Here is a 72,089-nt window from a genome sequence, read left to right on the forward strand (position 1 = left end):
TTTGTATGTTTTTGTGATTTTTATTTAAGTAGTTAACTCCACATGATAATATGGTTGCATGCATGGCTAATTCATGTCTTTTGGTTAGTTTAAGTTAACATATTAGTATGGGAACGATTAATTATGTTTCAGACGAAGTTAAAATGAACAAAAACGGAAAAATGGAGGTGTAGGGGTGGCGGCAGCAGGCCCGGCAGGCCCGTGCAGGCCCACGGCAGGCCCGTGCAGGCCCACGGCAGGCCCGGGTTGGCCCGTTGCTTGTTTCGCGGTTTTCCATGCAATATTTGTCATTTCGGGTTTATTAATGTCATAGTTAGTATGAGTTACATATGAGTACACTTTTGAATTAAATCATATTAGTAGTAAAAATTATGTTAAAGGTAAAATTTATGTTTATATTGGTAGTTGCACATGTTAGTATAGGTTAGAAAATGAAATTGTAAAGAATAGGCTCAGAATGAATTATATAGCGATAATTGTAATGTTGGATGATTATGCCGAAAAATCGAGCCTTGGTCCTGACCGATTCGATGTCGATCAATTGTGTGATTGGTCACCGCAATTTAACCCGCACTGTCCGCAGGTGGGGTTGCAGGTAAAAATTCGGTTGGATGAAATTTTATATGAATTGGATAATCGGCCTTTTTCTTGTTTTAGGCCATTTATCAAGTTTTTAGTTCACATGTATAGTTGGTTGAATTTAATAGTTTCTTATATTGTAGAAACGGCCCTAGATTCCCTGAAGCCTTTAATGTTGATTAATATTGCTAGAATTGGTATTGAATACTTCTTGCAGGTTGTTGTGTTTGTCATAGATAGGTCTTTATAGTCTCTGACGAGTATATGTTCACTGCTTAATAGCCTTTGTGTTCCTGACTTGGTGGGTTTATATCCAAGTTGGGGCATGACCTCGTTACTTATTTTGATAGTAAGTGGTCAGCTTAAGTAATAGCCAACCCTTTGGTGGACTCCTTAGGGTACTCACTTTGTTTTAGAAAAATTGTGGGTCTTGGGTGCGGTGGTGTGTATCCGCATGTCTAGGTCTGTGTAGATTTTAGGCTAGGGTTGTGTTGTGTCTTGGCCATGTTTTGATAGAACCTCCGAGCCAAGATACCGGTTCGATTACCTTCCCTACCTCGTGGTATAGACTCGAGTTACAGAGTGACTATTGACGGTGCTAAGAACTTATGCCTGTCTTTGATATATTGCCCTTTCTTGTATGGTGATTTTATGAATTGTAATAGGTGAGATGTAAGCCGGTTACAATTGATAAAGTTTGGATTACTATTTGTTATATGTTTAACATGATAGTTTAAATTGGTCGGTTTAGAGTTCACATGTTAGAATACTTGATAAGTAAATGGTTTATCAAATTGTTTACATGTTACATTACATGTTACATTAATTATGACGTTTCGTGGCTGGGAGGACTCGAAGTTACTCCCCACTGAATTGTGGCTTTCGTGTTTGTATAAAATGCGATTGACAGGTTGATGATGCTTAGTTGAGGTTCACGGACGAGCTAGTGAGCAAGAGAACCTTGGACCTAGTTTGACTATTTTTGTAGTAAACCTTTTATCTTTTGGTTTTGTATATATTTTGAAGGGACATATGTCTCCCTCTTTTACCTTGGGTTTGTATCTCTATGTTCTCGCAACTTTAGTTGGGTTATGTAAATTAGTTGGTTTGCATTTGCAGGTTTTGGGCACTCTTAAGTTGGAATTGTTTGTGAATGGTTTAGGAAAATTTTAAAAATTACAGGTTTTATCTAGTTGAACCAATTACAAACATATCCTGTCAGTTTTTCTGTAGAATTTACGTATTTATTTAACGCTAAATTTAAGGGTGTCACACCTTTACCACCGCTTCCTTGAGCTTCTCAAAGGCCCTCTTCTTGTCGACAGACCACTCCCACTTATTATCCTTCTTCAGCAAGTCGGTGAGCGGGGCAGCAATTTTCGAGTACGCTCGGATGAATCTTCGATAGTAGTTTGCGAGCCCCAAGAAAGAGTGCAGCTCAGACACACTCCTTGGGGTTCCCCAGTCCTTGATAGCGGCAATCTTCTTCGGATCCATCTTCAATTTGCCTTTGCCCACTATGTGACCAAGGAAATTCACTTCGGGTTGGGTAAATTCACATTTTTCTCTTTTCACGAATAGGTGGTTCTCTCGTAGCTTCGCGAACACCAACTCCAAGTGTTTTACGTGTTCAGCCAATGAACGACTATATACAACGATATCGTCCAGATATACCACCACGAATTTGTCCAGGTACTCGTGGAAAACATGGTTCATCAACGTACAAAACGTTGCAGGTGCGTTCGTCAAGCCAAAGGGCATGGCCAACCATTCGAAAGATCCATACCTCGTCACACAAGTAGTCTTTGGCTCATCTCCTTCGGCAATTCGAACTTGATGATAACCAGATCTCAGGTCGAGCTTGGTGAAGTATACAACGCCTTGTAATTGATCGAACAAATCCGCTACCAATGGGATGGGGTAGCGGTTCCTCGCTGTCAGCTTGTTCAGAGCCCGGTAGTCGATACACAATCTCAGACTACCATCCTGTTTCTTCTGGAAGAGCACAGGGGCTCCATAGGGAGCTTTGGAAGGTCGTATCGACCCAGAGCGAATCAAATCGTCTAACTGTCTTCGTAGTTCCGCTAGTTCGGGAGGCGCCATCCGATATGGCCCTCGAGCAGGAGGTCTTGTGCCCGGGAGTAATTCAATTTGATGGTCTACCGAACGTCGGGGTGGCAGACTCATAGGTAACTGATCGGGCATCAAGTCCTTATTGTCTTCTGGCACCTTCTCTACTTGTGGTTCTACGCATTCAGCAAGGGTGTCTTCTTTCATGGACACGGTACACAAGTATGTAGGCTCTCCCTTTTGAAGTCCCCTCTTCAACTACATTGCCGAGAGGAGTGGCCCCTTTTGCTTTCGGTCAGCTTCAAAAACTTTCACAAGACATGGTTTTGATCCCACCATTATTAAAGACCCATTGTGGGGCGCCAGAAAGGTCGGGGTTCGCTTCAGAAAATCCATGCCGAGGACGATATTGAAGTCATCCATCGGGACGCTGGTGAAGTCGAGCTTCCCCGTCCATTCGCCCATCTTGATCACCACTTCTCTAGCCACACCCTGAATCGGCAAGGCCTTGGAATTGACAGCTTTCATGCTTCCTTCATCTCGGTTCAACTTCATTCCGAGTCTCTTCACTTCGTCGGGTGTGACGAAATTATGGGAGGCCCCTGTATCTATCATAGCTCGAGTAGCCTTTCCATTGACGCTTATCTCAATGTATATCAGTTCCGTGGACTTGGTCTCGGAGCACTCAGCTCCCTTGCCCATTGAGCACATCATGTTGACGGCTCCCATTCGAGCCATTTCTCCTTGCTCATTGGCCTCATCATCATCGCACCCCTCTGCATCCTGGTATGTCCCCTCGGGATTCTGTTCTACCGACATCTTGGACAAATTCTTCTTGAGGGCGTTGAACTCCCCCTGGTGAGGGCACTCAGACATTCGGTGCGGTCCTTTAAAAAGGAAGCACGCGAACGGCTTCCTGGCAGTCGACGCTTCAGAATTACTACCCTTAGAAGAGGTTAGAGTAGAATTTGCCGGACCCCATCTCCTATTATCACCTCCGGGACGGAACCGACTATTACCCGTAGAGGGAGGTCTTGCTTGTGAAGTCGTCCCTCCAAACCTTTGGTTGCTTTCGCCCGTTGTAGTGAATCCCTTCTTCTGGGAGGTTTCGCGCTCCGTGTAATAGTCAACTAGCCTTTCAGCCGCTGTCATCGCAGCCAAGAGGGACTCTGGTCGCTGTCGCATGATTTCTCGTTGCGCCCACTCATTAAAGCCATCAATAAACTGAAACACCTGATCCTTCTCGGTCATGTCCGCTATTTCCAACATACAAGCCGAATACGCTTTCACATAGTCACGAATCGAGCCTGTATGTTTCAAGTTCTTTAATTTTCTTCGAGCTAGGAAATCGGTGTTCTCCGGGTAGAATTGCTCCTTGAAGAGTCGCTTGAAATCATCCCATGACTCTAGCCTAATGGTCCCTGCCTCGATCTCGGCATGTTTCGAGCGCCACCATTGTTTAGCGTCATCCGTTAGGTACATACTCGCGGTGCTGACCTTTAGACCTTCGTCGAGCGCGCTCACTCGGAAGTATTGTTCCATGTCGAAGATGAAGTTATCGACTTCTTTCGAATCTCTCGCCCCACTATACTTGAGGGGTGTAGGCGGCTTCACCTTAGGAGTTCCACCAAAACTCCCGTCCGCGGCAATTTTCATCAAGGTATTGCACATGTTCTCGAGTTGCTCGACTTTTTCATAGAGATAACCCATATCCGAGTTATACTCTTTTGGAATCGCCTCTTCGACGGCCACAAGGTGGCTCTCGTGCCCCTTTATGGACTCGTTAACTACTTGGTGAGTACTCTCCAAACTCACAATGAGAGCCTCCAAGGATGGAATTTTCTCGTCCATCAATCTCTCTAAAGCCGCCACTTTGGCCTTAGTGTCACTTTTGTTCCCACTCGGATCTACCGCCTTTGATGCCATCGTATACAACAGCCCGTCAAGAAGACCGGGCTCTGATACCAAATGTCACGGTCCGAAACTTTGAGTCGGGGCGTGACGCGCACCCTTGTCTAAACACTCGACAAGAATGCAAGCGAGAGCGTCAAGCACTAGTGTTTGTCAAGCACTAGTGCATTCGTAATCGGTCTCGGGTTATGGGTGTCGGAATCCTAGTCTCGATCGACACACACGGGCTTGTTAGTGAAGTGAAGGCAAGAGTCGTTCAGAAGAAAGCTGATGGGGCATATTCTGCACCCGCTGACCGAGTCAACATATTGAGCAAGGTCAAAGTTACCCACAGCAAGTCAACGACTTAGCCAGCCTAACCGACGCAGCCTGTCGGCCTGTCTCTTGTGCCTCGGCTAGGACAACTAGCCAGCCGGGGCACATATCCGCGTACTCATATCCAAGACCCCTCGGCATGGAGTCAACAGGGCCCGCCGGCCTGCCATGGGTCCCTCGGCCGAGGGTAGATCAGTCTTTCCACCTGCTAGCCACTTGGCCACTTGGCCACTACGTGACAAAAGGTGAAAGTCTATAAATACTCCTCAACTCTCATTGAGGAAAGGATCCACACTTGAACCTAAACACCTCATAATCTGGTAATATCTTCCTTATCTCTCTACAACATATACTTCGCCAAGTAACACACAACTTATCTCTTTAAGTTCACTGACTTGAGCGTCGGAGTGAGTATGCTCGGCCAAAGCCGAGCCCTCAGTTTGTTCATTGTTTCAGGAGAGGCCGAAAGAAGGATTCAACCAAAGACGTCATTCTACAAGCCGCGAGTGGTAACAAATAACTGCTTCGGAATTACACCCGGAACAATTGGCGCCGTCTGTGGGGAAAAGATACTAGAAGCTAGTCAAATCCCTTACAAAAAAAAAACACAAAACAAAACCCACCCCAACGAGCTAAGAAGATGTCGAAACAACCAGAAACGGTGCTTGTGGAAACTGAATTCTGCCAAGATGACACATTCCACAACTCTGAAATCGGGCAATCCCCCACCGGCCGTATCACTGATACGACGTACGGGATGCCAATAGAACAAAATACGCCGCTGCCCGCCGACCAAGTCACTATCATGGGACATGTGGTTGATGCAGCTAAACTGAAGCTACTCCTGGAACTAATGGGTAGCACGCCGACTCACACTGTCACAACGACAAGAGCGGCGGCACCCCCACAAGAAACCAGGACCCAAAAAGTGACTCCGAGAAACATGAACGAAGCCTTGGAGGAAGCTGACCATGTCAAGACGCCGGGGGAGCCCAGAGTGCAAGTGGTAGACCTGAGCCCTTCCCGCACTCGCGGGAGGACCGTGTCGCCGCAGCACCGACGAGGCCTGCCCCAGAGGAGTGAAAGGAGTCCGACTCACTAGAGTCGGAGAAGAAACCCGACTCACCAGAGTCGGAGAAGAAGCCCGACTCACCAGAGTCGGAGAAGAAGTCCGACTCACCAGAGTCGGAGAAGAAGCCCGACTCACCAGAGTCGGAGAAGAAGCCCGACTCACCAGAGTCGGAGAAGAAGCCCTTCCCGCCACGGGGAGAGGAGCCGGACTAAGGATGCGAGGAGCCAATCGCCGCGTGTCATTCGACACGTGGTCAGACAGCCCCTCGATGCCTATGTCCTAGAGGTCCCGGTGCCGACTAAGCTAAAGTTGCCACCCATATCATACACAGGAGAAGGTGACCCAACCGACCACGCCGAGGCTTTCGAGTCTTACATGTCGGTATGGGAGCAACCTGATGAGGTTTGGTGCCGAGTCTTCCCAACGACTCTGCATGGGATGGCACAAAGTTGGTACAAGGGGCTACCCGATGGGTCGGTATACTATTATGCCGACCTAAGGGACACATTTTTGACCCAGTATTCTTGCAACAAGAGGAGGGCCGTCGAGACATCGGATCTCCTGACTATTAGACAGGAGGGAGGCGAGTCTCTCCGAAGTTATGTGAAGAGGTTCGACGCCAAGGTTCAGCAGATTCGTGAGTCTGAACAATGAATCGGCGGCCTTCGCATCGATGAAAGGCCTCCCGAGAGGAGACTTAAAAACGAGCTCATCAAGTGGAGGCTCGAACCTAGACTCCGCCAGGAAGATGGCCGACCAAGCCATAAAGGTGGAGGACTACCACAAAACTGGGTAGGCCCAGCCGAGGCCGGCACTCGAGAGAAAGAGCCGCCGGGAGGACAACCCGGATGAAGGACGCCGTGACAATAATAGGTCACGGTCGACAAATCCGCCAGAAATGAACTCGGCGGGCGCCGGGGGGAGTTCGGGACCGTACTACCAAAAGCGGTTCAATGGTCACACCCCCTTGGTCGTATCTCTGCTGCCGAGGTCTTTGCCCCGAGCAAGAACGAGCGTCGAGAAGTGAGAAAGGCCTCCCAAGGCGAGGGGGACGGTGACACGAGCCAAGATCTTTGTGAGTACCACGGCCACACCGCCACATAATCGACAACTCGCCGCATCCGAAGAATGCCATTGAAGAGCTGATCCGGAAGGGGAGCTTCGGCAAGTATGTTGCCGGAGGCCAAAAGAAGGATACCGGCGGCTCAAATAAAAAGTCCGTCTTTGAACGGATAGGAGTAATCCATGTTGTCATCGGGGCAACGAGAACGGTGGAGTCCTCGCTCATGGGCACAAACGGCACTGAACGAACTATATCGGGCCATCAACTTTGTGCCCAAAACAGCGATCCCCGCTTCCAACATCCCCGACATAACTATTGGGAAGAAGGACTACGAAGGAGTCATCGCCCCGCACAAATGACGACCCACTAGTAGTCCACTTGGACATATCCAACCACTGTCAAGAGGTGCCCGATTGACACAGCGCCTACACGAACATCATGTTCAGGGAGTGCTTTCTCAACCTCGGTCTGAAGGTTGAGGACTTGAGCCCCCGCACCAATCCGTTGTGATTTTTCCGGCCGCCTGGTACCCCAGGGTCAATCAGTGCCGGTGATGTTCGGCGAGGGGAATGCGGCTAAGAACGTCCCGTCTCGAGTTCGTGGTCATTGACGGCTCGTCCGCCTACAACGTTCTCATAGGCCGAGTCACTCGAGCGAGGCCGATGCAAGAATGTCCATCCGGCCCGACACCGATGTATGTCTCGGGCCGGGGAAGTGCATAAACTCGTCTCAAAGGACGAAAAAGACGAAGTAATCAACGTCCGGATATCTCGCGGGGGTGCAACATGCAATCCCTCAAAGTGGCGAAGAAGTCAGAGAAGGGGAAAATCCCATCCTTACAACAGGAGGGCGACCTCATGGATGCCACCGTCGGCATGGTCGAAGGAGCGGAGACCGAGGAAGTGGAAATTGACCCGGGCGCACCGTAATCGCTTCGGTGTCAACCTGGAGCCAAAATTCAGGGCCGCTCTCCTAGACCTGCCGAGGAAGAACAAAGACGTCTTCGCTTACTCGGCAGCCGAGATGCCGGGGTGAGCCGGGAGGTAATTGTTCACAAGTGAATGTGCTCTCCACCGCTCGCCCGTCAAGCGAGAAGATGAGGAACTCCTCGGTCGAGAAAGATGAGGCCATCAAAGCCGAGGTAGATAAATTACTAGCGGCGGGCTTTATCATGCCTTGTACTTATCCTGAGTGGTTAGCTAATGTTGTAATGGTGAAGAAATCATCGGGGGCGTGGAGGATGTGTGTAGATTTTACCAACCTTAATAAAGCGTGCCCCAAAGATTGTTATCCCTTGCCTCGAATAGATAGCTTAATCGACGCCACGGCAGGCTACACTATGCTGAGCCTGCTGGACGCCTTCTCAGGGTATCATCAGGTATTCATGGCCGAAGAAGACATGCCTAAATGCGCATTCATCACCGTAACGAATTGCACATACATGTATAAAATGATGCCGTTCGGTTTGAAGAACGCCGGCGCAACTTACACAAGACTGGTGGACAAAGTGTTCCAAAATCAAAAAGGGCGAAACATTGAGGCTTACGTTGACGATGCTATTGTAAAAAGCAAGTCTGACAGCGAGCACTTAGCCGATTTACACGAGACATTTTGTTCACTAAGGAAATACAAGATGAAACTTAACCCAATGAAATGCAACTTCGGTGTCCGGTCAGGTAAGTTCCTCAGCGTGCTTGTCAACGCCAGGGGAATTGATGCCAATCCAGAGAAAGTCCAAGCAATCCTGGACCTGCCGGAGCCGAGGAATCGAAAAGAGGTTATGATGTTGACCGGGAGAATGGCGGCTCTGGCCCGTTTTATCTCTCGGTCAGCCGACAAGAGCACCCCATTCTTCAAAGTGTTGAAGGGAAATAAGGACTTCACCGGGGAGGAATGCAGAGCACGGCTTTCAAGCAACCGAAAGCTCATCTTCAAACTCTCCCAACCCCGTCCAGGCGATCTTTGGGAGACGCTATATCTATACATAGCGATTACCTCGGCCACGGTCGGTCCGTGATCATCAAAGAAGAAGACAAACAAAGAACACCCAATCTACTTTGTCAGCCATACATTGTTGCCCGCCGAAAGAAATTACCCACTAATTGAAAAAGCGACCTTTCTTTGTCGTCGTTGCCGCAAGGAAACTGAAGCCTTACTTCGACGCACATCCCGTGACGGTCTTAACCGACCAACCATTGGAGAAAGCATTGTAAAAATTTGAGCAATCCGGTAGGCTCATCAAATGGGCAGTAGAGCTATTCGGCTTTGGCATTCAATACAAGCCGAGGCCCTCGATAAAGGGACATGCACTTGCAGATTTCCTGGCCGAGTGCACATACCAAGAAGAGCAAAACCCCGGAGTATGAGAAGTATACACCGACGGGTCCTCCACGGTGAACAGCTCAGGAGCCGGCATACTTATCATCAGCCCAAGCGGGGACGAGTTTGAGTACGCCTTGAAATTTACCTTCTCGGCCTCGAACAACGAATCCGAATACGAGGCGGTGATAACTGGAGTCGAGCTAGCTAGAGCTACCGGGGCGGAACACATCATTTTGAAAACAGATTCACTTTTAGTGGCTAATCAAATCAGAGGAGAGTACGAGACTCGAGACGACGGGATGGTAAGATACCTGGAAAGGGTAAAAGGCGACACTTCAAAATTGAAATCTTTTCGAGATACAATGCATTCCCAGTGTCCGAGAACAACCGAGCCGACGCTCTCTCAAAACTTGCCGTTCAACCATCAAGAATGTCGGTCGAACCGTCTTTGGTGGACATCGGAATGCCAAAAGCATTACTGAGACCGCCGGCATGGTGGGCGACATAGAGGCCGAGACGACGTGGATGACTCCGATAATGAAATACAAACCGATGAATGAATTACCGGAGGACCGCAGTCTCTCACGAAAGATAAAGAGGATCGCAGAAGGTACTTGGTGTTTGAAGGAGAATTGTACAGAGGTCCGTAATAAGGCCACTCTTGAAATGTGTCGGCCCCGACGCGGAGCTAATCTTGTGAGAAATTCACGAAGGCATCTGTGGTCATCACATGGGGGCAAGAACACTAGCCCACAAAGCTCTCCGAGCCGGCTATTTCTGGCCCACCATGCTTGAGGATTCCAGAGCCAAAACCAAAAAGTGCAACAACTCACAAATGCATGCTCCGGTGATACATGCACCTTCCCGAGACCTGCAGCCGGTACTTAGTCCCCTTCCTTTTGCACCGTGGGGGATGGATCTACTAGGGCCATTTCCAACGGCATCCGGAGGAAGAAAGTACTTGATTGTCGCCGTTGACTACTTCACCAAATGGGTTGAAGGCGTCGCAGATGCCGCCCAAGACGACGGCGGTCGTAAGAAAGGTAATCTGGGAAAATGTCATAACTCGTTTTGGGCTACCCCAAGTCATGGTATTTGACCACGGTCGAGAGTTTTGGAGTGACACAATAATGAATTGGTTGGAGGAACTTGGTATCAAATTTGCATACTCCTCCGTCTCACCACCCACAGAGCAACGGACAAAGGAGGCGACCAATAAAACAATCCTCAACGGTTTGAAGAAGACATTTGAAGACCTAAAGGGAAGATGGGCCGATGAACTACCCGGCGTCCTGTGGTCCCTTCGAACCACGGAGAAAGAAGCAACGGGTACAGTCCATTCCACTTAGTCTACGGTCCGGCGATCCCCGCCAATTGAAGCAACGGTGCCGACATTCAAAACGGCCACCTTCAACCCGGTTGAAAATGAGGAAGGTCCAAAAGCCTCCCTGACACTGGTCGAAGAAAGCCGAGACACAAGACGCCTCAACTTGGCGGTATACCAAAACCGAATGAGAAGAGCCTACAAAATCAAAGAGTCCACAAAAGGGACTTAAAAGTAGGAGATCTAGTCCTAAGAAAGTCAGCCGCCACCAACAAAGGGAACATTCATGGTAAATTGACGGCTAATTGAGAAGGTCCCTACAAAGTGGTTGAAGAAATGAGGCCGGGTACATACCGGCTGACAGACATGGAGGGTGTGCCTTTGATGAGCCATTGGAACACTGACAATCTCAGGAAATACTTTGTATAGCGGCGGAGGTGTCCAAGACAACTGTTGGCACCCCGACGCGTGTTTATATCTAATAAAGAATCATCCAAGTTTTCCATCAAAGTGTTTATCCCCTCCGTAGTCATATCGAGGTAGACGCCACGGCCCAAGCCGGGCAGTCACCCCAAGAAGTAGACGCCACGACAGTCACAACCAGCGCAGTTGATAATCGCGAAAGCGACCAACATGCCTTAGGAACGTATAAGTACAGTTGAGACGCAATTCTAGCCGCCTCGACCAACCGAAGGCCTGGCAGAGGAAGCGATCAATATGTCTACAGATACGAACGCTGTCGAGCCGTAACCTCTAGCCGCCTCGGCCAACCAAAGGCCTGGCAGGGGACACAACGGTCGATACGCTAACATGTTTACAACGGCGGTTGGAAACGCAAATCGGACGCCTCGGCCGGGAGAGAGTGAAAGAGGAAGCGACCAACATGCTAACATGTTTAAAGAAAAAGACGTTAAACACAGTTGAGATACGCATTCTAGTAGCCGCTCGGCCAGGCCGAAGGTAAAAACGAAAAAGCGCTCAATTAATAACGCAAGAAGACAAGTGAAGGATTGTGATCAAAACCCCGGCCAAGCCGGGGGCCAATAAACAAGCTTTATTAAAAAATGATTACAAGTAAGGAGAATACAGACGACGGCCGTCCCCATAGGGATAAGCCAAAATACAACCTACCAAAGTTTTACAAAATACAAGGAAAAGAAAAGCAAAAGGTTACAGACATATCATTTGAAGCGCCAAAAGATGGCAGGGAGGAAAGGCTTAATAGTTGGCCCCCGAACAGCTGAAACTATTCGAGATGCCGGGTGAACCTGGTGACGACCACCCGTCTCCCTATGCCTGTTGCTGCTTGCCATCAGCAACGTTAGCAGCATCGTCTTTGGTAGGCGACCCAGAAGTTGTCTTGGCAGCCTCAGCTGTCTTGGCAGCCTCAGCCTCAGCAGCCTCAGCTGCCTTCATTCTCTCAGCTTCCTCCTTGGCCGCCCTAGCCTTCTCAGCAAGGGCCGCCTTCTCCGCGACCTCCTCTTCCTCCTTCTTCACCCTCGCCTCCTCAGCGGCTTTCGCCTTCGCGGCCTTCTCCTTAGCTTCGAGCTTGTCATCAAGCAGCTCGTCAAATTTTTGCCACGGAAAGGAGCCATCAAGAGGAAAGAGCTCCCCAATCACTTCCCTGGCAGCTTCTTCGTCCAGGTCCCGGTATTGGGCGCACATGTTAGGAAGAATCTCGCGTTGGAGCATCTCAATGTCCTCCTCCCTCTGGGCGATGATAGCATCCTTATTCCGGACCACCTTCCCCTGGGCCTGAAACATGCCCTTCCATTCGTCCCTCTTCTTAGCATTGAAGTCGGCGACTTTCTGAAGGTAGTCACGCCCCTCCAGCAGCTTAGCAGCTTCAGCCGCCGCAGCCTCGATCTTGGCTCTCTCAGCGAGGACTGCCTTTTCGGCGTCCTCCCTAAGTTTTCTCTCAAAGACGGACGCTCTTCGCCTCAGCCTTGGCCCTCTCGGCCTCCTTGTTCGCAACGTCGAGTTCAAGCCTGAGCCGCTCGAGCTGTGGGGCAGCTTCAGCAATGGCCTTCTCTTGCTCCACAATAAGAGCACCGGCCGTATCAGCCCACTTCGATAGCATCCTGGCTAAACTTAGGCCCTCCGACCTAATCTGGATGGGGGTAGGCTGAGAGAAGGAGGTGACGACGGTGTCATTATTACCACCTGCCTGTGCAGATCGCTTCTCAGGACGCCGTTCAACATTGTGTCCTAGGTAGACGCAGCGATGGTTGATCTACAAAAATTCAATCAAAGCATCCGTGTCAACATACATGGACATACCGTAGAGCTCGTCATCGTGAACGCCTAATGAACCGGCTAAGTCTGAGCCACGGGATAGATCTGTACCATGCTTGGCCTTCTTGGTCGGAGGACGCATTTCTTTGCCGCCTCGGCAAGCAGATGCGCAGCAGGCGGCGGTAAGCGAAGCATCGGCGGCGGCGAGGCTCTTTCCTCTTGCGGAAGAGAGAGATTCCATCGCCAAAGTGACCACCTCCTCGGCGGTAATATCAACGACCTCCACCGTCTCTTTTTGGACCGAAGGGATGGGAGGTGGAACGATGTTGACGCCGCCGCCGCCGAAGACTTTGTTTTCCGCGTTCGCGCGCGGTATGTTACCAAAGAACCTTCGCCCGGGCCGCCGTCGTATTTAAGCCCTTCAGCTGCTGATCCATGAGGTCATTCGGCGCCGGTCTGCGATCACGAGCCTGGGCCTTAGGATGCAAGTCAACAACTTGCTTGTTCTTATCAAGTCCCATTCTCCTAAGGATATCTTCGATGGATCCGGCCAAAATGGTCTCGCAAAGGAAACGAAGCAAGGGTTAAGTAGAAGAAATAAATCAAAGTTCAAATAACAGAAACATTAAAAGCAGGGATGGGCCTCACACCGACCCCACTCACCCCGTTCGAGGGCCGGTATGAGGCCGACGTGGCAGAGCGGCGCATCCTGAAGAATGATCTGCGCCGGAGGAATCCATCCCTTCGGCATCCCATTCTTCTCCACCTCAAAAAGGCTCATATCCCGCTTCTCATCCGCATTAAGAGGGACCTTGCTGGCATCCATCTTAAGCTTACTCCGGGAGACCCATTTGTCATGCTCCGCCTTACTCTCACCTCGCAAATTGACTTGGTGCTGGAAGGACCGGGGCAGTGGATAATCCTCCGGAACCTCAACGTACACCCACCGATCTTTCCAGTCCTTGCTGGAAGAAAGCTTATCAACGGAGACGTAACCCGGCTCCGTCTGCACGTTGTACCACCCAACGCGACCAGGGGCCGACGACCGAAGGTGATGGAGCCGGCGGAATAAGTTCACCGTCGAGACCTCCCCCTTGAAAAGGCAGAGCCACACAAAGCCGACTATAGTCCTAATGGCCAACGGGTGCAGTTGGGCCACGGCGATGTTCATGGCTTTAATTATGGCCATAACGTGTTCATTCAGAGGAAACCGAGCCCATACTCCGTGTGTCGATGTATACGCCGATGCAGCCCGGAGGAGGGCAACAGACCGCCTGACCTTCCTCAGGAATTACAATACTATACTCTCTGCCGAAGGAGAAGTGACGTTCGAAAACGTCAGGACCAGAACAACTGGCAAACTTGTGGGTCCAAGCACGGTCAGGGCAGACCTTACAAGCATCGCCGTGATCCATGATGTACGGCCTCTCCTTATTATGATGAGCCCTTTCCTCATCATCACCGTCATCATCATCATCATCCTCCCAATCCTCCAGAGCTTTTGGATCAACTTCAGGAGAAGGAGACCTAGGGCCCCCAGACCTTATCGGAACGGCGGCTAGTGCCTCCTCTTCATCAAGACGCGACGGGGAACCCCCCGGCGCACGGTTACTAGGACCGGCATCAGCAGAAGACATGTTCACAACAAAAACTTAACAATTAAAAGTTGAAAATTTGTTTGTTTACCTTGAAGAAAAAGTGCTACGCCGAGTAACGCTCAAGACTAGAGAGAAGTTTCGTCAAAGAAAGTTAAGCAAGAAGAAAATTTTTTGAGAAAATGAATTTGGAAGGCCAAATTCAGGGGCTAACTCTCCTATTTATAGGGCAAATCCCACTCAAATCCGACCAATCAGGGCAAAGCCCATGAAGCGTCAACCAATCAACAACGAGACACATGTCAAGCATGCAGCCATGGAATGTCAATCGACAAACAGTTACAAAACTTCTTCAACACGCTCCTTGACAGAATGCCAATCGACGTATCTTCTTCAACACACCCCTTGGTATCTACTTGCCAAACGGCCCGCTGATTCAACCAAGCTTGGCGAAGACCTACCGGGGCAATCAAAAGCACACGGCACTCACAACCTCGGTCTCGGCCAGCGCCACTTTCTTTTCCACATCTGATGTCCATTACACATCCATGTGGAGGGGGATATGGTACGGCCTAAGCAGAACCAAGCCGAGGTAGAAGAAGTCGGGGCAGAAAATTTCAACTTGCGAAGAATACGCTCAACACTCATCGAAGGTCCATACCACGACATAGACTACGCTTGGGGCAAATTGATGGGGCATATTCTGCACCCGCTGACCGAGTCAACATATTGAGCAAGGTCAAAGTTATCCACAGCAAGTCAACGACTTAGACAAATTAACCGACGCACTGTCGGCTGTCTCTTGTGCCTCAGCTAGGACAACTAGCCAGCCGGGGCACATATCCGCGTACTCATATCCAAGACCCCTCGACATGGAGTCAACAGGGCCCGCCGGCCTGCCATGGGTCCCTCGGCCGAGGGTAGATCAGTCTTTCCACCTGCTAGCCACTTGGCCACTACGTGACAAAAGGTGAAAGTCTATAAATACTCCTCAACTCTCATTGAGGAAATGATCCACACTTGAACCTAAACACCTCATAATCTGGTAATATCTTCCTTATCTCTCTACACCATATACTTCGCCAAGTAACACACAACTTATCTCTTTAAGTTCACTGACTTGAGCGTCGGAGTGAGTACGCTCGGCCAAAGCCGAGCCCTCAGTTTGTTCATTGTTTCAGGAGAGGCCGAAAGAAGGATTCAACCAAAGACGTCATTCTACAAGCCGCGAGTGGTAACAAATAACTGCTTCGGAATTACACCCGGAACAAAAGCAACAACAAGCAATAAGAAGACAACTTGGTGGGAAGTAGATTTTGATTGACTAGTACTCCCCAAAGAGGGAAATTTGATAGTTACATCCTGGTAGCAGGAAACATTAAAAGTGTAGAATAGCGATATACCTATTTATGGAAAGAAAAACTATGCTAACTATGCTAAACTAGGAAAGTATTTACTAAAAATATACAAGAGGAAATGAAACTACATAGCATAAATAAACATAAGGGTTCGAAGTGTGCGGATCGTCACACTATGGATGTGATGCCGGCTGCTGGGGACTATGTACAGGATTGGTTGCGACTCGACTCCACGTTGTATAATGAGTTAGGTGTCGTATGAGAATAGAATTGTCACACCCTTACATATGGTGTATTTAATCGACTTTTGTATATTTGGACTCATCCTATAAACATTGGTTAGATCTATGTTGTTGGCAATGGTACATTCTATCTCGGCAAACTGAGATGGTAACACTCCCATTGATTCGAATATGCTTAGTTGGAGGTGTCCACGCAAATGAGGGTGTTACAATCACCACCTAAGTAGCACGAACACTCCGCTCTTTACCGACGTACTTGTATCCGACACCGTGTTGATCTCCAACACTCGTGGGACACGCACCAAAACGTGCCAGACATCTATAAAGCCGTGTCTAACTTTTTTCATTTATTTGGGCACGTATTCGACACGTGTCCATGATATTTGAATGCATCTCGGACATGTGTTCATGGTATCTAGACACATATAGGACACACATTCATAAAATCAAGTTAAATTTAAGGTGAATGGTGTGTGTCGTTTTTATGGTGGAGCATGGTGCGAAATGAGTTGAATTGAGGGTGAATGATGTTTTAATATCAAATACTTTTACAAAAATAAAACCGTAGTTTTGTAACTATAAAATATATATTTAATAAATTTAAATAACGTGTCCCGTATCCCAAATTTTATGGGATGCCGCGTCACGTGTCAGTTTCGTATCTGTATCATTTCGATGCTATACCTAGATCACCATTTCTAGTTTACTAATTGTACGTTCGTTTCCAAGATTTTCTTTCCCAAGTTTACGAATCTATAAAATACTATTAAAAGTCTAAGCTAAAATGGCTCATAAAGTCCACGTCAACAAAGCCACGTGTGATTGTAAAATGCCACGTCTGATTGATATATCATAATCATTAATCCCTCATCTATAAAATACTATTAAAAGCCTAAGCTAAAATGGCTCATAAAGTCCACGTCAACAAAGCCACGTGTGATTGTAAAATGCCACGTCTGATTGATATATCATAATCATTAATCCCTCTATTGCCACGTGGAAGAGCTTATGCTTTAGTAAGAGTGCTTTGACGACCCCAGCTCAATTCTAAATTTATTGGCCCATAGAATAGAATAAATTATGTTCTTCTAAATTTCAGGGTAGGAGATAAACAAGCTCAGACGTTACGTATTTTGTTTTTCAGCCTACCCCAACACCGATCTATCTTCCATAACTCATCCAAGACATTCAAAGCTTAATTAAATGTTGGTGTTGCTAAACGTCTTCCTCCAAAATATCTCATATTTTAGCAACCTCACTAGCTTATTATAAAAGGGTAAATGATCTTCTCATTGTTCCAAGATTCTGATTACTGATAGATTAGTTAAATATTCTTCACGTAATCTCCCCCTCCCCTACTTTCGCAAGATTTTAGTAATTGTTTTTGTTTTGTTAATTTCGTGTCATTTGTGTATTTGGTTGTAAAAGTTTTATTATCATCTTCAATTGTGTTTGGTAATACTCCATAGTATACAGAGCTTTCGAGCAATACGCCTTATTGTTGGATCACAAATACTATCCTACAACTAGTTGTATAAGAGTTATGTACAACCGCTTCAAAGTTACCGAGCTATCACACAAAGTTGTTGAGTTATTTTACAAGTTATTGAGCTATTTTACGAAGTTATCGAGCTTAATAATTATTCTGTTAAGCTCAACAACTTTAAATCATAACTCGATAATTTTGTTAATAGAGCTCGACAACTTTATAACAAAGCTCGACAACACTGAATAAGTTGTATATACAACCGGTTGTATAATACATTAACTGTTGTTGGATCAGGGTAGGCAAAGGCCATTTGTGAGGATCATCCGTAAGTTTTGGCAAATTAGAACTACTTTATTATTCTCTTTTATAATGCATTTGGCTTACTCTTCAAGCTAATAAGTTCTCATTTATTGGCTCTATACACACTCTGAACTATGCATCATTTCATTTGAATTCTGAATTATGCATCATTAATTGGAATTCTACATGTCCTGACATGTTACATATTAGCTCCAATTCTTTGAAATTGGCCCACTTTTTAAGAGTTAAAAGGAGTATTTTGCTCAAATGGGGCAATCTCTAAGAATTAGAGGGAGTATTGATTAATTGGACATATCAAGCGAATTCAATCATTTAGGGTTATGGGACATCGTACCAAGATAACAACTGGTGTTTCTAATTTATTAAGTCATGAGACAACAACTTTAATAATGAGTTAATATTTAGATTGAGATTTCTTATGTTTTCTCTTTACAATTTTCTTTCCATTTCTTTTGACTTGAGATATTATTACAATTTCTGAACAAAGTTCATACAATTATTATTATTATTATTATTATTTTGTTTTTACAACAAGAAGTACATACAATTATTGTTTTCACTTAATGGTTGTATAAGTAATTTCTTTCAAAAAAAAATGGTTGTATAAGTAATTAAGTATTGTATAACTAGACACTTCTCTAAAAAAAATGTATAACTACACACATACTTTTAATATATACTCGTAGTAGACTTGAGCACTCAAAGTGCGAAATTCAAACAAGCTATTATAAGGTTGCATCGCTTGATAGTTGATATATAAGCAAAGATATATGACTGCCATTTAGAGGATAAATCATATTGGTAAATTTGTGCATAGTTCTTTTTAGTTATAATCATAAAAAGGTGTCAACGAAGGTTTATGACAACATATTTTGCGCATTGCAACAAATTAACATCTCACAATAATCACAAGTTAGTTACAAAAAACCATGATATTAGAATACCATGATGTGTATATCCACTCCAAAACATCAAATTAACTTCATCAAACTAAAGATGACGCTTTAAAGGTCCAACCTAATTCCAACGTGACTACATTTCACTATGTCAACTCCCAACGAAGTTTTCTCAGAATCACATAGGCATCACTACCGCAATGAGATAGGAAGATAAATTAAGTTAGGATATTCTTTCGTGTATATATATCTTTTAACTTTTTCATTTTCTAAGATGTACTCTTCTTTTTTTGCAAAAAAAAAATATTTGATCGTCAATAACTCTTGGTTACAAGTTCAGAATACGATAAACTTTTTTTACAAATTGAACGCCGTTAAGAGGTCTTCAGTTTGAAAAAGAATTCACCGACGTCTCAGCTCGTAGTCGGGAATTATGGTCGGTCAAAGTTTATTCGATAAAAAATCTTTGACCAATCATAACTACTGACTACGAGTTCAAAAAGCGGTGATTTTTTTTTTCAAATTCAAGGCCTTGACGAGATAATTGGTTTGAAAAAAATTACCGTTTTCTGAACTCGTAATGGAGAATTAATATCGGTCAAAGTTTTTTTTGTGAAAAACGAAGGATACCTTAGAAAACGAAAAATTTTAGGGGTACACGAAAGAATACCCCATTAAGTTAATTAAAAGTGATCCGGAAGAACCCGTGAATTTCACGGGCAACAAAACTAGTTTGAGTTGATAACCCTATTTTGTTTCTCGCCAATTTATATAGGGTGGCCTTAAGGAGCCGAAATGAATCCCTATCCTTCCTCGAAAGTACTACTCCCTCCATTCAACTCCAAACACACCATTTCTCTTTTACACGTTTGTCAATGCACAAATTATAACGTAAATAAATTGAATTTTACATATAAATGAATATAAATATTTTATATTCTTATTGTACTTAAAGACGAATCAAACATGATAACACATGACGATCTTTTCTCTTACACATTGCCTACTATCTTTTCATTAATGAATAGTGTCAAAACATAAAATGGTGTATTTGATTTTGAATAGAGGGAGTATTTACCATCTCTTTTATTTTCTTTTCACCACCACTTAAAATATTACTCCACAACCAATATTTTTAAAAAAATGTGAGAGGATAGTGGATAGCAACAACACATTCTTCATCTAAATACATAACAAAATTCAAAACCAAGAACCATAGATATTATAAAACATCCGTATCAAACCGACAAGAAGTCAGGATGGCCGAGTGGTCTAAGGCGCCAGACTCAAGTTCTGGTCCTCTAACGAGGGCGTGGGTTCAAATCCCACTTCTGACATTTTTTCTTTTTTATTTCTCCAAATTATCTAAAACGCAGCGTTTTGCTAGATTCCCGCGCATCACACAAAACCCTACTTCCAACAAAACCCCTCTCCACTTTCACAACTTCCATTTCCCTCCCCTCACTCTTCACCTCATCCACCGAGTCAACTCGGTTTGCCATGGCCGATTCCGCTTCCGAGTCAAACGTCCTAAACTCGGCTATCGAAACACTTAACGAGCCGCCGCTAACCGAGTCAAGTCAGTCCGCCATGGCAGAGTCCGAGACCGAGGCAAACGTCCTTAACTCGGCTACCGAAACACCTAACGAGCCGCCGCTACCCGAGTCAAATCAGTCTGAATTGGACGAGTCCGCTACCGAGTCAAGCGCGCTCAACTCGGTGTCTACTTTAACGACGGAGGAGCTGGTGGCGAAGTCAATAGCTCCGGTGAAAAAGGAATTCCTACGGCCGCCTCCGATTAGCAGGTCGTCCGCGGCTGAAGTTGACAAGGAGAATGCTAATGGCGACAATCGCCGCGAAAAGAAGAGTATCGTCAAGGATAAGAAGTCTAAGCGCCAGCTCAAGCGAGAACGCCAGAATGTTTGTTCTTTGTTTTCTACTTTAATTTTATTCTCTCCATTTTTAGTTTTCTTGAGCTTTGATTGATTTTGTTTCGTTTGAGTACGTGATATAGTATGAATTGATCGAGCCTAATTTCTCTCTATTTCCTAAAAAGAAATGGAGAGGCAAGTTCCTATGAATGGTCCGAATCGCATTTTGACAACATCTAACGGTTCTAAATTTACGCATAAAAATAAAGGGGAAATGAGAGTGAAGGGGTAATTATTAGTTAAATAGATTGTGAGAGGAAATGGAGAGAAAGGAAATGGAGAGGATCCATTTCCGAATTGATCGTGAGGATTGTTAAGCAACTTTTATGGTGTTTTGTAGAGATTTATGTGAAAAGATAATTCTTTGTAAGGAGAATCGCCGCATTTTGAATTGATTTTTGATTCATTAGAGTATGTGATGTTGCATGAAATGAGCTTCATTTAGCACATCTGGAGGAATGTTTATGCTGTGTCGTAGTAATTCGATTACACAACAACAATAATAACATTACCCCAGTGCCTCAATGGCTCCCACAAATTGCGGGGTAGGGGGGATCGGATGTACGCAGCCTTATCCTTGTGTTAGCAACACAAAGAGGCTGTTTCCGAATGACCCAAGATGAAAATTGCGTCGAGAACTGCATCGAAGGACCACTACTTCACAAGAGAAAGAAGCGCAACCACTTTAGTGAGCCATTTTGCTTTATTCCATCATAATCCAGAACCAAAGAGTAATGAATCTTTGGCTCCATTGGAAATATGGAAAAGTCGTAGTAATTCGATTGAAAAAAACAATTTTATTGTGAGGATAATCCTTGCTTTTTTAGTTGATTTTGTTTCATTTGACATTTGAGTTTGTGATGGAGTATGAAACGAGGGTAAATTGGCACTGAGGACTAGTGAGGAGGAACATTGATGCATTGTTGTAGATTTTTAATTGGAAAATCTGTTCTATTGTAAAGATGAGAGATTGACATTTATGGATGTCTGTCTATGGTTGATGAGGGGTTTGTTTGTAGCAAAAAGAATAGTTTTTTTTGTAGACAAGAATATAAGAATTAAGAAGTGCAAATGGTTTTGTGGAGTAGGTGTTTTTTCTTACAGTTTATTATGCCTAGCATCTAAAAATGTTAAATCTTTGCTTGAAATTGATCTAGATTAGTCTACCATGCAACGATGACAAGAATGTGCAAGGGTTTAGTCTTTTGGTTTGTTGAACTTACCACGTTCGTCAGTGCATGGAATCAGTAGAAGCTGGGTATTAAGTGGAATTAGGGTAAAGTTTTTGTTATGTATAATTCATATATTTACATGGGCTTTGTCTAGATGGTTGAGGAGACGGTCTATATGATGTTAAGGTGACGATGGTCGATGGTAAACATGTGCTGGGGATGCTGTCCTGTAGTTACGGTGTTAAGCTGGTTTCTGACTTGATGCATTAATGTTTCTATGATCATTCTGCATTGTACGGCGGTTATTTAGGAGAATCGAACGGGAAATGCGATAGGCACTGCATTTCTGCCTATGATCATATTCCTAGATTTTATATGTTGGAAGTTGGAACGTTTGTATTTATCTTAACTGCTCTGGAGAATTTATTGCTGATTTTTATACTTTCTTCACAGGAAAGAAAGTCTGCCCTAAACCTTTGTCCAGTGGTTGCCAAGACTGAAGATGTTGGTGCATGTCAATATGGTGACAAGTGTCGTTTTAGCCATGATGTGGAAGCTTATAAATCACAGGTGTCCTGAGTTTTGGTCCTTTGCTTATTTGGCCATGTTCACATACTTCTTTTACTGATGTATCTGATTACCCATTCGGTGCAGAGGCCAGCTGATCTCGAGGGAGAATGCCCATTTGTGACAGCTAAGAAACGCTGCCCTTATGGAATGACTTGCAGATATATTGGTACTCATGTAGCTGTCTCTGATGAGATTTTGGATGATTTGCGGGAGGGCTCTGAAGTGAATGTGTTGAAGAAAGACGTTCAAAAGCTTCTATGGAAGAACAAAATGAAATTCCCAAAGTCGAATACTGCTCTCAAACGGCTTGGGCTTGAGGTATGTATTCCTTGATTCTCTCTTTACAACTTCCAGATGTGTCTAAGAACTACATTTTGGTATGTTTCTGTCACAATTTGTGATTGTCAATGATATACTACTCCATTCAACTCCACTCTACCTATTTGTGTTTTGCACAAATATTAAGAAGGGTGGGGTTGGGTGGAAAATATTGTAATAAGTAATGGGGTATGATGTAAATAAGTGGGGTATGAGTGGAAAAGGGTGGAGTTTGATGTAGAAGTAGTGGGGTATGAGTGGCAAATATTGTAAATAAGTAATGGGGTATGAGGACAAAATGGTCATTTGACATTTCTTTTTAGGAAATAGGTAGAGTGGAGTTGAATGGATGAAAAAGGAAATATGGTAGAGTGGAGTTGAATGGAGGAAGTAGATGTTACATGGAACACAATATAGATTTTACAACAGCATTTAGGTTTTGTGTTAGGTTTTTAGAACCATATAGCCGAAGCAACTTATTAGTCATAACTTCATGGAGTCTTGAATCGTCGGTCATTTGAGCACATTGTTTTCTACTTGTTTTAGTTGTCTCACATATTGTTGCTTGTATTTCTATTCTGAGTAGGGGAAGGGCTTCACACGAGTAACAGATACTGACACTAAGGAAGAGGCTGATCCTGCTGTTTCCAATGGCTCTCATATTTCAGACGAAAATGGTTGTGAAAAGGGTGACACTGTTGGTAAACCCGTCGAGTCTTCTGTGCTTCTAGAAGGGGGATCTCTTGATGGTGTTTCTGGCACAGATGACATCAGACCCTTGAAGAAGGCAAAAGCAGAGGATGAAGAGAAACCTTGTTCCGATGACACAAATAATGGTTATTATTTCCTAGATTAGATATGCGTGTTCCTTTTATTTTGTGTAATTTGCATCTTCAAATGGTTACTGCTTTGCTTTCTTACAATTTTGGGTCTGGCAGGAGATGCCGTAATGAAGGATTCCTTTGATGATAAGCCATGTAGTGCAAGTGAGAATACTTCAATGGAAACGGACGCTAGCTTGAAATTGCAGCCGCGTGAGAGAAAACTGATAGACTTCAGAGGGAAGATGTATCTTGCACCCCTGACTACTGTTGGCAATCTTCCTTTTCGTAGAGTTTGCAAGGTTTTAGGAGCTGATGTCACATGTGGTGAAATGGCTATGTGCACCAATCTTCTTCAGGTCAGTGTTTTCTGCTTGTGGTATTTCCGTTAAATTATGATGACAGATTTTAGGAAAGCTATTTGTACAGGATCATCTGGTCATCGCTACTTAGTTTGTGGTAATCCTTGAGAAATTGTGGTGGATTCTACGGGTTTGTTTGGGTACACTAGTAGGACTGTAGGAGAGTAGTGTGATTGAGGGGAGGGAAAGGGAGGGGAGTGGAATAGAGGAAGAATGCAGCAATTGCGCTTTCCTTCTAAATCTTTTCAGTGTTGAAAGGATTTTAATCGACTTTTAACTTTTTAAGCTGGAAAACAGTCCCTCCGTGTCCTTCCAAACCCAACTTACTATCTGGAATCTTTCTAGACTTTTTTTCATCACCTCTCTTCTCCAAATTGCTTCACATAAACAGAAGGCAAGAACAAAGTACTGGTTTCTTGCTAATCCTGTTCTTGAGTTTTTTCTATGTAAAGGGACAAGCTTCAGAATGGGCATTGCTGAGACGACATAAATCGGAGGATCTGTTTGGCGTACAAATTTGTGGTGCTTATCCTGATACTGTAGCGCGTGCTGTTGAGCTTATTGACCAAGAATGCTCAGTTGACTTCATTGATATTAATATGGGGTGCCCGATTGACCTTGTCGTGAACAAAGGGGCTGGATCAGCTCTTCTTACTAAGCCTATGCGTATGAAAAATGTTATACAAGCAGCTTGTGCTTCTGCAGAGAAGCCTATAACTGTCAAGGTACTCTCTATCTTTAATCGCTTTTGTGTTCTTGCATGCTGTTGTGAGCTACTGTAATTTTGGTACTAAATAGCTAACATCGTGCGTGACAGTGATTCCTGTATTATATGGTCTCAGATGTGAGACCAATCGAAATCCTTATGTAGTGCTCATAATTATATGGTTTACTGATTGGTGTCACATGTATGGCCATCTCGGAGGATAAGTTTTGGTGCTTTGAGATAGGTCTCTTGTTGTACCACCCCTTGTCTTGCTGTATTACGTGAACAGAATCCGTTTGCTTTATGTTTTTCTCTGACATGGCATTCACCTCGCTAGCTCTTGTATTATCAATAGTTGTGATCTTCGTTTGTCTCTTTCAATTTTTCGTGCTAGTAGGTTCTGTGACTTTTTCAGGGCTGCCCCGTACTAACCTGGTATTTCCATAAACCATTATTCAGGTGAGAACTGGCTACATTGAAGGTAGAAATCGTGTTGACTCGTTAATATCTGACATATATGACTGGGGAGCTTCTGCTCTAACAATACATGGTAGGTCCCGCCAGCAACGATATAGCAAACTTGCGGATTGGGAGTATGTATACAAATGTGTACAGAAAGCTCCCAGCTCATTACCAGTACTGGGAAATGGAGATGTCTTTTCCTATCTAGACTGGAACAATCACTTGTCTGACTGCCCGGAGCTTTCTTCATGCATGATAGCTCGAGGAGCCTTGATAAAGGTGGTTGATTTTTCCGTTTTTGATGTTCCGTGGAACTGATGTATGAATATAGACAAGGAAGCAACAAATTTATTGTTTGCTGTTAAACTTTTTTTTTTACAACCACTTTCTTATAGTTTTTACCTGGTTCATTCCGGATCCTTAACTCTATTCCGGTTTTTAAAAATCGCTTTAATCTTTTCTCTCGATTTAAATTCTAACTTTTTATAAAAGAAAGACGGAATTCGATTTTAAAACCTCTAAGTTCACCTTGACTTTCCATTACTTTTTCGTTCTCCCTTTTTGTTTTTCATCTTCCCTTTTTTATTCGCATTTTGAGGCGTGCGTTCACCCATGGACGGTTCGAAAGGATGATTCATGTCAGCCGACCCCAAATCATTTTGGGATTAAGGCTCTGATGTTGTTGTTGTATTTGCAGCCTTGGCTATTCACTGAAATCAAGGAACAAAGGCATTGGGACATTAGTTCTGGTGAACGACTGGAAATACTGAAAGACTATGTACGTTTTGGCCTTGAGCACTGGGGTTCCGATACCAAAGGTTGGTGCAAGCTGACTGTATTTATCAGGATTTTGTCTACGCATAAATGTTACTCCGTAAATGTAGTTACATTGTTTGCAACTTGCAAGTGATATAGCAGATATTTTTGGTGTATGCTTTGAGGGAGGTGATCTAGTTCAATTGTCCATACTGAGAACTGGTGGGAGTGTCAGAACAGGACACAAATTATGAACCATGTTCTTATCCCTATTTCATCCATTGGCTATACACTCCAAATAACCAGAGAACTGAAAGTCATATCGACGGTCTATCCACTCTAACTCTTCATATAACTTTACGTAACCATGTGCGACACTCGGGATATGGATATTACGCTTGGACACTTAGATTTAGGCGAAAACAATTTTTTCACAAGTAGACAAGTCCAACGCGTAGATAGACATCCGTGTCAGATGCTTCAAACAGGGTCTGTGTAGCGTAGGTTATAACTACAGATGGTGGCCTTTCAGTTAGGACCAATGATAACTCGTCAGTTTGCTGCAAATTGGTCACGTGTTTAACCTACTGACTAGTGATGTCTGATAAACAGATTTTAATGAATAATTGTGAATGCAGGAGTGGAGACAACAAGGCACTTTTTATTGGAATGGCTTAGCTATATGTTCAGATACGTACCTGTTGGCCTACTGGAGGTTGTTCCACAAAGATTGAACTGGCGTCCGCCTTCATACTTTGGTCGAGATGACCTGGAAACTATGATGGCCTCTGAATCTGCAGCTGACTGGGTAAGTAACTTAACAAATTGTCAAAAAATATGGTCTCAATGTAGTGTTTTTAATGAGAGGGCTCCATTTAGGTACTGAATATACTTGTTAATATATTGAATCGTATCCTTATTGATGTACCTGTCACATTTTTACATGTGATATGGTGTTTCAGAAGATTAATGGTAGTAACATTTTGCTATTTCTTGCTCAATTTTGAGTATTTTTCTCGTTTTTATTTGCAGATTCGGATATCTGAGATGTTGCTTGGAAAGGTTCCTGATGGATTCAATTTTGCACCGAAGCATAAATCGAATGCTTATGATAGTGCAGAGAATGGTTGATATAACTGGTGTGCCAGATTGCCAGGTGACTTAAAACCTTACAAGCTATACATATTGCTTCCGAGTCCTGCTAATCAGTACGTTCGAGGCTTGAAGCTATAATTATATCTGTTGTATGCGTTTTATTATTTCAATGAGCGAATAAACTTCTTAATTATGGAGTACATGTGAGATATATTGGCTTTGGTTCATCACTTCTGGCTCAAACAGTCTCCTCTTTTTTTTCTTCTTTCTGAAATTTTCCTTGCCGGAGATATATTGGTGGTGATTCAGGTTTGGGCTAGCAGTCTAGCATTATTTAATTTTGATGCAATAATTTAGCTTTTCAAATCATAGCTTGCTTTGGTGCAATATATTAAGTCGTTATGAGGCAAGAAACATTTAGGTGAAATACTGTTGTTACTGACAATCGCCAGTTCGCGCCACCTTGTGTAGACAAGCCTTGATCTCTCGCAATTGCATAGTTGATCCATTCCTCGACAATCAATTTGTCAAAACCAAAATAATACCCTAGATTTCAACTTTGCTACGATCCTTGACAATTTTAAAGGCTTTGTTTGGCAATTTGTAGAAGCAAAATTTTAGAGCGAACACATGTATTAGCAAAATGTTTGATTTGTTTTATTCTTCAAATGAATATATTGGTCTTTAAGGAAAGGCCTATTGAAACTTGATGAACTTGATCCTTAGAAATTCAACCTGGCAACGGGTTAATCGAATCGAATTCGTGTTGGGTTAACCAAACAACCCAAAACCAAAATCTAGTAATTAATTAAAAGGCCCATAACATGGTTGACTCTTTTAAAAAAAAAAAAAATATCGGATAATTCATGTGGTACGTCTGAGGTTTGCCACTTTACATTAAATATTCAAATTTTTTATCCGGAAAACTTAAAGAGGCCCTAACTCGTCTTTACGAACTTAGAAAGTGAATATTGTTTTTATCAAATTGATTATCTTTCCAAGGATTATGATTTGAAAAAAAAAAGTTTGACGAGTTTGGAACTAATGACGAAGAGATCTGATCACTCAAAGTTTGTTCGGTCGAAAAAACTTAAACGCACGATAACTCCTAGCAACTGGATCCAAATGCGATTTTTTTTTTCAAATTGTAGTTCACGGAAAGATGAGGAGCAATTTGGGAAAACAATTCGTCACTTATGAACTCGTAAACACGAGTTATGACATCTTTAGATTTTTTCGATTTTTTGAATAAAAAATTTGGGTATTTTGTACAAAGTGACTGCCGCGTGAATATGGTTGACTCTTCTCCAAGCAACTAACCAAATTCTGCCTTAGATTTCTTTGAACAACAAACAATAGAAGTTTAAGTTGAACCCATCACCCACCAAGTTCATCATCTAAATCCCTTTCTCTCAAATCAATCGTATTAATCAGATTCAAAAAATGACAGTCGCACTACTTCCGCAATTCTACAGCGGCACCAGCACGCTCGCCCATGGTTATTTCACTTTTTTCTTCTTTTTTTTGGTTTGGGGCCTTTTTGATTGAATTATTTGGTGAAGTATTAATTTTGGGGATTTTGAAATGTTGATAGGTTGCACGTTTGTCAACTTTCTCAGCTAAAGTACTTGCTAGAAGGTGGGAATTTCGATTGTAACCTTTGTATACCGTTTAGTTCTGGATTGTGGATTGTTTGCTCTCATTCTCTGGATTTGCACCACGTTTCATATGTGGGAAGAATTTTCAAAAATGGTGCAATCCCAATTAATGAGAGGGACAGTAGAGTAGTGTGAACTATTCGTAGGTTCTTTGCTCAGAACAACAAGGTTATGCTTCTTACTGAACATGTTGAAGAGATGCAATATAACCAAGTTATGACTTACGACCACATGTTGAATTTGTTAGAATATAAAACCGATCATGGGACTCCAACCATCAGCTTAAGCTTAAGCTTTTGGTTGGGATGATTTCTTGACATGGTATCGGTCATGGGTTCGAATCTCACCCCTTATATTCTAAAGTGAAATATTAGCGCCAGGTATACCTGGGGAGGTCTGCAGTTGCATCCACACTTCAAGCCCAAAAGGCATTCATGTGAGGGGGCGTTTTAGAGTATAAAACCGATCATGGGACTCCAACCATCAGCTTAAGCTTGGTTTTGGTTGAGATGGTTTCTTGACAATAAGTAGGCTAAAATTAGGATACACTCTGAAAATATAACTAGCAAATATAGTGAATGGACTATAGTTTAGTACTTTATTCAAGAACACGGAAATAATTCTATTCAAGGAGAATCTCTCTTTTGTGTTTTGGTTCTTTGATTTGTGGTGGCATCAATTGGAACTGTTAACTTTTGATTCGGGTATGAGTGCTCTACGGTGTGCCATGTCTCGTGTGTGGTGAATTATACCAGTGAGATCTAATTGGATGGTAACTGGTAAGTGTTCTATATTATTTCTGGTCTATACAATCATTATTAGGCACGCTTTATTGATCTTATCATAGAAGATGAGGACGCTGTTCTACATGGACTGTCAGATCTTTTCTTTATTGGGCTCTCCAACAAGGAAACCCAAACCCCCGAGTTCTTCTACTGCTGGGGGTTTTGTCAAATAAGGACTTGGGGTACTTCTTATTTAAGAAAAAGTAGTCTCGCTGTAAAATTTTGTATTCATGTATAGCACACAATGCAAACAGCTAAAACTGAAGATTTGTTGGTTTCTCAGATGAAAGCAAAGTCTGCGCAGAAAGCTGAAGCCAAGGCGCACCACTAAGAGAGATGAAGCCTGATGAATAATGCATTGAAGTTGGGTTTGTCTGATTTTTTCATTTAAGCCAGAAGGGTTTCATATACCCGGATACTGATTGTCTGATAGCTGTTTTTGTTTACTCTTGCCACTTTTTTTGAAGAGAGTATTTTTCGACATTGGAATACGATATAACAAAGCATAACAACTCAATTGTCTATCCTTCTTGTTTTGAGAACTAGTACAACCCCTCCAAAGAGGTTTTTGCCTTATCTTCGTTTATGCTCCAACTCAACCGTCTGAAAAGGCGGATTTTTGGAATGAGTTGGAAAATTTTGTCCTAAATCTTGAGTTGCCTTTTTTATTACTAGGAGATCTCAACGAGATTAAAAGTCCTAGTGAAAAAGAAGGTGGTGTAAAAGTTACCAATGTGCGTTGTGTGAGACTAAACAAGTTCCTAAATAATACAAATTGTGTAGACCTCCCCTTTTCTGGTAATTTTTTTACTTGGAGAAAAAAGAAAAATGGCTCTAATAATGTTTTTGAAATTCTAGATAGAGCCTTAGTGTGACGATCCGCACACTTGAACCCTTAGATTTATTTATGCTTATGTAATTTCATTTCCCTTGTACATTTGTAGTAAATAATTTCTTAGTCTAGCATAGTTTAGAATAGCTTTTCTTTTCATAAATAGGTATATCGCTATTCTACACTAAACTTGTAATTTCAATGTTTCCTGCTACCAGGATGTAACTATCATATTTCCCTCTTTAGGGAGTACTAGTGAATGAAAATCTACTTCCTACCTTGTGCCTTCGTATTGCTTGTTGTTGCTTTGTTGTGAACGACTCTTAGCCTTCACTTTACTAACAAGCCGTGTTTGTCGGATCGACACTAGGATCCCGACTCACACCCCCGAGACCGATTACGAGTGCCTAGTGCCTGACAAACACTAGAGCCTAACGCTCTCGTTGCATCCTGTAGAGTGTTGCCGAGACCCGAGTAACGTGCTAGTGAGCGATCCATCACTAGTTCAAAGATCCTTGTCGCTTGCATCTTGCCTTGAGAGACGGGCAGGTGCGCGCCACGATCCCAAAAAATACTGGGACCGTGACATTTGGTATCAGAGCCCGATCTTCGGACGGGTTTCTGCACGCCGCATTTGTTCATCGAGATCGAGAAAATGGGCGAAACAATCGAGGACCGAGTGGATGCCTTAGAGGATACAATCAACGTCAAGCTTCCTAAACTCGAGAGCATCGTTATGCGGATGGCTGCGAGCCTCGAGGAGTTGCAAAATACGGTTTATGAACTCGAGACGAAGGTGGACGGGATGAACACCCGCATCCAAGCGATCAGTGCTGCGATCCCTGATGATCGGGTGGAAGAGATCAATCATCTGCACCGAAAGGTCGAGATGTTAGAGAACACTTGTGCCACGCTCGTGAAAGCGGTGGCCAATGACGGGAAATCTGTGGGGAGCCATAAGGTGAAGGCACCTCCACCTCGTGCCTACGATGGGGCGAGGGATTCGAAAGCGGTCGATAACTTTATCTTCGATATGGAGCAATACTTCCGAGTAAGTGGGCTCGACGAAGACGCGGAAGTTGTCACGGCAAGCATGTATCTAGTCGACGATGCCAAGATGTGGTGGAGGGCTAGGTACAAGGAAATCGATGCGGGCACGATTACGGTGACATCGTGGGACGACTTCAAGAGGATCTTGAAGGATCACTTCTACCCCGAGAACACGGAGTTTGTTGCTCGGAAGAAGTTGAAGGAAATCAAGCACACCAAATCAATCCGAGAATATGTGAGGGAATTCTCTGCATGCATGCTCGAGATTACCGAAATGTCCGAGACGGATAGGACATTCGAATTCATTGACGGGTTGAAGAGGTGGGCACAATAGGAGGTCATGAGGCAGAATCCCAAAACTCTGTCTTCGGCCATATCGGCCGCGGAGCGCCTGCTCGACTTTCATGGGGAACGAGAGGCACCAAGAGTTGTGACACCAACGGGGAATACTGGTGTGTCACAAAGTGGGTACAATGGACAAAGGCCACAAAACAGCGCCATTTCAGTTGGGAACAGTCGGTTCCGCTCACAAGGAAGTCAAGCCCAATCGGCGAGCACTACAAACTCGCCCTCAAGCTCGTCTTCGAAGGCGGGAAACTCTACTGCTTCCACAACGAAGAGACCGTTCGCGTGTTTTGTGTGCAAGGGTCCTCACAAGATGGTCGATTGTCCGAACAAAGCGGATTTCAATGCCATGTTCAAGAAGATGCCGAAAGGGGCTCAAGAACGTCTTGATGGGGCGTTGGCCGACTATCACCAAGAGTGTAACGAAGACTCGAGTGATGGGGAAGACCAACCACGGATGGGCTCACTTCAAAGGATCAGCGCGATGGGGAAGTACGAAGATTCCTCCGCCAAGAAATCCAACGGGCTCATGTACGTGGACTTGATGGTGAATGGGAAGTAGGCACGAGCCTTGATCGACTCGGGCGCCTCCCACAACTTTGTTACGAAAGGGGAAGCTGATCGGTTAGGGCTAGTTCTGCAGGATGCTAACAGCTGCCTAAAGCCGGTCAATGGGAAAGTGAGACGCGTCCAAGGAGTGGCTAAGAAGGTCGCGGTCCAAGTGGGTGAGTGGGCAGGGGAGCTCGACTTCACCACTGTTCCGCTGGATGACTTCAAGTTAGTACTCGGGATGCAGTTCTTTCAGAAAGCATTGGTGGTATTGAAACCGAGTGACGGATCGATGCTACTAATGGGGTCTATCGTAGTGAAGACGGTGAGACGATTTAAGGCAAGGGGCGAGATCGAATTTCGGCTATGAGGGTGATACCGACGCCGAAACAAGAGATGCGACCTTGGAGAATGCCTAAAGGTTCGGTGGAGCCGAGGGCGAACAAGACCCAGGCTAACTACGATGCTAAGTGGCCTGGGGGACGAAAGAGAGTCTACCCCCTCACCGAGGAGTAGACAATGAGGGCCGAGATGCCCAAAGAAGTGGGCCTCGTACCATCAGGGGGCCGCGTCGATGTGCTGAATCGACGTCCTAGTTTGCGGGTCAGTCGACCCAAGAGATAAGGCCTCGTACCATCAGGGGGCCGCGCCGAAATGCCGATTCGGTCCCGGAGATCTCACATTCCCTTGAATGCGAGTCTTTGAAGTGACGAGAGACAAGATGAAGGTCCGTTGGGGCCAGTACTTGAAGAAATCCCGAGAGAGGTCTTTTCAAGCAGCGGCAAAGTGGACTTTCCCGAGAGACAAGGAGCACGTGGTAGACTTGGAGAACATGATGTTCGGCAGCTTCTATGTCAAGGACCTCCAGCCTATCCTTGAAGGGACGAAGATGCCACTCATTGTTTGGGACGAAGCGCAGATTCAAGCCGAGTTGTACAAGACCATCCCCAACACTGCATGGACAGTCAGAGCTCACCGAGGATGTCTCACTGAAGCACCATTCAAGAATTTTGTGTTGCCGAGGGCGGCAACAGATTAGGTGGGGGAGAGTGTGACGATCCGCACACTTGAACCCTTAGATTTATTTACGCTTATGTAATTTCATTTCCCTTGTACATTTGTAGTAAATAATTTCTTAGTCTAGCATAGTTTAGAATAGCTTTTCTTTCCATAAATAGATATATCGCTATTCTACACTAAACTTGTAATTTCAATGTTTCCTGCTACCAGGATGTAACTATCATATTTCCCTCTTTAGGGAGTACTAGTGAATGAAAATATACTTCCTACCTTGTGCCTTCGTATTGCTTGTTGTTGCTTTGTTGTGAACGACTCTTAGCCTTCACTTTACTAACAAGCCGTGTTTGTGGGATCGACACTAGGATCCCGACTCACACCCCCGAGACCGATTACGAGTGCCTAGAGCCTGACAAACACTAGAGCCTAACGCTCTCGTTGCATCCTGTCGAGTGTTGCCGAGACCCGAGTAACGTGCTAGTGAGCGATCCATCACTAGTTCAAAGATCCTTGTCGCTTGCATCTTGCCTTGAGACGGGCAAGGGTGCGCGCCACGATCCGGCAAAAGTACCGGACCGTGACACTTAGCCTCTCCAAATTGGATTAGTAGTTATCCAAACTTACAATTTGTGCACCATGCTTTCACTAGCTCCGACCATTGTCCTATCTCTGTGAAATTTCATGAGCAGGCTCATAAAAAATCGCCTCCATTTCGGTTTGAACTCATGTGGACCCTTCAAAATGACTTCACTAAGATGGTTAAAAGTAGTTGGCAGTACCAATTTCGTGGATCTTATATGTTCTGTATCTCTCAAAAATGCAAGTTACTAAAGCAATAGGCTAAGAAATGGAATCAATCTACCTTTGGAAATATTTTTAGACAACTTTCAATTGCTGAAAAAAAGTTAGAGAATATTCAAAACCAACTTGGTTCATCCCATGTTACGGTTTTAGAAGTTGCGCAGTTGAAATGACTGAAAAAACGAGATGTCCTACATGACTATAAACGCATTTATTCGCAACAGAAAACTCGTATAGATAAAGCTAAGTTTAGAGATAATAATACCAAGTATTTCCAAAACCACGCCACTATTAGACGTAGTAGGAATGGAATTAAGCAATTCATAAATAGGAACGGTGCTTGTATTACTGACCGAGAGCTCATTAAACAAGAAATATCTGACGAATTTAAAATTAGGTTCACAAAAAATCAACTTTGTCTTTTCGACAAAAATGAGGACTTTAAGTCGATTAGTGGATTAATTACAGACGAAGATAACAAATTTCTTACAAGTAATGTTAGTATGGAAGAGGTTAAACAAACTGTATTTAATTTAGCCGCAAATAAATGTACAGGTCCTGATGATTTCCCTATAGAGTTCTTTCAAAAATATTGGGATATTGTAGGAAATTCTGTAACTAAAGCAATTCTAGCTTTTTTTCATTCGGGTAAATTATTAAAAGAAATAAATCATTCTTTCATAGCATTAATTCCTAAAATTGATAATCCCCAAACAGCAAACCATTTCCGCCCTATTAGTCTTTGCTCAACAATCTATAAAATTATTTCGAAAATTATGGCCACTCGTCTTCGGAGTGTTGCATAAGATTATCCACCCTTTTCAAGGTGCTTTTACACCTAATCGTTTTATTCAATATAATATCCTTCTTGCCCACGAAATTTTCAACTCTTTTAAGCGTAAAAAAGGTAAAGGTGGCTGGATTGCTATTAAACTTGATATGGAGAAAACATATGACCGACTAGAATGAAACTTTATTGAGGAAACTTTTAGACAAATGGATTTCAATGATATTTGGATTTCATGGATCATGGAATGTATAAAAACTGTCTCGTTCTCGATGTTAGTAAATGGAACACCAGGTGACATTTTTACACCCACTCGAGGCATTAGTCAGGGAGACCCACTCTCGCCGTATATATTCATTATGTGCGCCGAGATTCTAGCAAGATCTCTACAAAAAAATAGTGATCTTAGTTCTAGTGATATTGATATTAGAATTGGATCTGGGGTGGAGAAAATCCCTTTTCTCACATTTGCGGATGATACTATCATTTTCGCTAAAGCCTCTAATCAGAGTTGTAGAACCATTAAGTCTATTTTAGATAAATTCTGCACGATATCAGGACAATTTATCAATTTTGACAAATCCACCTTTCAATGCACTAGAAATATTGACCGGCCTCTTCGAGAATCCTTTAGAGGTATTCTCCGTATGAACGAGGAAACTCACCTAGGCAAGTACTTAGGATGTCCTATCATTGATAGTAGAGTTACTAAAAATACTTTCGACAGTATTATTCATTCTTCTCATAATCAATTATCAAAATGGAAAGCGAATTCTTTATCACAAGCAGGTAGACTAGTTCTAATCAATGCAAATTTAGCCTCAAAAGGAACATTTTAAATGCAAAGCTTCCTTCTTTCCTCGTCAATCTATAAAAGATTGGATAAGATTAATAGAGATTTTCTCTAGAACAAGAATCCTTCTCAACGATCCCCTAATTTGATTGGTTGCCAAAAAGTTTGTTTACAGAAATCTTTGGGTGGAATAGGAATAAAAACGTCTGAAGCAGCTAACAAAGCTCTCCAAATGAAATTCTTATGGAAAATTCTTATGGATAAGGAAAATATATGGGTCAAAGTGATAACTAAAAAATACCTGAGAAATTGTTCACTTTTTGACCATAAGCCAAAACTCAGTATCCTCTTGGAAATGGCGTAAGCTTATGAGTCTTCGAGATCTCTTTAGAAAAGGACTAAGATGGCAGGTAGGTAATGGTAGCAACATTAAGTTTTGGTCTGATAATTGACTTTTTTCACACCCACTTACAAGCAGTATGGTTGATGATGATAGTAACCGTGATCCTAATCTTTTGGTTAAAGATTTCATAACCTTAAACAAACAATGTGATGTTTGTAAATTATCCATTTTAGTGAATAATGATATTGTTAATCAGATTACTAACATTCCACTGTCACATAATGATATTCCAGATACCCTCATTTGGGGGCTGTCCGTAGATGAAAATTTCTCTACCAAGACAACAACCTGGTTAGCGCAAGGTTTGTTCGATCAAGCTCTTGACAAATGTGAATTTTAATGGATTTGGAAATTGAATATTCCTCCAAAATTGAAATTTTTTCTTTGGAAAGCCTGTGTTGACGGCCTTCCAACGAAAAGTAGACTTCTTAAGAGTCATATTTATGTCCCACCTCATTGTGTTCTGTGCAACAATCCTATTGAAAACAAAGATCATTTCTTTTATGAATGTCCTTTGATTGGGTCTGTCATCCAAGACCTGAACATTATTAGGTTCAACGAGTTTTTGTCAAAATATGATAATATTACAAGTCAAAGTTTTCTAACGAAACTTAATTATCTCAAAGATTTAATTCCAAAAGATGATTTCATTAAGATTATTTTTATTTGGTGGAATGCATGGTTTCATAGAAATGATATTATCTTTAATAATGTTAATTTAAGTATCAGCAAACTTATTACTTTATGTAATAATAGCACTAAGGCCTAGAATGTGACTAGATTTAAGGATCTCAACAATCCCGAGATAGAAGAGCCAACTAGAAACAACTCTAGTAAGGAAGAAATTTGGTGGGAAAAACCTAGAAACGGTTTCCTAAAGCTAAATTTTGACGGATCGAGAATAGAAGGTAATAAAGCTGCTTTAGGATATTCTATAAGAGATCACAATGGTAAAGTCATTTTGTTGGGAGAAAAAAAATGCGGATCCAACAGTATCCTTGTTGCGGAAGCTCTCGCTTTAAAAGAAGGTTTTTTAGCAGCTAAATACTTAGGAATCTCAAAATTAATTGTGGAGGGTGATAATTTATGTGTTATTAACTCGATTCGAGGTACTTGTCAAATTCCTTGGGAAATTTCTAGTATTATAAAGGATGTGAAATTAAACCTTCATTTTTTCGATGTGATAATTAAACATTGTTTTCGTGAAGCCAACAAGGTTGCTGACTTCATGGCTTCTATTGTACATTCATGTCCAACTCTTTCGAGATGGTTTGATAGCCAGTGGCTTCAACTTACCTCCCTCATTCGAAAGGATAAGATAGGTTGGTCCTATCCAAGAGGATCAACCTAGTTTTCTTACCTAATAAAAAAAGGGTGATTTCATAACAATAATCCATCCTATTGGTGGTCTGCAATAATCACTCCATCCTATCAATAATCCCAATTAAATCCAACCTAAGCACCATGCATTCTAATAACGATCCAACTTGTATTTTTTTAAGTTTTTATTGGATTATTTGATAGTTTTTGGACAACCTAGATGATATATGTGATGTTTATGTGTAATATTTTCAAGTGATGAATCAAGTACTTGATTTATTTGATACATATAAACATAAAAAATATCACCGTTCGTTATTAGAAGGTATGGTGCTTAGGTTGGATTTAATTGAGATTATTGATAGGATGGAGTGATTATTGCATACCACCAATAGGATGGATTATTGTTATGAAATAACCCTAAAAAAAAAAGAGGTAAAATAGCAAAATAACCAGATGCTGATGGAAATGTTGGATGTCTTTATTAAACAAAATTTCAATTTTGTCTTACAAAGGAAATCTCAGCTCTTTGGTCGGTTACCTCTCTAAATGGAATAAATTCCAGATTAGTAAATCTATATGTGAATGCTTTTTCTCTACGATTACTCGCATCTTTCAACAATGTTTTATATATTCTTTTGGATGGTGTTTTCTAAGAGACAATGGGTCAGTTATTTTAAATTACCCCTTCTTTTTGTCCATCCTTATGACTCGTCTCCTCCCATCTCCACTCTAGTCAACCATCTTGACCACCCAGCCACACCGCCCTAAACCTTCAAAACCCTCTAGTCCTCCACCCTAGCACCTGAAGTCTGAATCAGTTGGGCTCTCACCAACCATCAAACTTATCTCCTTTCCCTTAATAGATCAAACTAACTCGACTATTATGACCTGACTTGAAATTACCTAACTCATTCCTGTTTTGCACCCAAACAGAAGTCCCGATTTTGATCATAATCTAAACTGACTCGAACGAATTCAATTCGACCTGAATGCTTGCAAATCCAAAATGAACCAAACCTGAATTGACTTGCATGGCCGTATGCACCTAACTCGATTGACCTGAATGTGTATAATAACTAAATTTCATGCTTAAATTAGGCCGGATGATTCGTTTTTTTTTCTACATGATAATGCTGATTCGATTGAATATACCTTAATAAGATCATAGATGATTACTGTCTGGCGTCTGGACAAGTCTTAAATGAAGGCAAGTCAAGAATCTTATTTAGTCCAGGCACGAAGTTGATAAAGACTCAAAGATGCCTACAAACTTTCAAAATCAAAAACAATAAAGGGATTGGGAAATACCTGGGATTATCTACGGACTTCCAATCTTCAAAGAAGGAGGTATTTCGTGATCTTGTGGAAAATGTTAAAAAGCGCATTTCCTCATGGAATGGGGTTTTTCTATCGCCGGTTAGAAGGCTAACCTTAATCTCCTCCGTCTTATCAAACCTTTCTAATTACTTTCTATCGGTGTTTAAAATACCGGTAAGTGTGGCAAAAAAGAGTAATTTTCTTTTGTCGCAATTTTGGTGGGCGGGTTGCAGATTGGTGTCAATTGGTGTTCCATAAATTTCCTTAGTTTACCGAAGAGTGAAGGTGGACTTGGTATTCGTAATATTGAGTGTCTGAATCGCTTTATTGGCCAAGCATGCTTGGAAGCTGACCTCGAGGAAGGACTCCTTTTTCTGCTCGGTTTTTAGGAAAAAATTATTTGGGAAACATGTATTTTCACAAGACGCGGTCGCTGTAAAACATGGGCATCTATTGTGGGGATCCGAGTGAGGAGCATTATGCTTGGGTTAAATATTATTCAAGAAAATATTGGATGAAAACCAGGTCTTGCATCAGAATTGAGCGTCTGAAATACTCCTTGGGTTTGTGGCAAGTCTCCGGAACCTAAGGAACATATTTTGGGGAATAATTTTGGGTTTCTGATGCATCTGAAAATTAAGGACCTGAGGTTGGACAATGGAGGATGTAATGAGGATCTAGTGAAATTTCTGTTCTGGGATTATTATGTGAGGAAAATATTGGCTATGCCATGTTATGTCTCACAAGAAGGGGACGAGGTTTATTGGCGACATACAAGTGACGGTACTTACACGGTCAAAAGTAGATATGGTGTTATCTTTGGACGGTTTATTGCCGAAAAGGGGTCGCATAAGGATAAAACAAGATTAAATGAGTCTAGGCGATTGTTTGTAGAGTGAAGTTATGGAAGCTATCGGGCCCTCAAATGTGGAAGGTATTTATTTGGAAGCTTATCACTGATACTTTACCAGTGGGGAGTGGGTTTGCCAGAAGGAGCATTTTGGTAGACTATAACTGTTTCGAATGAGGGTAATTTGGAAAGTCCGAAACACCTATTTAGGATTGTTCTGTGACTAGAAGGATTTTGGCGTGGTCCGCTTTGGGCATTAATACTAATCAAGATGGTAATATCAGTATGGGTGATTGGGTTATTAATTGGATAAAATACATCGAGACACTTGAGGAGGCTGAAAATAGGGTGTTACAATTTATTTTAACGTTGTGGTGTATATGGTTGTTAAGGAATCATATACCCTTTAAGGGTGGGACTTTTAGCCCACAATGGTTTCTTAACATGTGGACACATACTATGGATATGGCATAAAAGGTGTCGAATGCTAAGAAGAGTATGTTGGGTGGTGCGCATTTGGAGAGCTGGGGATTGGAAGATGGAAGTAATGCGTGGCTTTGGGAAGGTCATCCGTATTCGTGATTGGGGGCACGGGCCATTGTCATGCCACAAGAGTTAAAGTGGATGCAGGATGGCTTAGGACTTATGATGCTTCTTTTGGTTGGGTTGTGTATGATAACAATGGTGAAAAGATCTTTGAAGGAGGGGTAAGAGGTAGGGCGGAAACGGCTCTCCAAGCTGAAGCGCTTGGGGTTCATCACGTCTTGGAATGGGCAAAGGAGCATAATGTTCATCTTGATATCGCAACAGATTGTCTGAAGCTGTCAACTTACAGGGAGTGAGACGGTGCCCCACATAGTGAAAGGAATTATGGACGACATTAAGTTATTTTTACCCGCTTTTCATTGTTTATGTTTTAGTTTTGTACCTAGGGATCTAAATAGGGTAGCTCATGGGCTTGCTAAACGAGGCTTGAGAATGTAAGCTCTTTCTTTACAGCTGCAAAAAAAAAAAAAAGATTACGCGTAAGTTAGGTGATTAGTTTCCAATACGAACATGGTTTTACATCCAAATTATCGGATAAGCATCATTTCTAAAAAGTTTGAAGTTGAATCTTGCACTCCAATTTACGAGTCGGAATATTGGTTTTACATTAGTTAATTCTTGACAAAATCAATGAATGTGCTAAGTGCCAAAACAGGTCATTCAGAAAGAATACATTGAATTTGTTTATCAAAAAAATCTAAACACCAGACATGTCAACTAATCAAAGGCTTAGAAAAGGGGACAATATGACATTCATTAAATAAAATTGACAATGAATAACAAGAGAAAATGAGACATTATCCTCTTTCAGTAGGAGATTCATATACTTATGTAGGGAGTTTAAACACTTGGGATTTTTATTTTTATTTTTTGTAACAACTGTCTTTGTCACAATTGTTCCTTGTCATCAAGACAAAATAATTTATATATTTATTTATTTTATAATTTATTTGTGGTTGAACGTGAAAAATGGAAAATTTAATTACTGTAAAAGATTGAAGAGAGCTAGGGGCCAGCTAATCACAAGCCACAACCAATTTGTGCAATCTTTCTTGGTCCTCCACAATGATTAATGTTACTCTTAAAATGCCAAAATTTAAAGCTATACTTTTTATACGGTATTTGGGACGTTTACAAATTCCGTATACCGAAAATAATATAGGGTCGGATCACATGATGTTGATTTGAGATACATTAACTTTAAAATGGGTTAATCGGAGAAGTCTAGGTACTAATTGTTTTCAAACGCAGTTCAGAAGTGTACGTGACAACTTATTCTTTGTCGTTTTTAGACCCGTTTCCAGAGTCTTAAGTTACGTTACTTTGGCTCGACTATAAGTATCGGACACAGCACGGTGTCAGATAAGGCTGTCATTTGCAACGTTGTCAATTTTTTTGGTATAAAATGAAGTGTTGAAGTGTCATGTCGTGTCGAACACGTGACACATGATCAAAGTAAAGTGTCAGAGTAACATAGGTCTTATGCCAGTAAAGCCAACTAAATTTGGTCATGAATGTGAAGTTCATACTGTTCAATATTCAATCCGTCTCATTGTCATTGTAGACGAGAATTTGTGTTCAATATTACATAGTAACAGTCTTGCAGTCACTTTTATCAGCTTCACTTCTTAACTTGTATTTTCGTAGATGTCAGATGGCTTAGCTGATAAAATCATTTAGTAGTCAGTACGTCACGAGGTAATGCTGAAACCCTGAACCTGTTAGAAACACGGAGACGCTGAAATTCGAACAAGTTAATAATGTGCAGGAAAAGCCATTTTAGATGAATCAGCATTACAGGCTTTACCAGCTTTATATCAGCTGTTCAGGTTAAAAATGCTTATGCTTCACCCCCTGGTTGTGGAAATCGCAACGAAACGGAAACATATTGTATTGAGGAAGGTAGTGTAAAGAAAACACAAAGGGTAAAATATTGTTAATACACCTGTTTATGGATATGACTTATCAGTTTCAGTAACAATCCCTTGATCACTGGAGTTGTCTCCTTCCTCACAGATCACTGATATGAACTAGAAGTGGTACCTGCAAAGTAAATGGTACCATCTTTAGAAATTAATATGCTAAGCCAATCCCGTCCACGAAATATACGAAAAATCTATTCATAATGGAAGAATGGCACCATACAAATACAATTATGCATCCTACAGTCTTAGGCCAGAAATCAACAGGAATTCAAGATAAAAACAAATAGTTGAAATTAGATAACAATAAGAAATTAATAAGACTGAAATTTCATTATCATTGCCCCCCAAAGATGAAAGCCACAATTCAGTTCAAACACATGATGAGTTATACTAGGGATAGCGATACTACCTTTTTGCGTCTTATCATCGTCCCTCTTCAGTTCTCTCATAAGACTCATATTATAGAGCCTCAAACTCTGCAACGTCTGGATCGAACCCCCCCTAATGAAGCGAGATTTAATTTTAAACGTTCAAAGTCGAGAACTGTAAATCGTTATATGTTCGAGTGAATAGATTGAACAACCTCTTGGTTGAGGATATAAACTTAATATTTCAAGTATAAATCCATACAGGAGGCACAAGAACTAAAATACGGGCGCAAATTTTCATTGTAGACAGGGCAAAATGTTGAAATGTGACCATTTTAACATCAAAATGTTACAATTTTTAAAATTATTCTGGTAACTTTTTATCAAAAAAAATGATTACATTTATTATAAATAGGTCACATGTAGTCCATCTCCTTCTATCAGAAATACAATTCATCTCAACTTACACAAATTATAAACCAAGACTGTTTTCTCCTCCCAGTTCAAAATTCATTTGGTATTATTAATTAATAAATGTTTTTATACGTATGGCATAATACTAATGTTGGGTTATTCTCTCTTTAATTGAGGGAATTTACACAACAATTAAATCTAAGATGTTTCATATGAGATGAAACTCATCTATTGAATGTGTGAGTTAGATGCATTGTTTTCTTCAATGCTCAAAACGCCATCATCGAATGAATGTGTGAAACATTCATTTAAGCTTTTAAGGAAGTAGTAACTCTCTCCTCATGATCACCTATATATACGTGAGATTAGATAGTTCATTTCATCAATCACAAAAACCCAAAACATATATTATTAATCCATAATAATTAGTATTATTATTGTGAGAGTTTTGTGAGAGAAGAAACCACTATTAATAGTGAGAGATATCCACCTTATTAAGGTGACGACTTGTAATCCTACTACAAATATTATAGTGGAAGAATTGGACTACTCGTCCCGCGGTTGTTTACCTATTTGGGTTTTTCCGCGTAACCAAAAATTCTATTGTGTCTTTGTCAATTTAATTTACTCACTTTATTTATTTTTCCCGTAATTACACAAAGAGGGAAATACGAGTTTTTCCCAACAGTGGTATCAGAGCCACGTTAGTGGGCTCATTATATTTTCTTGTGTAATATTATGGAGAATACCATCGCTCATTATGATGGTGATATGTTTAAACTCACGGCTGATAATTATTCCTATTGGAAACCGATGATGGAAGATCATTTATATTGTAAAGATTTGTATGAGCCTATCATTAGTGAAGACAAGCCGGAAGGAAAATCAGACAAGGATTGGGATCTCCTTAATCGGAAAGCGGTCGCTATGATACGTAAATATATCGACCGGAGTTTATTTGAGCATGTGGCTACTTTCACTAATGCCCATGAATTATGGTCAAAACTTGAATCAATGATTCAAAAGAAAACTCCTAGAAATAAAGCTCTTCTAGTAAGACGATTGGTGAAGTTAGATTATAAAGATGGTCAAGGCATGATTGAACACTTGAACAATTTCAAGGGTCTTGTAAACCAGTTAACCAAGGTGGATATGAAGATTGATGATGAGCTACAAGCACTATTGCTTTTAAGCTCTCTTCCTGAGAGTTGGGACACTTTAGTTGTTACACTCGCAACTCATCCCTCAAGGAAATCTCACCATGGATGTCGTTTCGATGCGATCTTCTAAATGAAGAAGCAAGGAGAAAGGAGCGTGGTATTTCAACAGATTCGGATGTTAATGTTGTTGAAAACAGAGGCGAAAGTGAAAATCGTGATAACTCTAGAAACAAGGGGCGTGACAAGTCAAGAGGACGATCCAAATCTCGTTCTAGAGCAAGCATCACTTGTTATTACTTTGTGGTAAATCGGGTCATAGAAAACCCGAATGTCGAAATCAAGAGAGACCGGAAAAATGGTACGGTCAAGCCCGATCAAATTGACCCAAAGAAGAAAGAAGAACCAAGCACCAGTGCTGCGCGCATTGAGGAAGAAACCGATATATTTATAATCGGAGAAGACAATTATCTCAATTTAGCTTCTGATGAAAGCCTATGGATTGTCGATTCAGGTGCATCATTTCACATCACCCCACATGAATGGTTATTTTCATCCTACAAGAAAGGTGATTTCGGTACGGTGAAAATGGGAAATCAAGTCACAAGCAAAATTGTTGGCTTAGGAGATATTCAACTAGTGACTAGTACCGGTTGTAAGCTTATGTTGAAGGATGTGAGACATGTACCCGATATGCGGCTTAATCTGATGTCAGCTGGTAAACTTGATGATGCTGGGTATATGAATTACTTTGGTAATGGAAAGTGGAAGCTCACCAATGGTAATATGATTGTCGCTCGAGGAAAGAAAGAAGGTACCTTATATTTCACCCATGGGCGCTTATTCAAGGGGGAGGCAAATATTGCTCATGATAATTCTTCCTTGGAGTTATGGCATAAAAGGTTAGGGCATATGAGTGAGAAAGGATTACAAATTCTCTCACAAAAAGACCTACTACCAAAGGTGAAAGGTAAATCTCTTAATCCTTGCACACACTGCTTAGCAGGAAAGCAGCATAGAGTCTCATTTAAAAGATCCAGTTCGCCATCTAGAAGAAAATATATCCTAGATTTGGTTCATACTGACGTTTGCTCTATGACTGAAAAATCTCAAGGAGGTGCATCTTATTTTGTCACCTTTATTGATGATCATTCGAGAAAAGTTTGGTTATATTTGTTGAAAACCAAAGACCAGGTACTCCAATCCTTTAAGGAATTTCATGCCATGGTTGAACGTCAGACGGGTAAGAAGTTAAAGTGCGTCCGTGCTGATAATGGTGGTGAATACCGTGGTCCATTTGAAGATTATTGCAAGTCTTTTGGCATCCGACTAGAAAAGACTCCTCCGAAGACACCTCAGCTAAATGGCATAGCTGAAAGAATGAACCGGACTATTTGTGAAAGAGTTCGATGTATGTTATCTCAAGCAAAACTCCCAAACTCATATTGGGGAGAAGCTGTGAAGACTGCTATGGATATTATCAATCTCTCGCCATCAAACTCTTTAAATAGAGGCATTCCAGATGAAGTATGGTCGGGAAAGAAGATATATTATGATCACCTGAAGGTATTTGGTTGTCGCGCATTCGTCCACATTCCAAAGGACGAGCGAGCCAAACTTGATTCAAAAACCAGGCAATGTATTTACCTTGGCTCACCCAGAGATGAATTTGGCTATAGATTATGGGATCCAGTCAAAAGAAAGGTCGTGAGAAGCCGAGATGTTGTATTTTTCGAGGATCAAACAATAGAAGACCTCAAGGAGTCTGAGAAGTCTCAGCCTCATATTATTGTTCGTGATAATTCTTCACCATCCCCCATGGTACCCGATGATATAGGGAGAGAAGAAAGAGAACAAAATCATGATCGAAATCTTTGAACAATTTGAAGCGAGATGATATAAATACTCGTGTTCAACCTTAACCACGTCGTGGCAGTAGAGAACGACGTCCATCCACTAGATATAGTGAAGAAGAGTATGAACTTATCGCTGATGCAGGGGAGCCTCAGAATTATCGAGAAGTACTAACCAGCGATCATAAAGAAGAATGGGAGAAAGCTATGCAAGAAGAAATGAAATCCTTGCATGAGAATTACACTTATGATCTAGTGGAGTTGCCTAAAGGAAAACGAGCGTTGAGATGTAAATGGGTGTTCAAGCTCAAGAATGAAGAGAACAATCCTAAACCTCGATACAAAGCTCAAATTGTTGTTAAGGGATGCAATCAGAAAAAGGGGATTGATTTTGATGAGATATTTTCCCCCGTTGTGAAGATGTCATCCATCCGAGTTGTAATGGGTCTAGCTGCTAGTCTAGATTTGGAGATTGAGCAACTCGATGTGAAAACTGAATTCTTACATGGAGATCTTGACGAGGAGATTTATATGGAGCAACCCGAGGGATTCGAAGAGCCAGGTAAAGAAAATCTCGTCTGTCGTCTTAACAAAAGTCTTTATGGTTTGAAGCAAGCACCACGACAATGGTATAAGAAATTTGATTCCTTCATGACCGAGCACGGTTTTAACAAAACACAGACTGATCATTGTGTTTTCATGAAGAGGTACGCAAGTGGTGATTTCATCATACTATTGTTATATGTTGATGATATGTTAATTGTTGGGCAAGATAAGCTGAAAATTGCATCGCTCAAGAAAGCTCTAAGCAAATCATTTGCTATGAAAGATTTGGGACCGGCGAGACAGATCCTTGGGATAAAAGTTATTCGTGACCGAGAGAAGAAACTCTTATGGCTATCCCAAGAGAGATATATTGTGAAAGTCCTTGAGAAATTCAAGATGAACAATGCCAAGCCGGTTAGTATGCCACTTCCTGGACATATCAAACTCGGAAGAAGCAAAGTCCATTAGTGAGAATGAAAGGCTCGAGATGCGAAATGTCCTTTATTCTTCCGCTGATGACATCTAATGTATGCCATGATATGTACAAGACCCGACATTGCTTATGCAGTCGGAGTAGTTAGTCGCCATTTATCTAATCCCGGAAAGGAACATTGGTCCGCTGTGAAATTGATATTTAGATATCTCCGGGGAACGAGCAATAGATGCTTATGTTTTGGTAAAGGTGAACCTTTGCTAAAAGGTTATTGTGATGCGAGACATGGCGGGCGATGTCGACTCCGAAAATCGACATCGAGTTATTTGACTACTTTTGCGGGGGAGTCAGTATCTTGGCGCTTTAAACCGCAAAAATGTGTTGCGTTGTCAACTACCGAGGCCGAGTATATTGCAGCCCATTGAAGCTTGTAAGGAAATGTTATGGTGAAGAAGATTTCTTGTTAGAACTTGGTCAAAAGCAAGAAAAATATGTTCTACTTTGTGATAGTCAAAGCGCTATTCACTTAGCTAAAAATCCAGCCCACCATTCAAGATCCAAACACATCGATGTTCGATATCATTGGATTCGAGATGTGTTAGAAGAAAAGAAGCTTCAACTTGATAAAGTTCACACTGATGACAATTGGTCCGACATGATGACCAAAACCATATCAACAAAGAAGTTCGATGATTGTTGTGATGGTTCCGGTGTGGTGATGCCCTCCAATTAAGTCGAGAAGGGGGAGATTTGTTGGGTTATTCTCTCTTTAATTGAGGGAATTTACACAACAATTAAATCTAAGATGTTTCATATGAGATGAAACTCATCTATTGAATGTGTGAGTTAGATGCATTGTTTTCTTCAATGCTCAAAACGCCATCATCGAATGAATGTGTGAAACATTCATTTAAGCTTTTAAGGAAGTAGTAACTCTCTCCTCATGATCACCTATATATACGTGAGATTAGAGAGTTCATTTCATCAATCACAAAAACGCAAAACATATATTATTAATCCATAATAATTAGTATTATTATTGTGAGAGTTTTGTGAGAGAAGAAACCACTATTAATAGTGAGAGATATCCACCTTATTAAGGTGACGACTTGTAATCCTACTACAAATATTATAGTGGAAGAATTGGACTACTCGTCCCGCGGTTGTTTACCTATTTGGGTTTTTCCGCGTAACCAAAAATTCTATTGTGTCTTTGTCAATTTAATTTACTCACTTTATTTATTTTTCCCGTAATTACACAAAGAGGGAAATACGAGTTTTTCCCAACAACTAATTGTGCACTTGAACTTTATTAGTTATTCCCATCCGTGACTAAAGTGGCCAAAACCATCACTTTTGGTCGTTAAGTGCCAACATGTCACGCATGGGTGCCAACATGGAAGCTTATATGGCATTATATTGACGATTTTTCTTATTTATCGTCTCAGTTACGTTTAATCGACTTTTAATTATTTGTAATGACCAAACTACCCTTATTATTTTCACTGAATTGAGATACTCGCTCCGTCGGCCCGCCTTATTCACCATTTTCCGGCCATCACCGCAGATTAGCCTTCTTCCCAGCCCGCCCACAAATCGCCAGTGCCAAATCGAACCATCGTGTGATACTGTTTCGCGGAAGACTCAACAAGGAAGAACATAAGACAACATTTTGACATAACCTCACACCGTCATATAATGTCAAAAATTCACTCCCACACTCGCGAGATTTCTAGGGTTCAAATTCCCCCAATTTCTCCCCAATTCAAATAACCCATAATTTGTTGAATTAAGAAGGTAACTAACTAACAAATTAGACAAATAACACAAAAATTGTTGAATTAAGAAGATAAGTAACCAACAAATTGACTTTATTAGCCCGGAAATTTTTTAGTTCAAACATGAATAACACAAAGTTTGAACTCAGGAATCGAGAAGAAAGATAAAAAAAAGATGAACAACTATCAAACAAACCAATTGTTCCTAGAAATTCAAAGCGGAATTGAAAAGAAGAAAGTGGAAGTACTTGTCTGATTGTGTTAGTGCAAATAATGAGGGTAGTTTGATCATTACAAATAATTAAAAGTCGATAAAACGTAAGTGAGACGATAAATAAGAAAAACCGTCAATATAATGTCATGTAAGCTTCCATGTTGGCACCCATGCATGACATGTTGGCACTTAACAACCAAAAGTGACGGTGGGAATAACTAATAAAGTTCAAGGGCACAATTAGTATTATGTCATACGCAGGAGTACAGTTGGGAAAAGTGAAAACTTTAGGGACATAGATGAAAAAAACCCTTTTATATACTCCCTCCTATCCATCGTTTTTTTCCCCTTTGAAGTGGGCACGGGGATTAAGGGTGGGGAGTATAATATTGATAAATATATGAGTGGGGTTTGGTAATTGGAGAGAGGTATGAATAATTATGATTAAATATTAATAAAGGTGATGGGTGGGGTTTGGTTATTGGAGAGAGAGGTAGGAATAATTAGAATTAAATATTAATAAAGTATATAGTGGGGTTTGGTGACTGGAAAGAGATAAGAGTATAATATTAATAAAAACTTTCTCAAAAAGGAAAGGGGAAGAAAACCTGAATAATCCGTTTTAGGAAATAGGGAAGAAAAGAGTGGATAGGACTTAGGAGGGAGTATAAAAGAACCGTCTGTGTTTTTATACTACGCATTCTCTTTTCTTTCATCGTCTGTGTAGAATTTTTTTTATTGGGCTTAAATATTTTAATATGTAATATATAGGCCTATGGTACAATGCTACTATACAACAGATTGTAGGATCCTATTTGAGCGATTTTACCCAATAGTTCCGGTTAAATCTAATACTGTATGACTCTATGAATACTTGTAGGAATATTACTACTCCCTCTGTACCAGACAAATGGTAACATTTATCTAATACGGCCGTACCACACCAATGATAACATTTTTTATTTGGCCCACAACATTATTACCAAATTATTCTTATACCACTTAATATTTACATAAAATGTCACTACATACCTCACCTATCAACTTACAATTAAATCCACAATTATATATCCCACCTATTTTCTTCCCTCTTTACCCCATTTTTTACCCTCTTTTTTTAAAAATCTCATTTTATACCACGTTACTATTTGTATGATACAAAGTATAATCCCACTAGGATTACCTTTACAAGTTATACCATTAAAGCTGCAACCTTTTTTGGTCCTTGGATCACCAAAAGTTGAAGTTATAAACCGTACAGGCTAAAGGTTTGTCCATCTATGTATCGACAAAGAGGACTATTCCGTAGTGACATTATTTATTTTATTTTTATTCATTATAAACTATAGTCCTTTCATTTTTATAGATCAATCTCATTTGATCTTTTCTTTTTTCTATTTACTTCGTTCATAATTTATTTTTAATGAGTAAAAGTCAAATAAAACTTAATTCATTAATATAAACAAAATATATTACGGAATGGTAATAATGGTAAAAATACGAGCAATGACATATTTTTCAGTTTCCTTTCAGTTGGAATGTTATTCAATAGGCAACCACAAACACGCTAAGACTCCAGAATAACTGAGTACTAGTAAAAATGAAACATTATTTAGAAAATTAGTTGGGGTCAATTAGACCTGTCAAACTGGTCGGGTCATACGGGTCTTGGGTCAGATTAGGGTCAAAATACGGGTTAGGAAAAAATTTATAACGACTTTTATTTTATCATTTTTCAGCCGAAAGATATACTTTTTGAAATTAAATCATATTTAATATTAATAATATGATTATATTCATTATTTATAGTATTTATAATAATACATTTATAATAATAAGACATTTATAAAAAAAAATTATTTTAATAATTATTTTATTATTTAATGATTAAAAAATTATATAAAATTGTTTTTTAAATAAAAATATTAAAATAATTATTGTTATATTTATTATTCAAATATAATATAAAAATATTAATATTTTAATAATATTCTTGATTTATTATTGACCCATTGGATCGAATAGTCAGGTTGGGGTTCGACCCTAAAATAACAGGTCATTTCCGGTCGCGGGTCAAGATTTACAGGTCTTTGACCCTAACAAACCAGGCCGGGTCGGGCCATATTGTGACAGATCTAGGTCAATACATACGAATGTTAGATCAATAATTTTTGTATAAAATCGTTTTACACGAGCGGTATTATAAGACTAAGTGATATTTTACCTAAATAACCTCACTATAATAACTTCCGCCAACCACTATTTTCATAATAAAAACATCAAGGTTTTTTGCATATGGTTTTACAAATTAAAAGACTTACCCATTATGTTTCGAGTTATTTCCGGTTAAAGTTTCTTGTAATTGTATTGAGCTTAATAATAATTGCGTGTTTATAATAATAACAATAATAATAATAATAATAATAATCCATAAACATAAACATAAAACCGAGTAAAGTTTCCGTAATAATTACTATAAAATTTAACCGAGTAAAGTTGAGCTGAATTTAATACAATTAAAACCGAACAAAATAAAAAAGATGATGCATTTCATATGACTTAAATTTAATTGCTGGAATGATCATGTCAAATATCAACACTTTGAGATCACATAAACATAAACATAAACAAAGAAATGAATGAAGACAATAGAATTTTTGAGAGAACTTTGATTAGTCTCTCACAGGGCGAAGATCTCACCTCTGTGAGGAAAAACATCAATCTTTTTACATAATTCATGAGCCAATAATTAGATCATTAGTACTTAATTACTTATCAACCAACAACCAAAACCCCAAAAATAAAATATTAAAATGGGTTTCAAAGAATTTAGAGATTCATCATTCACTAGCAGCTTCATTCTCCAACAGTCAAACAATGAAGAAAAGATGTTAAAAAAAGAGAAGTAAGCATGTCAATGCATTTGCTTCATCTTAAGGGCCATCTTTCTTCAAGAAAACTCGACTCCATTGTCGTTGTCGTCTTCAATATCATCGTCTTAGCTTCAACATTATCATCATTGTGTTTTTTTTTACCTAAGCATGGAAGTAAGAGACCGAAAAACGACTTCTTCACAAGGGATCCTAAGACCCATATAATGATTGAAACCAAACTCCTCCTCGGCTCGTTGAAGCAAGCATTGGAACTCAGGGTGAGATAAAAATGAGATAGGAACAATGTATCTACTCATATTCTCACCTACATAAACAGGGAAATGCCCTTTTGGGACGTCGAGTGGGAGACCATCTTCGTCGTAACCATGTTTCTTTCCTAAGCTAGAGCATCTCTTAAGGATTTGCTTAAGCAATGCGGTTTGAGGTAGCTTGTTTGATTTTCTCTGAGCCATTATGTTTCGAAAAATGAAGGGTGTACGTGTTTTAATTTAGGATAAAAGGATAAAAGAAGAAGAAGAGTTTGTATGATGATTGAATGAAAGTGGAGTGATGTAAAGAATGAGAAAGGTGAGAAGAGTATTTAAGGAGGAAGTGAAGAAGGTGAGATGAAGAGAAGAGGAGACAACGAAGGTCATGTGGGGGTGTAAGGTTAAAGGATGCATAAGACATGAGCTAAGGCCATTTTTCAAAGGTGTGTTGTATTTGTGTTAAGGACAATGTGGGAGCCCAGGGCATTTGGTTTTAGGTCCCCTATTGTTGCACCTCCTAATAGCATTGTGGATCCCATCTCTAATTCTAATATACTCCGTACTAGTATTGGTATCCGGCTTCGCTCGGGCTATCTTTACTTACCATTAATAATTTTTTTTTTCATTAAATAAAAGGGTTATTTTATGAGATTAATCCAACCTATATCTTCCCTTCCCAAATTACCCCAACCTACATTTTATCTCATATTAATCTCATCTTTACACTCATTTTTCTTGTATTAGACCAGGCTTAAATTTTACCTCCTATAACCGGTTGAGTTATTAATCAACCAGTTTCTTTCTTTATTTTAGAGGTTAATTCATCTTCTCCCTCCATTAACTTTCTTGAACAATTCTTGAAAACCCCATAATACACTCAAAATTAAGGGCTTAATGTTGAGCTTTCAAAAATACGAAAATCCGTACTTTAGATTGATATTAGCTTACTTTGTCAAATTTGAAACCCAAATGCCATATCATCAATTCATCATACTCTCCAAAAATTTATCAACCCAGCATCACCTCCGCTGCCACCAGATACGCACAGCTTCTCCACCGTCACACACCAATTCACGATTCCCTTGCTCCTCTTCGCACAATTAGCAGCAGCGTCGGCGCCGATTCCGACACGAATCCCACGCCAGGAGCTACCTCGTTCGTTCATCTCGACAACCGACAACCGTATCTCAACCTTGCTTCTCCTCTAACTTCGTTCTAGCAGTTGCGACCACTAGATATTTTAGGTTTGCTCTTCAGTATCTGGGTTTGCCCACATACTCAATTTGTGCTCCTATGTCAAAATTTGTGCTTCAAATATTAACATTATGGGTTCATTTGGTAGTGTTAGGTTAATCGAAGAGGGGATTTGGGAATTGATTGGAGAATCGATCAATCCAATAAATTCGTTATATTTGGAGATTTGGGAATTGATACGTAAGATGATGGTAGATTTGGTCTTAGGTTACTTGAAAAGGGGATTTGTGTATTTGTGATTTGGTGGTGTTTAATTGAAATGAGATTTGGTATAATGAAGAGGAAGTGAGGAACTGATTACAAGAATAGAAAAAGGGAAAAAAGATTGACGAAGATTAGAGGGTAACCTGTTTAGCAGGTTGCCCTTCCAATGGAGTAATACGAGAAAAATGAGTGCAAAGATGGGATTAATATGGGATAAAACATAGGTTGGGGTAATTTGAGAAGGGGAGGCATAGGTTGGATTAATCCCATAAAATAACCCTAAATAAAATTACTTAAAGTTGTATAACTCATAAATTTATCAATAATATATTTTTCTATGACATATCCTAAAATTACGATAAAATAAATTTTGAGACAAATTCATTACTCCTGCCATTAATATTTTACTCTTATTAATGAAAAATAGTAATGACATTTCACTACTTTCCCGTAATCATTGTTACTTTCACTACTCCCGCTGTAATTATTGTTACTGTCACTACTGCCGCATTAATATTGATAATTTCACTACTCCCGCCGTAATTATTGTTACTTTCACTATTGTCGTATTAATATTGATTATTTCACTACTCCCGTTGTTGTCTCTACCACTTTCACTAATTTTGCTGATAATATTGTTACTTTTACAATTCAAATGAGTGATTATTATCATATAACTCTATCCAATGTTACTGCAATTCTTTTCCTTACTGACGAAATTACTTTTACTACTTAGGAATGCAATTTTAAGAGGATTATATATTTATATAAATATATTACATATATGCATTAAATCAAATCGGAAGAATTATGCAATATTATATATTATGAAATCTAACTTGAATTATTTATAACCTACTTGTATTATATTTTTGTATGTTAAATAATTAACATCTCTATATATCTAATAAACTATAAAGTTTAATAAAATTGTATAGATTTTAAATTTAATACTCCCTCCTATTCTCTATTTTCTTCCCTATTTCCTAAAACGGATTATTCAGGTTTTCTTCCCCTTTCCTTTTTTGGAAACTTTTTAATCTTATTTTATTCATTCCTCTCTCCTATCACCAAACCCCACCCAACTCACAATTCTTTATTTAATTCCTAATTATTCATTTCTCTCTCCTATCACCAAACCCCACCCAACTCACAATTCCTTATTTTATTCATTCTTCTCTCCTATCATCAAACCCCACCCAACTCACAATTCATATTTTATTATCCTCCTTAATATTTGTGCCCCAACCAAAGAGGAAGAAAAAGAAGAATAGGAGGGAGTATAAAATTTTATGATGATAATAATTAATACCATAAGTGTGCATGTTTATACTAATTAATTATTTTATTTTAAGGAAATTGAGCATCTTCTAGTCTTCTATAAATATTTAGGAAACTTACCAAGCATCTTCTTTCTTTTAGTCTCCTTGAAATTGACCATCTTAATTAATTATTTTATTTTAAGGAAATTGACCATGTTTTAGTCTTACAAATGTTTAGGAAAATTACCAAGCTTCTATATAATTTAATTTTAACCCAAACTATGTAATATTTGTATTGAGATCCCTTAATCGGGTCCATCACACGGTGCTATTGATTTAAAACTATATAGTATAACTAATTTGTATAACTTTCTTTAATTACATTGAAGTCCATTGGTTTCTGAATTTAATATATAGTACTAGTATTGGTGCCCGGCTTCGCCCGGGCTACCTCTACTTACTATTAATTTTTTTTCCATTAAATAAAATTACTTAAAGTTGCATAACCCATAAATTTATCATTAATATATTTTTTTATGACATATTCTAAAATTACGATGAAATAAATTTTGAGACAAATTCACTACACCCGTTATTAATATTTTACACTTATTAATGAAACAATAGTAATAACATTTCACTACTTGCCCCTAATCATTGTTACTTTCACTACTCCCGCCGTAATTATTGTTACTATCACTACTGCCACATTAATATTGATAATTTCACTACTCACGCCGTAATTATTGTTACTTTCACTATTGTCGCATTAATATTGATTATTTCACTACTCCCATTGTTGTTTCTACCACTTTCACTAATCTCGCTGATAATATTGTTACTTTTACTATTCAAATGAGTGATTACTATCATATAACTATATCCAATGTTACTACAATTCTTTTCTTTACTGACGAAATTACTTTTACTACTTAAGCATGCAATTTTAAGAGGATTCTATATTTATATAAATACTAGTATTGGTGCCGGGCTTCGCCCGAGCTACCTCTACTTACCATTAATTTTTTTTTTCATTAAATAAAATTACTTAAAGTCGCATAACCCATAAATTTATCATTAATATATTTTTCTATGATATATCCTAAAATTACAATGAAATAAATTTTGAGACAAATTTACCACTCCCGCTATTAATATTTTACTCTTATTAATGAAACAATAGTAATAACATTTTACTACTTGCCCGTATCATTGTTACTTTCACTACTCCCGCCGTAATTATTGTTACTGTCACTACTGTCGCATTAATATTGATAATTTCACTACTCCCGCCGTAATTATTGTTACTTTCACTATTGCCGCATTAATATTGATTATTTCACAACTCCCGTTGTTGTTTCTACCACTTTCACTAATCTCGCTGATAATATTGTTAATTTTACTATTCAAATGAGTGATTACTATCATATAACTATATCCAATGTTACTACTTAGGCATGCAATTTTAAGAGAATTATGTATTTATATAAATATATTACATATATGCATTAAATCAAATCGAAAGAATTATGCAATATTATATATTATGGAATTAACTTGAATTATTTATAACCTACTTATATTATATTTTTGTATGTTAAATAATTAACATCTCTATACATCTAATAAACTATAAAATTTAATAAAATTGCATAGATTTTAAATTTAATATATAATTTTATGATGATAATAATTAATACCATAAGTGTACATGCTTATACTAATTAATTATTTTATTTTAAGGAAATTGACCATCTTCTTGTCTTCTATAAATATTTAGGAAAATTACCAAGCATCTTCTTTCTTTTAGTCTCCTTGAAATTAACATCTTAATTAATTATTTTATTTTAAGAAAATTGACCATGTTTTAGTCTCTTACAAATGTTTAGGAAAATTACCAAGCTTCTATATAATTTAATTTTAACTCAAACTATATAATATTTGCATTGAGATCCTTTAATCGGGTCCATCACACGGTGCTAGTGATTTAAAACTATATAGTATAATTAATTTGTATAACTTTCTTTAATTACACTGAAATCCCTTGGTTTCTGGATTTAATATATAGTATTGATTGATATTACATATATACATTAAATCAAATCGAAACAATTATGCAATATTATATATTATGGAATCTAACTTGAATTATTTATAACCTACCTATATTATATTTTTGTATGTTAAATAATTAACATCTCTATACATCTAATATATAAAGTTTAATAAAATTGCATAGATTTTGAATTTAATATATAATTTTATGATGATAATAATTAATAGCATAAGTGTACATGCTTATACTAATTAATTATTTTATTTTAAGGAAATTAACCATCTTCTAGTCTTCTATAAATATTTAGAAAAATTACCAAGCATTTTCTTTCTCCTAGTCTCTTTGAAATTGACCATCTTAATTAATTATTTTATTTTAAGGAAATTGACCATCTTAATTAATTATTTTATTTTAAGGAAATTAACTATCTTAATTAATTATTTTATTTTAAGGAAATTAACCATGTTTTAGTCTCTTACAAATGTTTAGGAAAATTATCAAGCTTCTATATAATTTAATTTTAACCCAAACTATATAATATTTGCATTGAGATCCCTTAATCGGGCCCATAACACGGTGCTAGTGATTTAAAACTATATAGTATATATAGATTTGTATAACTTTCTTTAATTACATGGAAGTCCCTTGGTTTCTGGACGGCTCGTCCGCCTACAACGTTCTCATAGGCCGAGTCACTCTGAGCGAGGCCGATGCAGTAATGTCCATCCGGGCCCTGACACTGATGTATGTCTCGGACCGGGGGGAAGTGCATAAACTCGTCTCAAAGGATGAGAAAGACGAAGTGGTCAACGTCCAGATATCTGCCAGAGGGTGCAACATGCAATCCCTCAAAGTGGCGAAGAAGTCAGAGAAGGGGAAGAGCCCATCCTTACAACAGGAGGGCGACCTCATGGATGCAACCGTCGGCATGGTCGAGGGAGCCGAGACCAAAGAAGTGGAAATTGACCCAGGGCGCACCGTAATCGCTTTCGGTGTCAACCTGGAGCCAAAATTCGAGCCGCTCTCCTAGACCCGCCGAGGAAGAACAAAGACGTCTTCGCTTACTCGGCGGCTAGAGATGCCAGGCGTGAGCGGGAGGTAATTGTTCACAAGTCGAACGTACTCTCCACCGCCGCCCGTCAAGCGAAGATGAGGAACTCCTCACCGAGAAAGATGAAGCCATCAAAGCCGAGGTAGATAAATTACTAGCGGCGGGCTTTATCATGCCTTGTACTTATCCCGAGTGGTTAGCTAATGTTGTAATGGTGAAGAAATCATCGAGGGCGTGGAGGATGTGTGTAGATTTTACCAATCTTAATAAAGCGTGCCCCAAAGATTGCTATCCCTTGCCTCGAATAGATAGTTTAATCGACGCCACGGCAGCAGCTACACTATCTTGAGCCTGCTGGACGCCTTCTCAGGGTATCATCAGGTATTTATGGCCGAAGAAGACATGCCTAAATGCGCATTCATCACCAGTAACGACACATACATGTATAAAATGATGCCGTTCGGTTTGAAGAACGCCGGCGCGACTTACACAAGACTGGTGGACAAAGTGTTCCAAAATCAAAAAGGGCGAAACATTGAGGCTTACGTCGACGATGCTATTGTAAAAAGCAAGTCCGACAAATGAGCACTTAGCCGATTTACACGAGACATTTTGTTCGCTAAGGAAATACAAGATGAAACTTAACCCAATGAAATGCAACTTCGGTGTCCTGGTCGGGTAAGTTCCTCGGCGTGCTTGTCGGCGCGCAGGGGGAATTGATGCCAATCCGAAAAAAGTCCAAGCAATCCTGGATCTGCCGGAGCCGAGGAATCGAAAAGAGGTTATGATGTTGATCGGGAGGATGGCGGCTCTAGCCCGTTTTATATCTCGGTCAACCGACAAGAGCACCCCATTCTTCAAAGTGTTGAAGGGAAATAAGGACTTCACTGGGGAGGAACAGAGCACGCCTTTCAAGCAACCGAAAGCTCATCTTCAAACTCTCCCAACCCCGTCCAGGCCGATCTTTGGAGACGCTTTATCTATACATAGCAGATTACCTCGGCCACGGTCGGTCTTCCGTGATCATCGAGAGAAGAAGACAAACAAAGAACACCCAATCTACTTTGTCAGCCATACATTGTTGCCCGCCGAAAGGAATTACCCAATGATTGAAAAAGCAGCCTTTGCTGTCGTCGTTGCCGCAAGGAAACTGAAGCCTACGGTCTTAACCGACCAACCATTGGAGAAAGCATTGGAAAAATTTGAGCAATCCGGCAGGCTCATCAAATGGGCAAGAGAGCTATCCTGCCGCATTCAATACAAGCCGAGGCCCTCGATAAAGGGACAGACACTTGCATTTCTGGCCGAGTGCACATATCAAGAATAGCAAAACCCCGGAGTATGGGAAGTATACACCGACGGGTCCTCCACGGCGAACACTCGAGCCGGATACTTATCATCACCCCAAACGGGGACGAGTTTGAGTACGCCTTGAAATTTACCTTCTCGGCCTCAAACAACGAATCCGAATACGAGGCGGTGATAACTGGAGTCGAGCTAGCTAGAGCTGCCGGGGCGGAGCACATCATTTTGAAAACAGATTCACTTTTAGTGGCTAATCAAATCAGAGGAGAGTACGAGACTCGAGACGACGGAATGGTAAGATACCTGGAAAGGGTAAAAGCTGACACTTCAAAATTGAAATCTTTTCAGATACAATGCATTCCCAGGTCTGAGAACAACCGAGCCGACGCTCTCTCAAAACTTGCCAGTTCAACCATCAAGAATGTCACGAACCGTCTTTGGTGGACATCGAATACCAAAAGCATTACTGAGACCGTCGGCATGGTAGGCGACATAGAGGCCGAGACGACGTGGATGACTCCGATAATGAAATACAAACCGATGAATGAGTTACGGAGGACCGCAGTCTCTCAGAGAAGATAAAGAGGATCGCAACAAGGTACTTGGTGTTTGAAGGAGAATTATACAAGAGGTCCGTGATAAGGCCACTCTTGAAATGTGTCGGCCCCGGCCGACGCGGAGCTAATATCGACGAAATTCACGAAGGCATCTGTGGTCATCACATGGGGGCAAGAACACTAGCCCACAAAGCTCTCCGAGCCGGCTACTTCTGGCCCACCATGCTTGAGGATTCCAGGGCAAAAACAAAAAGTGCAACAACTGTCAGATGCATGCTCCGGTGATACATGCACCTTCCCGAGACCTGCAGCCGGTACTTAGTCCCCTTCCTTTTGCACAGTGGGGGATGGATCTACTAGGGCCGTTTCCAACGTCATCCGGAGGAAGAAAGTACTTGATTGTTGCCGTTGACTACTTCACCAAATGGGTTGAAGCTGTAGCGGTACCTGCCAAGACCACGGCGGCCGTAAGAAAGGTAATCTGGGAAAATGTCATAACTCGTTTGGGTTACCCCAAGTCATGGTATTTGACCACGGCCGAGAGTTTTGGAGCGACACAGTAATGAACTGGTTGGAGGAACTTGGCATCAAATTTGCATACTCCTCCGTCTGCCACCCACAGAGCAACGGACAAAGGAGGCGACCAATAAAACAATCCTCAACGGTTTGAAGAAGACAGTTGAAGACCTAAAGGGAAGATGGGCCGATGAACTACCCGGCGTCCTGTGGTCCCTCCGGACCACGGAGAAGGAAGCAACGAGGTACAGTCCATTCCACTTAGTCTACGGGTCCGAAGCAGTCCTGCCAATTGAAGCAATGGTGCCGACATTCAGAACGGCCACCTTTAACCCGGTTGAAAATGAGGAAGGTCTAAGAGCCTCCCTAGACCTGGTCGAAGAAAGCCGAGATGCAGCACGCCTCAACTTGGTAGTATACCAAAACCGAATGAGAAGAGCCTACAACCGAAGAGTCCACAAAAGGGACTTAAAAGTAGGGGACCTAGTCCTAAGAAAGTCGGCCGCCACAAACAAAGGAAACATTCATGGTAAATTGACGGCTAACTGGGAGGGTCCCTACAAAGTGGTTGAAGAAATGAGGCCGGGTACATACCGGCTGACAGACATGGAGGGTGTGCCTTTGATGAGCCATTGGAACACTGACAACCTCAGGAAATACTTTGTATAGCGGCGGAGGTGTCCAAAACAATTGTTGGCACCCCGGCGCGTGTTTATGCCTAATAAAGGATCATCCAAGTTTTCCATCAAAGTGTTTATCCCCTCCGTAGTCATATCGAGGTAGACGCCACGGCCCAAGCCGGCAAATCACCCCAAGAAGTAGACGCCACTAGCCACAACCAACAAGCGATTGATACTCGCGAAAGCGACCAACATGCCTTAGGAACGTATAAGTACAGTTGAGACGCAATTCTAGCCGCCTCGGCCAACCGAAGGCCTGGCAGAGGAAGCGATCAATATGTCTACAGATACGAACGCTGTCGAGCCGTAACCTCTAGCCGCCTCGGCCAACCGAAAGCCTGGCAGGGGACACAACGGTCGATACGCTAACATGTTTACAACGGCGGTTGGAAACGCAAATCGGACGCCTCGGCCAGACCGAGAGTGAAAGAGGAAGCGACCAACATGCTAACATGTTTAAAGAAAAAGACGTTAAACACAGTTGAGATACGCATTCTAGCTGCCTCGGCCAGGCCGAAGGTAAAAACGAAAAAGCGCTCAATTAATAACGCAAGAAGACAAGTGAAGGATTGTGATCAAAACCCGGCCAAGCCGGGAGCCAATAAACAAGCTTTATTAAAAAATGATTACAAGTAAGGAGAATATAGACGGCGACCGTCCCCATAGGGATAAGCCAAAACACAACCTACCAAAGTTTTACAAAATATAAGGAAAACAAAAGCAAAAGGTTACAGACATATCATTTGAAGCGCCAAAAGATGGCAGGGAGGAAAGGCTTAATAATTGGCCCCCGAACAGCTGAAGCTATCCGAGATGCCGGGTGAGCCTGGTGACGACCGCCCGTCTCCCTATGCCTGTTGCTGCTTGCCATCAGCAACGTTAGCAGCATCGTCTTTGGTGGGCGACCCAGAAGCTGTCTTGGCAGCCTCAACTTTCTTGGCAGCCTCAGCTGCCTTCATCCTCTCAGCTTCCTCCTTGGCCGCCTTAGCCTTCTCAGCAAGGGCTGCCTTCTCCGCGGCCACCTCTTCCTCCTTCTTCACCCTTGCCTCCTCCTTGGCCTTCTCCTCCGCGGCCTTCTCCTTAGCTTCAAGCTTGTCATCAAGCATCTCGTCAAATTTTGGCCACGGAAAGGAGCCATCAAGAGGAAAGAGCTCCCAATCACTTCCCCGGCGGCTTCCTCGGCCAGTCCCGTGATTGGGCGCACATGTTAGGAAGAATCTCGCGTTGGAGCATCTCAATGTCCTCCTCCCTTTGGGCGATGATAGAATCCTTATTCCGAACCACCTTCCCCGGGCCTCGAAACCTGGACCTCCATTCCTCCCTCGCTTAGCATTAAAGTCGGCGACTTTCGAAGGTGGTCACGCCCCTCCGGCGACTTAGCGGCTTGGCCTTCGCGACCTCGGCCTTGGCTCTCTCGGCGAGGATCGCTGTTCGGCGTTCTCCCTAAGTTTTCTCTCGACGGACGCCTCTTCACCTCGGCCTTGGCCCTCTCGGCTTCCTTGTTCGCAGATCGAGTTCAAGCTCGAGCCGCTCGAGCTGTGGAGCAGCTTCAAAGAATGGTCTTCTCTTGCTCCACAATAAGAGCACCGGCCGTATCGGCCACTTCGACAAAGATCCTGGCCAAACTTAGGCCCTCCGACCTAACTTGGATGGGGGTAGGCTGAGGGAAGGAGGTGACAACGGTGGCATCTTGACCACTTGCTCGCGCAGCTTTTCTTCTCGACGCCGTTCAACAGCGTGCCTTGACGACGGCGGTTGATCTACAAAAATTCAATTAAAGCATCCGTGTCAACATACATGGACATACCGTAGAGCTGTCATCGGAACGCCTAATGAACCAGAAGCTAAGTCCGAGCCACGGGATAGATCTGTACCATGCTTGTCCTTCTTGGTCGGAGGTCGCATTTCTTTGCCGGCGAGAGAGAGCGTGAGAAGCATCAACGGCACGGTAGGCTCTTTCCTCTTACGGAAGAGAGGGGTTTCCATCGCAAGGTGACCACCTCCTCGGCGGTAATATCAACGACCTCCACCGTCTCCTTTTCGATCAAGGGAGTGGAGGTGGAACTGATGTTGACGTCGTCGCCGCCGAAGACTTTGTCTTCCGCGTTCGGCGCGGTATGTTACCGAAGAACCTTCGCCCGGGCGCCGTCGTATTTAAGCCCTTCACCGATCCATGAGATCATTCGGCGGCGTTCGCGATCACGAGTCCGAGCCTTAGGGTGCAAATTAACAACCGTCTTGTCCTTGGCAAGTCCCATTCTCCTAAGGATATCTTCGACAGTCCGAACCGAAATGGTCTCGCAAAGGAAACGAAGCAACAAATAAGTAAAAGAAATAAATCAAAGTTCAAATAACGAAACATTAAAAGCGAGAGATGGGCCTCACACCGACCCCACTCACCCCGTTCGAGGGCCGGGTGAGGCCGACGTGGCGAGCGCTTATCCTGAAGAATGATCTCGCGTCGGGGAATCCATCCCTTCGATCCCATTCTTCTCCGCCTCAAACAGCCTCATCGCCCGCTTCTCATCCGCATTAAGAAGGACCTTGCAAGTCCATCTTAAGCTTACTCCGGGAGACCCGTTTGTCATGCTCCGCCTTAGTCTCGCACCGCAAATTGACTTGTCTTTGGAAGGACCGGGCGGGGATAATCCTCCGAACCTCAACGTACACCCACCGATCTTTCCAAATCCTTGCAGAAGAAAGCTTATCAACGGAGACGTAACCCGCTCTCGTCGCACGCCGTACCACCCAACGCGACCAGGGCCGACGGCCAAGATGATGAATCCGGCGGAATAAGTTCACCGTCGGGACCTCCCCTTGAAAAGGCAGAGCCACACAAAGCCGACTATAGTCCTAATGGCCAACGGGTGCAGTTGGGCCACGGCGACGTTCATGGCTTTAATTATGGCCATAACGTGTTCATTCGGAGGAAACCGGAGTCCATACTCCGGTGTCCGATGTATACGCCGATGCAGCCGGAGGAGGGCAACAGACCGCCCGACCTTCCTCGGAATTACGATACTATACTCCCCGCCGAAGGAGAAGTGACGTTCGAAACGTCGGGACCGGAACAACGCAAACTTGTGGGTCCAAGCACGGTCGGGCGGACCTTACAGGCGTCGCCGTGATCCATGATGTACGGCCTCTCCTCATTAGGATGAGCCCTTTCCTCATCATCACCGTCATCATCAACATCATCATCATCCTCCCAATCCTCCAAAGCTTTTGGATCAACTTCGGGAGAAGGAGACCTAGGGCCCCCAGACCTTATCGGGATGGCGTCTAGTATCTCCTCCTCATCAAGACGCGACGGGGAACCCCCCGGCGCACGGTTACTAGGACCGGCATCAGCAGAGGACATGTTCACAACAAAAAACTTAACAATTAAAAGTTGAAAATTTGTTTGTTTACCTTGAAGAAAAAGTGCTACGCCGGAGTAACGCTCAAGACTAGAGAGAAGTTTCGTCAAAGAAAGTTAAGCAAGAAGAAAATTTTTGAGAAAATGAATTTGGAAGGCCAAATTCAGGGGCTAACTCTCCTATTTTTAGGGCAAAGCCCACTCAATCCGACCAATCAGGGCAAAGCCCATGAAGCGTCAACCAATCAACAACGAGACACATGTCAAGCATGCAAAATGGGAAGGTCAATCGACAAACGGTTACAAAACTTCTTCAACACGCTCCTTGACAGAATGCCAATCGACGTATCTTCTTCAACACACCCTTTGGTATCTACTTGCCAAACGGCCCGCCGATTCAACCAAGCTTGGCGGACCTACTGGGGCAATCAAAAGCACACGGCACTCACAACCTCGGTCTCGGCCAACGCCACTTTCTTTTCCACATCTGATGTCCATTACACATCCATGTGGAGGGGGATATGATACGGCCTAAGCGAACCAAGCCGAGGTAGAAGAAGCGGGCGTAAAAATTTTTACTTGCGCAGAATACGCTCAACACTCACTCATGAAGGTCCATACCACGGCATAGACTACGCCGGGGCAAATTGATGGGGCATATTCTGCACCCGCTGACCAAGTCAACATATTGAGCAAGGTCAAAGATACCCACAGCAAGTCAACGACTTAGACAGCCTAACCGACGCAACCTGTCGGCCTGTCACCTATGTCCCGGCCACGGCGACTAGCCAGCCGGGGCACATATCCGCGTACTCATATTCAAGACCCCTCGGCGGCGAGTCAACAGGGCCTGCCGGCTTGCCATGGGTCCCTCGGCCGAGGGTAGATCAGTCTTTCCACCTGCTAGCCACTTGGCCACTTGGTCACTACGTGACAAAAGGTGAAAGTCTATAAATACTCCTCAACCCTTATTGAGGAAATGATCCACAATTTAATCTAAACACCTCATAATCTGGTAATATCTTCCTTATCTCTCTACAACATATACTTCGCCAAGTAACACATAACTTATCTCTTTAAGTTCACTGACTTGAGCGTCGGAGTGAGTACGCTCGGCCAAAGCCGAGCCCTCAGTTTGTTCATTGTTTCAGGAGAGGCCGAAAGAAGGATTTAATCAAAGACGTCATTCTACAAGCCACGAGTGGTAACGAATAACTGCTTCGGAATTACACCCGGAACAAATATATAGTATTGATTGATTGATATGTAATTCTTTTTAGGGTTTTCACTTTATTTCTCTAATATATGCGAGGAGTATTTTATTGAAATGAGGTGAAAATATAGATTTGTCGAGGGAGTATGTAATTCTTTCTATTTGGTACGATTTTCAAATTCGAGTTAGTGAATTGTACAAACGATTGTATGTATAACATATATGTTATATTGGTAATTTTTTAAGGGAGTTATTCAATCTGTTCTTTACAAAGTTATTGAACTTAGCTATTAACCTTGCTATCTTTACCATCTTAATGTAACTACAACCAGTTGTAGGAACTTTTTTGTTTCCATTTTAACGCGCTCTTTATACTTTAGTGAAATGACGTGTGTAGATGAAAAAAAAACACTGCCATTTGCATACGCTCAATAGCTTGCGAAACATATATGAGGTGGAAAACCAATGATAGAACTCAAAGAGGAAAGAGTAAAAGGCCAGTTATTAGACCTGGACAACATTGTAGGTTAGCCTGGCCCGGCCAGCCCACGAGCCCTTCATTTCCTTAGCCCACAAACCCGTATGTCCTCCCTTGGCCGGGCTCGGGTTGTGATATGTGTAGCGCCCCCCCCCCTCTTTCCTGTCAAACCCGGCAACCCATAAACTAGGCCGGTTCAGGGCCACTCATTCACCCGCCCGACCCATCTTGGCCCGCCTCCCCTTGGCCCGTGGTGTCAGCTGGGACCAACCCCACAATAGCTCGGCCGATGTCCACTTCTAAGGCTATTACAAAAAAAGATGAGTTATATATTTTGTTATTTCGAGATGTAATATTCCAATAGTCCCTTACTCAGCGAAGCCTCCACGAAGAAGCTCAAATTCCTAAATGATGATGGTTTACATTTTTAATTGATCAAATAAAGATTTACCTCACCTTACTATTTGCCAAGATTAGACAAGACAATTCAAGTGAAATGTGAGGTTGAGAGAAGAAACAAGGAAAATTAAGAAAACAAACAAAACCGAAGTTGAGAGCATGTAACCTAGTTCACACTCAATTATTATGAATACATGACCTTAACCTCATGTTTATCATAGTGGATTAGGTTCTATATATCTTCTTGGCTTGAAACTCTGCACCGAATTATTAGGCATTATTGTTCAACCAAATCTTGATTATTAGACAACAAAGTCTTTAACATAATCCTTTAATCAAGGACTTTGCTGTTTGTTTCATAATGACCAAACTATGCATCATCATAGATTTGGCAGATTAATCCAAACACAAATCACAAATGTATGGCTAGTATCAACAATACAATATCAAAATCGAGTCTGAGAAACATAGACGGGTATCATCAAAGTGATCGATATATACGCTTTTCAGTCACACCATGATGCATGTACTAGTTAAGTGAAACTTCTACGTCCTAACTAGCTAACAAACTCCTTAAGAAACATAAGCACATGGAAATTTAAGTACATTTCCTCAACTTTGTTCTATAGTCTATACCCACCATGATTACATCACTAATGAATGTTCAGTTAGACTACTAATGTCTGTTTTATCTATAAAACGAATTCAATAATACTAGCTTATGGTGATATACTGCTAATATGAACAAAACTTTTAACATTTCCTAGGTAACTTATCTGGTCATTTAATTGGTATTTATTTGACTCGTCATATAGTTTAAGACAGAAGTTTCCGTCTTAAACAAGAATTTGTGAATATTCGTCATGGTCCTTGCTTTATTTGAATTCACGGACTCAATGGTACTGTACTGCAAAAGTACAATCACAAAAAAACCAAGTTAGTTTAATTTGGTATTTTGTGATTGTATAGACTTGTGATTCTGTAGAACTCACTGTCAGTAAGTAATAAGTGGACATGTGTAACATTCCACATGTAATCTGCAAAACTATATACTTGTAGTTTCTTGACAAAATACAGTTACAGTTGAGAAAACAAATGAGAGTACAGATTGACCAAGTGATGACTAACTAGTCAACAAACACTCAAATAATTTAGTTTATCTTAAAACTAGGGGCATAGGAGGTAGTATTAATGTATTATTATTATTATTATTGTATTTATATGGTATTAGGAAGATCTTCATGATCCTTTTAGGAGGACTACAACCTTACTTTAATCAGTCCGTCATGCTTAAGCCTAAAGCATCATTTCTGTACATTGTATTCCATGGGTGTTTTTGTTTTCTCAGTATTGTTTCTATTTTAAATTACAAGGAAACAATATGGTATCGATCTCAAGATATAACCAGCTTGTAGAACCATCGACTTTCAAACTAATTTCAAGGATTTGGACATGAATATCCGATTTTGTCTATAAAAACAATGTTTAGATAGTGAAACTACTTGAGGGCAATTTTTTAGGCTAATAAGGTTTGAATCCAGGTTATGAGTACCACATCTCATAACTTTACCAATGATATAAAAGGGAAATAATGGTCGAGTACGGGTAATGAAGGGTGAATATAGGAGGTGATGGAACCACCATCCCTATAATTATCTCACTCTCTTGCTCGTTTTCACCCTCTACCATCATCCTCGTCGTCTCAGTTTTAGTTCATTTGAGACACAGTAGTAACAATTTCTCCCAATTCCAAACAAGTCTTAACCTGACAATGATTCAATATCTTATCGTTTCTGTTTCATCCACAACTCACCCTCACCCATTTAAAGTTGTTCATTCGATTCTCACGTTGATCCATGAGAGTGCAATCACGAAATTTTCACCCTCACAATTAAAATGTGTAAATAAGAAATATTTGAGACGGTAAACATTTGAATGAACTTACGCTTAAATCAAACAACTTAACATTTAACAATCACGAAATTTGATTTACATATTCAGGGAATAGTTTAACATTAATACAGAACATCTTCTATCAAATTACATAGTTTTATTTTCAATTAATCATAAATAAATATACATTTAGGTTATCGGCAAGGTGATTAAGGGGTGATGAACGATCATCCAATCCTACCTTAAATTTACTCATCAATATACCCTAAATTCGAAACTAAAAAGTCTGTCATTCATATTCCACACATAAATTTAGAGTGGATGAATATCCACAGTTGTGAGAGTGAGCTTGTCGTGCCTAATCTCAGGTCTCGACTCTGAGGAACTTAAACCAGCAAAATTGTTGAATCAAGAAAGCAAAAACGTAGGTACCTGACAAATTTAACAAGAATAGCAACCGGATGTAAAACAAATAATTAGGCAGTTAGTACTATTCATTTCGGCCGAAAAAGGACCAAGCATAAATCACATAACCACCATGGTTTATATCCATTTATGGATTTTAAATAGTGTGGACCATTAAACAATGATTCAAGGCCTTCATAATATGCAACAAAACTCAAATTTATTCGTATGAAGAAAAAGGAAGAGCTAACAACAATACCAAACATTAAAATCTATCACAATTCATAAATTCTTGTTTGATGCTTCAACCAACTTATTTAAAACAGACACTATCTGTCTTAAGCTTAATACGGATCAAATATATTCAGAACAAAAGCAGAATGCATTGAAAAAGGTAAAAAGTTTGTCCTATATATATCCATGTGGCATGATATTTCACCCGTCTTAAACTTAAAATCTATCTATCTTGTTTAATGCTTCAACCAACTTAGATCTACCAAATCTTGACATTTTTTTTGGCCATAAAAAGGGGTAAACCTGTAGCAATAAGGACTCTTTCCGTGGTCCTAATGGTGAATACAACACTGCCAAAATGGGGAATGCAAATGCATTAGTAAACTACTAGAAATGCACGCCATTAGTTTATGTACGTATCTATCTCTATATTGAATTTTTGTGGGGCAAATTTCGTACGTCAGAGTTATAAGCCTTAAAATGCCAAATCTCCAAAGGGACTACGGATCGAGCTACTTTTGTACTGGTAGGGGACTCTATAGCAATTAGCGGTACCACATAAACAATGGTCGACGATGTACAAATCACTATTCATCAATATCGACCGTATTGACCTACGCTCCTACGCTATCACCACAATATAGCATCGAAATCAGAATGATTTGGATCACACGAAAATTGTTGTATAATGACTTGTGACCCGAAATTGTAATAAAAGCAGTTGGTTAACACTGTGATCATGGGCAAATAAGTTCTTACATTCTCCGTTGAACTCACATAATAATTAAGTTAATGTTTTAACAGAAGCGATAAAAGATAAAGAGAGCAGAAAGAAAACAACACACAAAGACGGTGTGTTAGCTACGTCCAGAGGGCAAAGGGACGAGGGTTTCATTGATATTGAGGAGATTATAGATATTTGAGATTCAGATTGTTATGACTTATGATATGCATAACTGTTAGGGTGTGGCTTAGAGAATTTAGATAATACTCTCTAAGACCAATACAAAATAACCTAGAAAAAGAACAAAATAGAACCCTAACCCCTCCTAATTAGATAGGGTTTGGGTGGTTTGCTACTTGTATTTCCCTATAATTTCACTTATTTTTATATTATTTTTAATATTCCTACACATTATTTAGGGACTCATTTATCATTTTGGTGTTATGTTGGCACACTATAACACAAGGAATATAGTATGATGAGCCAAGTTGCCAAGTAATTGTCTATGTTAGAAACTATCCCATGCATATTGACATGTTCTGTGGTCATCATCTACAAGAATGTGTAGAAATTTAGAAGAAATCGGTGCAAAAATATGAAATATGTGCCCATCAAGCTCAACAATGACCCACACCAGCAAACATCAAAAGGATTTTTTCGATAATATTTAATCGTGGCCATAGCTCTCTCTTATGCACATGTAACCCATGTTACTCTTGCCCTCCTACATTTCTCTATGTGGATATGAGAGACTTATAGCCGTACTCTCGATACTCGGCACTTGATACTTGGACACTTCGATAATTCATTTTTAGTGATATGACAAGTTTTTAATAAAATAGCGGAGTTAGATACTTAGAATGGAAACTTTGTTGGATTTTCTAATCCACCCTTTGAATAATATCAAAGGGTTCGTAAGAGATCAAAAGTAATTATTATTAGAGTATAAACACTACAATGCGGAGTAATGATTAGAAATAACCTGATGTTTTTATTTTTCAAAAAAGCCACAACGGCGATACAATGAAAGAGAGGTTAGGGGATTCGAACATGTGACCTATTACCGAATACCCACAGTACCTCCATCTTAATGACAAGGCTAAGACATATTCAATGACAGAGCATGTAACTAAACACAATACTCTAACGAGTCAAGTCTAACGGTACGTGAACTACATTAGTTGTTCTGTAGGTTCAATTAGGTGCATAATCAACTCTGAGTCTCTGACTGAGGCACTAGAACATCATCGTCCAATGTACATGGAACCCAGATGATGACGCATCAATTAGAATGACAAAATAAAAGCTACTTTATCGACCCACTTCAGAAAAAAAGCTAAGATTGTGAAAGATGAGAAATCATAATACCTGTTATTAGTCATTTGATGGATAGCATTCACAAGAGCTAGGCTATAAGCACATGGAATCCTGCTGAAATTGGAGGCAGACTTCTTTAATTCTCAACCTGTATCAAACATTGACGAGGACCGACTATCAGTATACGATGTTGATTGAAGTCCTCCCACAAATGACCCTACTTAATCACATGCAGTTAGAAAATTAGAGATTTTTGAGCAAACAATGGTTCTTCATACATGATGCATGTATGTAATGTAGCTCAAATTGACAATTTTACTCTTGATTTCATTTCACACGAACTATGAACCATCACTTCAGATTTCCATTTTCAATGGAGCCGAAGAGTCTGTATATGTTTGGTTTCGGCTTATCATGGAACAAAGCAAAATGGAACACGTAGTAGTCATGCAATGCAGTTCTCAACACAATTTTCATTAATAGTCAACCGTAAACAGTCTTACAACCCCGTTATTCAAGAGCCCTTGAGTCACTGGTAAAGTTTGTTATCATGGACCCGCTTCGAGTAAAGTTTCACTCATATTACTAACATGATGAACAGAGTATAAGCTCACAGAATGATTTCATGGAAATTACAACATTTACTAAATGTCAGCTGTCCAGAACCCATGTCAAAAGCATATAAGACATTTATTCTACCAGCTGTAGCCACCAGCCCACCACACATGCAGTATGAACATAGCATTGATCCATCAATCAGCTGACTCTCTAGTCTCTAATCTTTGATTAGAACCCTTGATTATACGCATTACCAACTTAATGATGTTAAGCAAATTCAATGCAGTCACATTATCAATGGCCCCCTCGTACGCTTTTTAAGAAAATATCACACAATAGTGAAGTAATTCAAGATTGCATAACTGATTATTTGGAGTACATTTCAAAACAGAAGACAACGAAGACAAATTAGCAATCTTTATTTTAAGCATGGCCTTTGCAGACTATGTGACGGCAACATAAACCAACCAAGTATAACATTGGGAGGATGAGGCCTACGATAAATGGTTTTTCACCGGTTTACAGTTAAAAGTGTCCAGACGATGACTAAATGGCTCTTAGACATGCAATAAGCATGAGTTTCTATGGACATGGAACAAAATCTGGTAAAATATTTCAAAATACGAGTAGTAAATAAATAAACCATATATGACGTGACCTCATAAAAAATTATTGTGAGACCGCCTCTTGAAAAATAGTAAACATTTCAGCTTAAAACCCTCACTTTAGGTAAGCTAACAGCATTTAGTACAAG

At 40.9% G+C, this 72,089-nt stretch overlaps 3 protein-coding genes, 1 long non-coding RNA gene and 1 other non-coding gene across 7 annotated transcripts in view; 3 read left to right on the forward strand and 2 right to left on the reverse strand.

The window, feature by feature from the left end:
* Positions 1–20,045: 20,045 nt before the first annotated feature.
* TRNAL-CAA (transfer RNA leucine (anticodon CAA)) lies at positions 20,046–20,129 on the forward strand. The gene has a single exon. It is a non-coding gene; the product is annotated as a tRNA-Leu (tRNA).
* Positions 20,130–20,191: 62 nt separating this feature from the next.
* On the forward strand, positions 20,192–27,228 carry LOC141611566 (tRNA-dihydrouridine(47) synthase [NAD(P)(+)]-like). Its single transcript, XM_074430142.1, has 10 exons — positions 20,192–20,712; positions 22,349–22,465; positions 22,550–22,783; positions 23,370–23,619; positions 23,722–23,963; positions 24,419–24,691; positions 25,132–25,413; positions 25,832–25,952; positions 26,529–26,698; positions 26,923–27,228. Exons 1-10 carry the CDS (start codon positions 20,293–20,295, stop codon positions 27,019–27,021), a joined length of 2,208 nt encoding a protein of 735 aa, XP_074286243.1. The 5' UTR covers positions 20,192–20,292; the 3' UTR covers positions 27,022–27,228.
* A 1,026-nt stretch (positions 27,229–28,254) lies between these two features.
* Positions 28,255–37,899, forward strand: LOC141611567 (uncharacterized). Of its 2 annotated transcripts, none has more exons than XR_012528648.1 (4): positions 28,255–28,483; positions 28,580–29,422; positions 29,712–29,992; positions 37,761–37,899. It is a non-coding gene; the product is annotated as an uncharacterized LOC141611567 (long non-coding RNA). The 2 variants fall into 2 exon arrangements; XR_012528649.1 differs by having other exon boundaries at positions 28,263–28,483; positions 28,580–28,623.
* Positions 37,900–51,383: 13,484 nt separating this feature from the next.
* Positions 51,384–52,318, reverse strand: LOC141611569 (protein SMALL AUXIN UP-REGULATED RNA 12-like). The gene has a single exon (XM_074430146.1). It carries the CDS (start codon positions 52,073–52,075, stop codon positions 51,761–51,763), a length of 315 nt encoding a protein of 104 aa, XP_074286247.1. The 5' UTR covers positions 52,076–52,318; the 3' UTR covers positions 51,384–51,760.
* A 15,838-nt stretch (positions 52,319–68,156) lies between these two features.
* Positions 68,157–72,089, reverse strand: part of LOC141611568 (putative pentatricopeptide repeat-containing protein At1g03510) — a 7,073-nt gene continuing 3,140 nt past the window's right edge. Inside the window, exons 3-4 of one of the 2 annotated variants that reach the window (XM_074430145.1) lie at positions 70,829–70,925; positions 68,157–68,529 (exon numbers count right to left, since the gene is read on the reverse strand). The gene's annotated coding sequence lies outside the window, so the exon portion shown is untranslated. The other variant, XM_074430144.1, reaches the window with a different exon arrangement.

Source organism: Silene latifolia, chromosome 11, assembly GCF_048544455.1.
Source record: "Silene latifolia isolate original U9 population chromosome 11, ASM4854445v1, whole genome shotgun sequence".
Classification (NCBI taxonomy): Eukaryota; Viridiplantae; Streptophyta; class Magnoliopsida; order Caryophyllales; family Caryophyllaceae; genus Silene; species Silene latifolia.

Excerpts from the sequence above, each read along its gene's own strand:
- LOC141611566 (XM_074430142.1), top strand. The coding sequence starts at position 20,293 with ATGGCCGATTCCGCTTCCGAGTCAAACGTCCTAAACTCGGCTATCGAA. Across the intron at positions 20,713-22,348 it reads TCAAGCGAGAACGCCAGAAT|GAAAGAAAGTCTGCCCTAAA; the intron begins GTTTGTTCTTTG and ends CTTTCTTCACAG. Across the intron at positions 22,466-22,549 it reads TGGAAGCTTATAAATCACAG|AGGCCAGCTGATCTCGAGGG; the intron begins GTGTCCTGAGTT and ends CATTCGGTGCAG.
- LOC141611569 (XM_074430146.1), bottom strand. The coding sequence starts at position 52,075 with ATGGCTCAGAGAAAATCAAACAAGCTACCTCAAACCGCATTGCTTAAG.